This window comes from Triturus cristatus, chromosome 6 (genome assembly GCF_964204655.1).
Source record: "Triturus cristatus chromosome 6, aTriCri1.1, whole genome shotgun sequence".
Classification (NCBI taxonomy): Eukaryota; Metazoa; Chordata; class Amphibia; order Caudata; family Salamandridae; genus Triturus; species Triturus cristatus.
This window is the reverse complement of record NC_140589.1, coordinates 1,719,833,783-1,719,905,871: the sequence shown is the minus strand read 5'-3', so window position 1 is coordinate 1,719,905,871 and position 72,089 is coordinate 1,719,833,783.

Here is a 72,089-nt window from a genome sequence, read left to right as displayed (position 1 = left end):
TCACTCCCATCTTTTTAAGGGAGTTAACCAAGGGTCGAATATAGATATTAAACAGATGAGGAGAAAGAGTGGAACCCTGTGGCACCCCACTGTTCAATTTGACCTCCGTTGAGGTGAAAGGGGGTAGCTTGACCGATTGGCATCCATCCTTCAAGAATGAGATCATCCAGTTCAGTGCTACGCCCCATAGACCAGCGGCCTTGATACGGTCAGTCAACAAGGAAGGGTCGACCGCGTCAAAGGCCGCCGACAAGTCAAGTAGCACCAGAGCTTGTGTGTTACCCTTGTCCACCTCCCTGCGCATTTTGTCGATCACTGATGTGACCACTGCTTCGGTGGAGTGTGCGGGTCAGAATCCCGCCTGCCAAGGGTTCAAAAACTCTGACTTCTCTATGAAGGCACAGAGGTGATGTGCAACATGGGCCTCCAAGATTTTTCCTAAGTGTGGTAGAAGGGACACAGGGCAAAAAAAAATTCTTCTCTGTTGGGTCAGCCCCCACTTTCTTAAGGAGGGGTATGATAACTGCTTTTTTAAAGGATCTAGGGACTAGCCCTGAATTAATGGAGTAGTTGAGAAATTGCAAGACACTGGAGGTTGCCACCAACCTTAGCACCTTAGGGGACACGTATCATTGGGTGATCCTGACTTAGGTTTCACCAATAACTCAGTTAGATTATCTTGAGAAATATTAGGCAAGCATGTGATTGTGTGGCTGTTCATGTCACCTGCTGGTGGATTGATAGCAGAGGAACTAGAGGGAAAGCTCTTTTTAATTGCCTCAAACTTGTTCACAAAAAAGGCATTGAGAGCATCACACAGACTCTGTGAGGGTGTGACCGGGAGAGTCACTCTGTTTGGGTTGGACAGTTCAGTAACAATCTTAAATATCTCCTTAGATTTATTCGGGGCCTTCAAGATTTCACTCGTAAAGTATCTCACTTTGGTTTGCCGTAAGAGAGACTTATACGCTTTAAGTTGTTGGAGATACCTGGTTTTAAGGTCTGCCAAATATTCCAACCGCCATTTCCTTTCCGCTCATCGAAGATTGAGTTTCGCCCTTTTCAGGTCTTCAGAGAACCATTTATTGGCCTCATGGCTTCTAGTCTTGATTGTACTGTGGCTGGGTGCGTAGATGTTGCTGACCCCCTTCAACCATATTGAGACATTGTGCTAATACCCTTCAATGCCCTCCACTGAGACAGGTAAGGATTTTCCTAGTTCCCCGCAGAAGTCCGTGAGTATGACCCAGGCCCAGTTCCTTGATTTAATAGCCGGGCCAATAGGCGGTCCTGTCTCATTTGGCCGAGATACTGAGAAGGAGATCAGGTGATGGTCTGACCACTCACACGGGACTATGCTCAGATTCTGCACAGGGAATTTAGAGGTCCAAATTTGGTCCCATATGTGGCCTTTAATGTGGGTCAGGAGGTTGAATAATTGTTCCAGTTTAATGTCGCTTAAGGCGGCTGTCAGGTCAGTGGCTTGCTGCCCCCGTTTTCATCATTTGCCCAATAATTTAAACCCCCAATCAGGAGAACATTAGCATAATCTACCATTAGGGGCGCTATGGCCTCAGCAAGGGCCTGAGAGAAATCCTGCATGTAATACGAAGGTCTGTATACCAGGATGCACATGAGGGCCGAGGTCGCAGACTTCAAATGAATGACTAACGTTTCCACCGCCGGCAGATCCAACGGGAGCGGTTTAGTAAACCAGAGGTCTTTTTTAATTATAGCTGCGACGCCCCCCACCCCTTCTTCCCTGTTGTCCTATTAGCTGCCAATATATAGTCATATTGATCACCGGGTTGATGATATAGACTGCAGCTGCTAGCAAACTAGAGGGGCATGCATCCAGAGGAGAGCCCGATTTCAATTAAGGATAGTTTCCCTGGAATGTTCCAAGGATATGGGACTGAACTGGGTAAGCCTCTTGCTGATGCTGTCTGGGTCCAAGTGACAGTCAGAAGGGAAATCCTCCTGCAGGGCAGGCAATGATTTCTGAATGTCGGTGATTTTGGTTTCAAAACACGTTGCCCACCCTTTGCATAGCTCTTGGGAAGCAACGATTGCCCTTTGGCAGGATTGCAGAGAGATGAAAGACTTCACAATCTGGGAGATGGACAGAGCTGTGCCCGGCGGAATTGATTTTATCCACAAAAAACAGGCTCTGGGCCGATTTAAGAGAGACATGATAGGCTCTGAGAGCGGATTTGTAAATACCTTTACTGTCTAAGGAATAGTCCTCAAGTCAGTTGCGTTCAAGCTTTTTGCATGATTTACGTTCTTCGGCCAGATGTGCAGAGAAACAAGGGGCAGGGAGCTTGACCCTTCTCTTCTTCAGCTCTTGAAGTGGAGCTAGCGCATCCAGTGCCCAGTTAGCCAGGTGAAAACAGTCCCCACATTATGGTTGATATCATTGGTCAGACACGGGCGAGTTTTGGCAAGGAAATCCACCCAGTCCGAGGTATTCACCTTCTTCCACGCCTTGAAGACAGTACTGTCTGCCGTCCTACTCTGCTGGTGGGGTTTATCTGATAACTAGTTGAAAAGAATCTGATATTGGTCAGACCATAGGGCAGGCTTAGGAGGAGAAATAGACAATAGACAGTTGGAAAAAATCAGGTTGTTAGTGTGTACTGCCAAGTGAGTGGGATCCACAACCAACTGGGGCAGATTCAAAGAAAGCATTCACTTGGTAAGTGAAAATGTCACCTGGTCCTGTGGGTCATCAACATGCAGGTTAAAGTCCCCAAAGACAGTGGAGTTGTCCAGTTACAAGATATGAGGAGCCAAAGCCTCTTCTAGGGATCTAATAAAATCCCCAGCTGTACAGGAGGATGATAGATAAGCGCCACTGAGAAAGAAGCATGAGCTGATAGTGCACGATGGAAGCCTTAGCTCTCTGCTCCCTTAAGGTCACCAATCTCAAAAGTGGAGCATGACAATGAGTGTGTAAAGGCTATCGCCACACCTCCTCCTCATTTATAGCTTCTGTCACAGTGGATCAATGAATACCATTCGGGAATAGCCAGTGTAATGCCGGAGCGGAAGACTCATTCAGGCAGCTTTCAGTAATAAAGAGCACATCTATTCCACCACTGCTGAGAAGGTCAATGATGTGGTGGACATGTTTGTGCATTCGTCCCTTTGTTGTCCCCTCCCGATAAGGTATTTAGCAAGCCTTCTTTAGGCTCAAGAGAGGTAATAGGGGATAATCATCCAGCAGGGGTTCCTAATGACATAGGGCCCGATTCACAGAACAAACTTAAGACAAAATCCTAAACTTAGTACCATTTTAGTATTCACAGAATGCACTTACTACTTCTGGTATTCACAGAATGAACTTACTACTTTTGCGATTCACAGAATAAACTTACTACTTTTGCTATTCACAGAATGGATTTAAGACTACTAACTTTACGTCCGCACTCAGGCCGGAAATTCCGGCCCGGAGGCAGAGCTTCCGGCCCGGAGGCGGAGCTTCCGGCCCGGAGGTGGGGCTTCCGGCCCGGAGGCGGAGCTTCCGGCCCGGAGGTGGAGCTTCCGGCCCAGAGGTGGAGAGTTTAAATCTCCGCCACTGGCCGGAATCCCCACCTCCGGGCCGGAAGCTCCGCCAACGGGCCAGAAGCCCCGCCTCCGGCCCGGAAGCTCCGCCTCCGGGCCGGAATTTCCGGCCCGAGTGCGGACGTAAAGTTAGTAGTCTTAAATCCATTCTGTGATTAGCAAAAGTAGTAAGTTTATTCTGTGAATCGCAAAAGTAGTAAGTTCATTCTGTGAATACCAGAAGTAGTAAGTGCATTCTGTGAATACCAAAATGGTACTAAGTTTAGGATTTTGTCTTAAGTTTGTTCTGTGAATCGGGCCCACAGTGAGCAGATTACACATCTAGGACTGTGCTCTGGATTCAGCATGCCAGGGCAGGTGAAGAGCCCTCAGCTCACTTCCTAGGGAGCAAACACGCCTGGGATTGACAAGTGTCCCATGGGTACAGCATGGCTGGCGTTGGTCGCAGTCAGGATGCAGACGGGCTTGCCTTAGGAGCGTCTTCGGCACGTCAGAGGTGCACCTGCTGCGTGTACAAGCTGCAGTGCTGCTTATATGCACCGGAGGCATTAATTCCTCCTGCCTACTACTGAGTGACTTGAGTGCTATTCATCTTGTGTAGATAAAATGGCCACCAACAGCAGCACTACTAAAAGCCCCGGATTTCAGCCCTGGACCCCAACAGCAGCAAGGAAGTGCCGCAACAAAGAAGTGAGTGCTTGATTTTTTTGCTTTAAAAAGAAACAAAAAACACAGCTACACAGAGTAAAAAGTTTCAAAATAAATGTAACATTAATTTTTTTGTAGAATAAGAATCAAATTTAATTCAGTTTATATATATCACTTTTAGTACTTTTAATACATTTGAATACATTTAAAACGTTTGCTTTTTTCCTGTTGGTGAGATTTTTTAATAAATATACATCAATTTGACATATTTAAATTCAGTAATTTTTAATACACCTTTAAGATAGTAACACTGTAACTTTTTTATTTGCTCTAGGTTTAAAACATATATACATTAATAATAATATTCCACATTAAAATATTTTTACTATTTTTCAAGTTTGGGATACTCTCCTACCTTTCCATTTTCTTTACCATAAGGAGTATAGGCACGGTCACTTTCTCTCTGCTTAGCCTGCTCCATTACCCCATGTTTCATTGGGGTTTAACCAAGCGGGTACTTGGCTCAGACAAGTACCGGCACATCCTAGATGCTTGGGAGACTCGGGATTGGAAGCATGGCCTTGAGTTCAGTTGAGTCCCTGACAATAGTATATTATTTCCACCTAACACTCAAACAAACTTCTTGGCTGAAATTGACCCACTGAGTCCCATCAATAAATCATACATCAAACAACTAAGGACTGTGGGACTTTTTCAGTGAAATAAACACAGCTCCAGATAAAGTGCACATTTACTAGTAAATATAATATTATATTATATAGATATAATATTCAGTAATAATGAAACAATGCAGATATAAATTATTGACTAGGGAAATGGGCAACTGAATTGAAAACAGGCTCTGTCCTGTATGCATCATTTTAAGAAAGACTGAGGCCATGACTTTCAGAATTAAGTGAAACAATGCCTCTGCTAGGTCCCAGTTTACATTTTGGTCCCTTCCTCTATAGTTAAATACTGAGAGCATCCCTCATTATGAGTCCAACCCACCAATGGAGTCAAACGGCAAAGAGCTTGTCTGACAGAAATTCTACAGTCAGGTGAATTTTTTACACTTCCATCTGGACACATTGGACATCCTCAAAAAGACAATTGATGGACAGAATGCAGAACAATTTCATACATTCACCCCTTGTACAGAGATCTGGGCCTAAATCCATCATTTTTTTGCTCACCATGCCATTCCAGTTTGGACCCTGCCATATGCTAATCAGTCTTGACCCTGCGCCCAATGGGAACAGTCCAGCCCGAACTGCCAGGCCAGCTCCCCCCTGGACTGGAAACAAGCATCCTAGGTCTGGTTTCAGGCTTTCAGCCCTCATCAGCCTGGAAAGCTTGACTCCAGTGGTATGGAGAGCACGGGACCCACGTCTGATCATACCCGTCCCACTCGGGGTGACAAATGCAAAAAGACAATTGATGGACAGAATGCAGAACAATGTTAAACATTCACCCCAGTACAGAGATCTGGGCCTAAATTCATCGTTTTTTGCACACCATGCCATTCCAGTTGGACCCAGCCATATGCAAATCAGTCTTGACCCTGTGCCCAATGGGAACAGTCCAGCCCGAACTACCAGGTCAGGTCCTCCCTGGACTGGAAACAAGCATCCTAGGACCGGTTTTGGGCTTTCAGCCCTCATCAGCCAGGATAGCTTGACTCCAGTGGCATGGAGAGCACGGGACCCACGTCTAGGCATACCCATCCCACTCGGGGTGATAAATGTAAAAAGACAATTTATGGACAGAATGCAGAACAATGTCATACATTCACCCCAGTACAGAGATCTGGGTCTAAATGGAAACAGGAGGGTCCACATCCCCAAGCATCTGGTGTCTAACTTTGTTGCAGGGGATGGCATATACAAGCGGTTTTGGGCATATGAAATAGCTCTAGAAATGCATAAGATCCCTGAGGAGGATTTGGGAGTAAGCCTCTGGAGGCATATACCTAATGAGGGGAGGGATTCACTGCTAGCCATAGGGAAGGGTGACAGTGTGAAATACCCACTCTGCACAAACACAACAACTGGATTCCACCACTGAACACCAATGTATGAAACTAGGTTATTGGTTGAGAGGTAGTGGAAGCCCCATTCGGGCAACAACCACAATCTTTGCCAGTATGAACCACAAAAGTTATTAAATTAACCTATGCTTATTCCTCTGGTAGCTTGGTACAAAAGCAGTCAGGTTTAATTTAGAGGCAAAGTGTAAAGTATTTATGCAGCACACAAATAGTAATAAAGACAAAACAGAAAAGAAAAAAAAATCCCAAACCCTTTTAGGAATGTAGAGTAATATTTAATAAATAAAATAATACCAGCAACCCCAAAAAACTATCAGTAGAACTGGAGATATTCAAGTTTAAATTGTTCAGTAAAAATAGCACCTAATGCACAAAGTGCCACTTATGGTTATCTGGTTGCACCAGGCCAGGGGAAAGTCACAAGTTCAGGCCTACCTCGATGAAGCATAGGTTGGTTACAGGGACCAGGTTAGTGCTGCTGAAAGCTTTCCTTCTGAGTCTGGCGCGAAGAATTGCGTTTACGTTGGAGGAGATGTGAGAAGCTGGCTGAGCATCGCAAATGGTTGTATCTGTACTGAGAAGAACAGGTCGGGTGTCACAACGGTCGTTGCTGTAGGGCAAAGCACAGTCACGGATGGTTATCGCTGTAGCAGAAGAGCCAGTTTTGTGCTGGTGGTTGTCGCGATTTGTCATTGCTGTAGCGGAAAGTGCAGGCCTCGCATTGCCATTCACTGCGGACTGCCGTAGCTGCAAAGAGCAGGTTTGACCAGTTCCTTGCATTGGTAGTCATCCCAGGTGGCTTAGTCTTGGCACATATGGGTCCATTCGGGAGAATTCCAAAATCCAGAATTTTCATCTTTTCCTTAAGAGGAACAGACTCTAATGCCAACCAAGGCTCCAGGACGTGGGAAGGCATCTTTTGGGGATCAGGGACTCTCTCCATCAGAGGCCAGAAGGGCTCAGGCAGGTCCAGGCAGGTCCAGTTGCAGCAGGCCAGCTTGGCAGTGGGAAGGGGAGTCTAAAGCGTGTTGTGTCCCCGTAGCTCACACAGAGGTCAGCCAACTGAAGAATGCAAGAAGATGCTGTCTTCCTTCTCCGGCATCAAGGAAGTCCTTTAAGCAGCAGTGGAGTCATCTGGCAGAAGGGCAGTCATTCTTCTGTAACGTTCAAGGTCCAGGAGTGTTCTCAATAGTGGCTCTTGAGGTCCAGTATTTATACCCGGTGCCAGCCTTTTTGTAGGGGGATTCCATGTCCTATTCCTACATCTGGTTCTAGAAAGTTCTTCAACTTCCCCATCAAGGCTCCAAACTGTCTAGAGTTGACAAAAGGCAGGTCTGTTGTCATATTCTTTTGTGTGTGCAGGAGGCAAAGCCCTTTGAAGTGTAAGTGAGACTGGGCAAGGCTGTTCCCCAGTCATCTTGCCATGTTGGCCTATTCTGTCCACACCTAATCCCTCTTTGTGTTACTGTCTGGAAACAATACACAAACCCCAATAGAAGATCCATTCACAATCATGTGATCCAGGACACTTGCAGAAGGCACAAATGGTTAGGACAAGAAAAGGCCAACTTTCTAAAAGGGGCATTTTCAAAATTGCGACTTGAAATCTAACTTTACCATTAAAGAGGATCTTAAAATATAGTTCATTTGAGTGTAAACATATCTCTACGTGCTTCCAATCTAAAGGTATCACTCATTAAATGTAATAAGGTAACTCATTGTTAGTCAATTGGAGAGATATGCCTTGCAAAAGTGAAAAATGACTTTAGGAGTAAAACTTGAGTACACTTGTCCTACTGCTTAAATACAGTTCACCCTGCCCTATGAGCTTTTAGGTCCTACCTTAGGGAAGACTTATAAGTATTAAAAAGGAAGGTGTGGGCCTGGTAAAAGGTTTATTATGCCAGGTCAAAATGGCAGTTTAAAACTGTACTACAAACTGCTGTGGCAAGACTGAAACATGTTTAAAAGACTTCTTTAGTCGGTGGCACGATGAGTGTTGATGCCCCAAAGCTGCATCTAATTTGCAGGCCCTAGGCACAGGCAGTACTATTTACTAGGGACTTGTATGAAATGTACCCATCAGGTGTAGGACAACTCTACCATCTTTTAGGGATAAATCACAAGTAATTTAGCACTGGTTAGTAGTGGTATGGTGCACAGTCCAAAAACCCACCAAAAATGGGTTCAGCACAGGTAGAGAGTGAAGACAAAAGATTTGGGGTGACTCTGTAGAGACGGCCAGGTTCAACAACGATGAACTACACTAATAGTTGACCTTTCTACATAAGATACAAAATTATGCCATTTATGTTACATGCAGTACTCTGTAGTAAGCATATTTGTCGGAGACACATTATGTTATTTTATGGTGCATGGAAACTTTCACTAGACTGTACATGGATCTCTGCTTCAAGTGCATTACCTCCACAAATGATCTTATTGCTACTATACCATGGAACTCGCTGGGCACTTAAGCATCTGGTGCTTTAACCCTGGAAGATATTTTAAAATACAGTGTGTGCAGGACCGACCGGGACCCCAAAGCAGCCCTAGCAAATTTTGTCTGAACAGCCCCTGTATGGTGCATAGCGAGCAAGCATAGTAAGGGAGTCTGACGCCTACAAGAGGGGTTTTGGAGATCTCCCCTTAAGAAATTTTTAGAAAAAAATTGGAAAAATTGAGCATTCTACAACACATTTGTTATTATATATTCAAATGTATTCGCTTTTAAAGCGTAGTAAGTGATGACCTTACAGTGCACCAGGATACAGCCATATTTGTTCGGGCTCTTTAATGATTCCCTTGCTATCACCCTCCAACAATGGCTCTCATCTCTTCATAGCCCCTCTCTCACATGTATTTCATTTGTTTTATAGCTCCTGCCATACCAGTTTAAGGTGTCGGGCACTTAACATCACACACATATTTTATTTTATTTTGTTGTATTTTTTAATAGAGTGAACATGACTCTTCAGGGTATCAGAGTGCTGTACATATAGGCCCACATGCATCAAAGAAACAATTAGCGATTCTAAAATAACGAGAAATAAGGAATCGCTATTACAGATTCGTTAAACCGAATGAACCCAAAAAATCTGTAAATATTTGCGATTCCTTCAAAATCGCTAAAATATTTACTGATTACTTATTTGCCGAATCTGTATTTGCGAATTCACAATTACCGATTCGGTAATTGCGAGAGCGTCAATCGTCTCATGGAGATGACAACATAGCAGGAAGTGATTCTCAGATTCCACACACCTGTGCAGAGGTAGAGGCTGAGGAGGAGGAAGACTTGGTGCACAGCCTGGAAAATACTTTTTCCTGCCGAAGTTGAGACAAACAAACACCATGGAGACAGGAAAAGAACAGCAAAAAGGAGAAGGCAGGAAGAGGAAGATTAAATTCAGTGAGAGGGGACTGGAAATACTCACTGAGGAAGTTGTTCAAAAACACGACTAGCTGTTTGGCAAACAATCCCTGCATGTTGCTGAGTCAGTGAAGAGGAAGATCAGGCTTGGGATACAAGCCAGGGTCAATTCTGTGGGAGTCACACACTGTCACATCAACAATCTGCAGAAGAGCAAAAGAGAGAGTGGCTTAAAAGGCTGGCCTCTGCAAGAAAAACAGGAGGGGGAACATCCGCTCAGCCTGCAAACACCCCACTGGACGACTTGGTGGAATCCACTCTGCAGCCAGAGGCAGTTGTCGGGGTCACACAGATTGACACCTCAGGACATGCGGGGACCTCCCAAGGTAAGAGCACAACCAAACATATTGCAATATAATTGTAACCCAAACTGCCATAAATGCATAGCTTGCGTAGTGTAGCAGACATGAGTCCAGTCCACCTCTTACTTGCAACCCCCTAATGCATTGTGGGAGTTGTATGCATACAAATGTAACGGCAAAGCATGGAGGGAGTAGCACAGCTCAAATGCATCAGAGTACAGCGAGGCAGTGACAACAGTAGACTTCCTACATCACAGAAGTCAATTTATTATACCTCTGTAAGCGCAATGTCACAAACATGTGCAAATAAAGAAAAATTTCATTTTACTAAAAGAAATGATCTTGCACTGTTTCCCGCACAGATGCATCACAGGAGAGTGATGTGGCAGACGTCCACAATCCTGAGGGACATACAGAACAGCCAGATGAGGAACAAGAGATTCCGGCATCCTCGCCCCTACCTGTTCCCACACATCGCAGGAGAAGAGTCCTACCACTGCCCGATTTGGATAGTGAGGAGGACACCCAAACAGTAGCGAACCCATAGGGCACTGCCCATACACCACCACCCTCCACCACCAGAGGAAACAATCCCGCCATATCACACTCCGTTCCGCAGGCGAAGGCCAAGTGCATTTCTGAGGTCTGCTGTGGACGATGGTGAAGCTGCCTGCCTTGTGCTGGAGTCCAAGATGCTGAGGGTCCAGCGCCTGCAACAAAAGAACATGCGTATAATGCAGGAGCAACTGGGAACAATGGTCACACACATGGGTGGGATACATGACTGCATGAAGGAGCAGACAACTGCATTCGTTGAGGGGCTCAGGGCACACGGTGACAAACTGGACCGTGTAGCAACAGCCATTGAACAGGTGTGCAGGGTCATCCAGGCTGAGCATGTCTCTAATGCCAGGAGGCAACAACATTCCATGGGGCGCATGCACGGATACACCAAGGCCATCAACAGGCAACAGCTCAGCTATACAGGTGTGCAGTCGCCATGCAGGTTGAGATGACTAATGTTTGCATCAAATCCTGTGGTGTCGACGGGCACCTGATGTGGTGGTGTATCCTCTGCAACATGGCATTTAGGAAACTGTTAAAAAAAGCACGATATGGCACTTTGGGAGACCCCTCCAGCTGCTGCAATTACTCCCTGGAAGGTCCCTGAAGCTAGGAGATGTAGGGAACACAGGACCTACACACGGGTGGGTATGGCATATGTCCTGCGGGTCTGCCGCTGCAGTATAGGGTCTAACTCAGCAATTAGATCTAAGATAGCTGCAGCATTCAGCCTATATTTATCATAGATCTCCTCTTCCATCTTCCCTAGCAATGTGACGTGCACTCTAAAGATTTTCTCCTGGATCCTCCTTCTCCTCTGTGCTGCTGCTCTCAGCCTCATCCTCCTCGCCACGACGTAGAGCGCTGCCATGGTGGGTCATTGTGATGCATTCTGGGACTGTTTAAGTTGTGTGCTGATGATTTCCACCTGCTTTTGCTTATGTGTAATTTTTACCACCTGATTTGATTTCTTCTAGTTTAAGGAATGGAAATAGCGATTTTTGGCTCGTTCTGTATTTGCGAAAACTTGATGCATCCCATTTTGCGATTTCTTAATTGCGCTTCATAAAAAACAGAATCGGCATTACCGATTCTATATTTTATGAAGTGCATAAATTGCGAAAAGTACTATTTTGTGCGATTTTGCTTAATGCATTGGAACTAGCTATTTTGCGATCGGAAACTGCATTTTTTACCGATTGGCAGATTATCCGGTCGCAAATTAGCTTGATGCATGTGGGCCATAGTGAACAGATCATACAAACTTGCAAAAAGGCAAAAAGGCATATGGAGAAAGTAATAATAATACAAATATATACTATATACCAATCGTCCTGATAGAATGAAGAAACAGGGGTAGAACAAAATGCAACTAGACAGAGTGACTTTATGGCCACTCCTAATGGAATCTGTCCATGAGAAGCATTTTTACTTCTCTTTTGAAGGCGGTAGAAGAGGGGTTTGTCCTGGTTTCAGGTGGGAAAGTGTTCCATATTCTTGGGGCTAGACCGGAGAAGGAATGGTTGTCAGTTGTTTTTTTGTTGCATTTCTGAGGTCTGCTGTGGACGATGGTGAAGCTGCCTGCTGTGTGCTGGAGTCCAAGATGCTGAGGGTCCAGCGCCTGCAACAAAAGAACATGTGTATAATGCAGGAGCAACTGGGAACAATGGTCACACACATGGGTGGGATACATGACTGCGTGAAGGAGCAGACAACTGCATTCGTTGAGGGGCTCAGGGCACACGGTGACAAACTGGACCGTGTAGCAACAGCCATTGAACAGATGTGCAGGGTCATCCAGGCTGAGCATGTCTCTAATGCCACGAGGCAACAAAATTCCATGGTGCGCATGCACGGATACACCAAGGCCATCAACAGGCAACAGCTCAGCTATACAGGCGTGCAGTCGCCATGCAGGTTGAGATGACTCACTGCTGTGGGGATGTATATACTATATACCAATCGTCCTGATAGAATGAAGAAACAGGGGTAGAACAACATGCAACTAGACAGAGTGACTTTATGGCCACTCCTAATGGAATCTGTCCATGAGAAGCATTTTTACTTCTCTTTTGAAGGCGGTATAAGAGGGGTTTGTCCTGGTTTCAGGTGGGAAAGTGTTCCATATTCTTGGGGCTAGACCGGAGAAGGAGTGGTTGTCAGTTGTTTTTTTGTTGAACTGATTTCAACAACAAAGAGTCTGTGCTTCTCAGAGACCACATCCCAGCAGATAGTTCGAGTTTTTGGGCCAAGTAAACAAGGGTGTTATGATTAAGGGAATTATGTGTCATGCAAGCTATCTTCAATTGGATTCTTGCTTCAAACAGGAGCCAATAATTTTAGATTGTTTAGAACTGGAGTAATGTGGTCATATCTTCTGGATCCCTGATAAGCCTAGCAACTGAGATCAGTATGGCCCTTAGTGGAGACAGGTTTACCTTGGGTAAGCCTGTGAGTGTAGCACTCCAGTAATCTAGTCAGGAGATGACTAGGGATTGTACTGCTAGTTGAAAGTCATCCGGAGGCAAGAAGGGCTTGATTTTCCTTAGTGTGTTCGAATGGAAGTGGGCTACCTTAGTGGTTGAACTGATTTGAGCTTGCATATTAAGGTATTTGTCTAATGGAATACTGTTGTACTTGATGCATCCTCACCAGTGTTGCTCAGCCACAATGAATGTGGTGTAGTGGAGTGCTTGGTGATGTATTGGAATGCTCGAGGATGAGATTGTCAGTTGAAGACATGTTCTGAGCAGCAAGGAGGCTGCTCCTGGTGAGCTTGCTTAATAGCTTACTTGAAATCTTAATAAACCTTCTTCTGCAATCTACACTACGGCTATTGGACTTCCTTTTGCAACAAATACCTAATGATATAGTGGAGTAAATAACTTGTGGGGCGCAGTTGAGGGCAGTGAGTACTTTACAACATTCTTCTATAGGAGCCAAGTGATTATGGGGGGCTATCAGGAAGAAATCAGTTTTGAGAGTACTAAGCAAAAGATGATTGCAGGTCAGCCATTATCGAGATTTCAGTAAGGTGCAATTCAGCCATTTGATGTCTTCAGGTGAGGCAATTTTCAGATACAGTTTTGTGTCATCAGAGTACATACGGTACTGAAAGTTTGCGAGCTGCAGAAGTTCAGTAAGGGGTTCTATGAGCAGATTGAATTGCGTGGGTGAGACAGTGGATCCTTGAGGAACTCCAATCGTGACTGGAGTTGTGACAGATAGGGTTTGATTGAGTTTGATTCTTTGTGCTCTCTTATGTAGAAGAGAGGCAACCCAGTTTAAAAGAGTCACACTAGCCCCATCCTCTTCTCAAGGTGGTCAATCATCGGTCATGGTTGACTGTATCAAAGACAGAGGAGAGATCAAGTAGTATAAGCAAGCAGGGTACGTTCTGGTCTAACATTCTCAGAGCATCATCGACAATGTGTGCCGGAACCATTTCAGTGCTATGACCCGATTTGAAGCCAGATTGACAAGGATATAGGAGTTGAAACTTATCAATGTGGTTGCATAGCTACAGGTGTACTACTTTCTCTAATAGTTTTGTAAGTGTTGTGACATTGGTGATGGGGACGTAGTTGTTGAAGTCATACAGGTCCGCATTTGAGGATTGGGGTGACCTGTCCAATCTTTAAGCAGTCGGGAAACATGCCCTGAGGGAGAGAAGCATTGACAATCTTAGACCAGAAAAGGAGAATCGAAGGTGTAAGATGTTTGGCAAGTTTGGCTGGCAGAGGATCATTGAAATGGTTGGAAGGTTTTATAGTTGGAATGTTTTGAGTAACTCAGCTTCCTACGGGGTTTTGAAGGAATTCCAGGTGGCATTATTTTTTAAGTATGGCCAATAGTGGGGTAACTAACATGGAGAAGTACTGGATGCTGGGCTGGACCAGGTTTGGCAGCAGCTGGGAGGAAAGTTGCAATTCAGATTGAATCCTTCTTGTCTTTTCAATGAAATATGCAGAGAACTTATCGCCGCAAGGCAGAGACCCAGTGTCTACTGAGTGACGGTTAGATTCATAGACTGCCTCTTTAACAATTTCCAAAAGTTTTTTGGGGTCTGTTTTTGGCCTTGTCCAGTTGTGCCGTAGAGTATTCTGCTTTGGAACTTCGGATGTGTTTATTGTTTGAGCTTCTTGATGCCATCAGGTGTTTGAGGTGAGCGATGGAGGGAGATATTCTCCATGATCTTTCCTCAAGCCTTAAGCTACACCTTTCCTCGTTTAGGTAGCCATTGAATCAGGGCTTGGGGAGTCCACTCGGTCTTATTTTTAGTTGCTTCGGTGCAATTGTTTCAAGAATGTCTGACATGGATTGAGTGTAATGCTCTGTAAAATCATTCAGATTCATCATTCTAGAGGGTGGAAGAAGGATGTTGTTGCTAAAATAAATTAGATTAATATTTCCCAAGTCTCTGGACTATTGTCTTGGTTTAAGCAGGTGGCCCTTTCTAGTCAGCATCCTAATCAAGATGATGAATGCGATTTGGCAGTGGTCAAACCAGTCACAAGGTGTTTCGGATTCCAACTGAATGGGTTTGTCCTTAGTGATGATTAAATAGAAGGCTGCGCCTCCACTGTGTGTTGATCCATTACATGGCTGAGTAAGGTTGAGGTCAACATTAGGGTACTGAAAGAGAGGGAAAAAACATAAATTACTAACCTATACCACACACTTTGCGTGCACCTCATTGATGGCAGTTCATAGCTCACTGTGCTAGATTATGATTATAACATATGAACTGCACAGAAACAAAACTATCTCTGTAACAAAAGCAGTAACCCACTGAGATATGCACATAAAATGCTGTGCAAGGCTGGCTTTCTAGTCATGCCCACCCATATGTGTTTGTTTTTTTAAACAACCACCTCACATCATGTCGGGAGCCCCCCAATCTATAGTCCGTGGACGGACTAGCAAATTCTAAAAAAGTGTGAGGTGGGTCAGAAAGTGCCTTATGTAAGCAACACCCAACTCTTCTATGGGACCTGCAGTGACAGTCTTTGCACAACGCATTCTGAGGGAAAATATGGCTCTAGAACAATCACACAACCATCATGCATTTCAAAATATGACTACAGTAGATTGGAAAGCTATCAAGTCATGTGGTGTTATGTTATATCTGGTTGTTATCATTTGAAACTTGTTGAAGGCATGGTATTTTATATAATACGGTATTGAATGTAGAGCACTCTATTGGTGCTTGTTTTATATGTCATGCAGTAGATAGAATGTGGGGGACGGTGGATTGAAACACCTGATTCAGTTGGTGCTGATCCTTTGGGCCCTCAGGTCCTGTATGCTGTTCTTCTTTACTACAATAAATCTACAAGAAAACCAAGTTGGCTGTTGGCATCAATCTTTACAAAAATGGCAACAAGTATGGGATAAGGATCCAGCAAGACTCATGTTAATCAAGCTGTCATTTGTTCTTCAACTCATTAAAAAAAAAAGGTACTGTTTTTTATGTGTTCTATTCGAGGGCTCAGGAATTAAAAAAATAACTTGTTTATGAGTCAGCGCTGTTTGATTAGACATTTTTCAAATGTGTCCAGCGTGTACTTACTTCACATCGTTTGAAGACAGGCTTGGAACACTTTTACTGGTTTTCTTCGTGCAAGCAGCAAGCGCTCCAGCCCTGCAGGTGCTGTCTTCTAGAGGCGCGAGCCGCGTTCTTCTCGAGCGCTGTGTTCCGTCTCACTCTGACTGCAACAGCTATTTCACTGTATCTTGATTACTACGGGTCGCACGATCTCTTGGTATGATCATTTTGTACATTTGAGCCTGCAATACCCTGCGGAGCTACTGTATTGAGCCTGTTCCAGCGTCATGTTATTCAACTGACTTTGCGAATGCACGTGAAGTTTCTCGGCTCACAGCTGGCAACTAGTGGGCTAACTTCAGTGACATATGTGCTCCAGCAGTACCTTATTATTGCCAGCATATCATCCGCTGATTTATTATGGCACAAGAAATGCAGATCTATAATTCTCGGTGATCCGCACACCTGACTTTCTATATATTACTTATTCAGCTTCTATCTATGTGCTAACACGGTGATTGGCACACCTCTCTACAGTGACTAAGGCTACAAATTCTCCATTTTCACAAAATCCAGTTTACTTCTACAACTAATTCTACTTAGTTCATGCCTATGGGAGGTGGATTCAATCGGAAGTTTTATTAACATTGGTCATATGTTTGTTCTCCTTCTTCTCTTCTAAAGGAACATATACAAGTGTTCACACAAGTAATTCTTACAACATATGGAACAAGAAATTTAACAAGATTACTGTACAGGGAAAGATCTAATTGTTATATTATTTCAACCTTCTCTTTCTTTTTTCCAGCTATTCTGGTGATCATGCAAACTGTAACACCCCCTAATAATTTTCTACAGGAACCTGGCGAACCTCCTTTAAAGTGGCGGTTATGGTTTAGATGTTCAATGCTTATTTTGGGGCAATTGATGGTTTGAAATTTAAAATGGATAGGAAACGCAGTCTACTATACTACTATTTAGGGACTGAAGGTCAAAATGTATTTGATCACTTACCGGGATATACTGGCCAAGACAGTGAGGATTTGGATGAATATCAATTAGCTGTAAAACAATTGAGTACATACTTTGAGGGAAACGTTAACTTGGTGGTGCACAGGCACACATTTTCCACTTGTGTTCAGGGTCCTAATGAATCTATTGATGCTTATATCACTGCTTTGAAGGTACTAGCCAGTTATTGTGATTTTGAGAGTTTTATGTCTCAGTTAATCAGGGACCAAATAATTTGTAGATGTTATTCAAAGAAGATTCAGCAAAAGTTATTATCATGCAATAATCCTTCTTATATATATGTATAGATATAGCTAAAAGCATTGAGCATTCAGAGTTAGATTCCAAACAGTTAGAAACGGACACTCCGGTTACAGGTGTAGGAAGTGTAAAGTCATATACCAACAGTTCACATATGTATAATGTCAGTGATGTTAAGTAAAAAAAAGGAAAAGAATTAGCAGATATTAATGCTAGAGGTGGAAAAAATGTAGCACCTGGAGGTAATTATCCCGGTTTGCAATGTTTCAGATGTAGTTCTACATCTCATATGTTGAACTACAAAACTTCTCCAGCTGCTGCACAAGAATGTTGGAGATGTAGGAAACTGGGCCACTTTGGAAACCTGTGTTGGGGTGGCAGACGTATTCCTGTCAGAAGTATTCAAGACTTCGGAAGGACATGAGAATATTGAGAAAATGGTGGAGGAATTAGCGCTATCTTTAGAGTGTCTAGAAATTAACAATGTGTGCACGGAAAAGAAATATAGAGATCCTTTAGTACACATAAAAATTGAGGAGTCTGATATTCCTTTGCTCATTAATTCAGGAGCCAGAATCACTATCATCTCGATGGATAGGTTCAAACAATCATGGTCACATAATGTACTCCTGCCTCAATGGAAACAAAAGTTTGAGAAAGTTTTTCATGATAAAGTCGGTAAAATTAAAGATTTTTCCCACATCATTATATTTAGAGAGGGTGTGTCTTCTGTGAAACACAAACTTAGAAATATTCCACACAGCATAAGGAATGAACTTTCAACAATGCTAAGTGATGGTATTATTGAAAAAGTTGATGCTACTTTGTGGTTATCGCCCATTTTTTTAGCTAAGAAGAAATCTGGTGAACTACGTTTATGTGTGGACTTAAGGTCTCTCAACAAAGCTATTTGGGTGGAAAACTATCCTTTACTGCGCATTGATGATGTCATTAAAGCTGTGGGCCAGTCCAAGTGGTTTTCAAAATTAGATTTGCGTTCAGCATATCATCAGGTGGTTTTGGATGAGCAAACTCGCCATTTAACAGCTTTTGTCACGCCTGATGGTACGTTTCAATTTTGTTGCATGCCATTTGGACTGGCTTTGGCTGCTTCCGTGTTTCAAAAAATTATGACTGGGATGTTTCAAAATGTACCTAACTTGGTGGTGTTCCAGGATGATATTTTGGTTCATACTGATACAGAGGACAAGCACAATGAGTGGGTGGAACAGTATTATTAACACTTCAAAATAATGGAGTAACGATAAGAGAGGACAAATGTATTTTTGCAGTGAACGAAATGGAGTATTTAGGTCACATTCTTTCTATGGATGGTTTTAAACCTAAACCCAGTATTATGAAAGGCATGGTTAATGCTCCACATCCTGTTGACAAAGATCTGTTACGATCTTTTCTTGGTCTGAGCAAGTTTTATGCTAAATTAATAAAGAATTTTGCAATTCTCGCTGAGTGTTTGAGGAGTTCACTAAAGAAGGAAACTGATTTCATTTGGACTGCTACTTGTCAAGAACACTTCCTACTCATCAAAAAGTGCATCTGAACTGTCTCAGCTCTTCAGGCATATGTTGAGGGTCGTGATACATATATAACAGTGGATGCCAGTTCGTATGGAATGGGTGCAGTGTTATCTCAGGTGATAGGAGACAAAGAAGTAACTATGGGATTTTCTTACTGGAGGATGAAGGAGGGTGAGCTGAGGTATTCGGTAACTGAAAAGGAAATGATTGCTTGTGTGTGGGGAGTTGAAAATGTAAATCTTATTGTGAAGGAAGCTTTGATTGAGGACGGACCATAAACCCTTGGTAGATATTCTGTCAGGTACCAAGATAAACAAGCATTTGCAATGCAATAGGTCTTGCATTTACGCAAGTTTGAGCTATTGACATTGCAAATGACAATGCCTTTTATTTCTCTTTTAGTTTTTGAAACAAACATAAATATAAGGCATTGTTATTTACAATGCCAATAGCATAAACTCGCGTAAATGCGAGACCTATTGCATTGCAAATGCTTGTATTTTTTCTTTTGCCTTTCACGCAGACAGTAAAAATTTCTTATGTGACTGCAGCATTTTGCAATTATTTTATACACTGGTGGTTGCTGCTCGCAGTGAGATCACTCCTTAAGGTGGGCAAAAAGAAAAAGTATTCAGTTTGCAACGATTACAGTTCTGCCACTGAAACCCAGACAAACGAGGATAAATTACAGCTTCCCTGATAAATGGTGTGCTCTTGGACTACACGGCTAACATGTTTTTGCTAATGCTTGCTTATTTCTCTGACCTCTCTTCTTCCCACCATTGCAACGCATCGATCTGGCAAATGGGATCTAAGAGCCCCGGAAGTCAAATGTAATAATCAGTCAGCACAATAAACTGTCAGCACATTACAGAGGCCTGGGCTTTGTGGCCCATGGCAATAAGGAAAGTGATATGTGTGCCTGAGAGGATGCTTACATGTTTTTTACATCAGTCCATCAGCAAGAACATGCTCCTAGCTAATGTGAGCTTACGCTGCCCTTTCAAACAAAACAACACTGCCATCTAGTGGCCAGTTTGAAAAGACCGCTTTGATTTAAAAAAAATCTCTTGTTAATTCACATTTAGTCCTTTTTTCACGTTTCACGTTTCACGTTTCTGAAAATAGTAACGCATCAGAGGAGAAACACCTATCAATATTTGAGTAGAATGGGAAACATGTTAACCCCTTCACTGCACCATGACAGGCTTGCTCCGGAAGTTTAATGAAAATGCCCACAATAAGACGGCGCACTGCGAGGATGTAGCGTAAGGGTCAGAGATGCCAGCTTTCGAACTGGGGAACCAGGATTGAGTCTCGGCGTTGCTCAACATCCTGTGATTCTGGACAAATCACTTAATCTCTCCCTGCCTAACAAAATAATGTGGATAAAATACGCATTCAGGCGACATAAAACCAATATTTACAGACCTGTTTACAGAAGGGAACCATCCAAAAAGATGGCGCTGTTTACAACAGCCTTGAAGCAAGGAAGAGTACTCCGACTTCAAAGAGGTTTTTGTGTCTCCTCGGTATTAGGTGCAGCGCGAAAGCCTCAATTCTCCCACTTAAGAGAGAGACGAAGGCAACAGCTGTATTTTGTTTTACAATTAAAATAACAAAGAGGATCGCACCCGATGGGTAAAGAAATGCTGTGCAGTCATCAAGCCCGCCCGGGTATGCAAAGCAAAAAAACAAAATAAGGCGCAGAAAGGAACAAGTTTTGATTCGGGAGCAGATTATTTGCTGGTGAGTTCACGCAACAGATAAAATGGCAATAATAAAGCAAAAGACACGGTTACGAGCTGGAGTGAAGGACAGTAGAAGAAAGTTAAAGCATGGCATGGTGGGCTGTTTGTGGCTATTTAAATGCACGGTCCTGGGCTGGAAGTGTTGTTGGGGGAAGCTGGGGAGATTAAGTGAAGTGCATGCAGTGCCGTGTGCTGCAGCAGTGAGAGGGTGGAAAGGTAGGGCGGCGTGCCGCACTGATCCTTTTGCAAAGCATTATGAATAGGCTGCTGAATAAGCGCATGGGCGCCTTTGTTAAACAAGCAGAATCAAGGCACGCCGCCATTGTTCGTCCCGAGCTGGTGAAAAAAACATTGTGGAGGAGCATCTCGTGCCTGCTGGCCGCGACGGAGAGAAAGCAATAATAGGGAGGTGGGAGTGACAGCGGAAGCGGGGGGGTTGGAGAAAACATTGAAACCATTAACAGAGCGGTGCTCATGACGAGCGCCGTGCTGATTATGTATAATTAACAGCACGGCACTCGTGACGAGCTCCGTGCTGATTTTGTATGCAAGTGGGGCCTTAAAAAGAAAGTTCCACTCGGACACACATTAACCACAAGAGCGGACGAAAACTGTAGTTAGGCGGTGCTGCTTCTGAAATAAACGGAAGGACGCATCGGATCTACAGCCAATAATAAGCCCTCTAAGAAAAGCAATGCCAGTGTTTACAAACAGCAAGCGGCAGGAGAAAGTTCCCGGCAATAGGCGGAGATTTACCCGTGATAAAGATTACTTGATGTCTTGGAGAGACAGTGCATGCGCGCTGCCTAGGCGAGACCTAAAAGGGCTACTGCTAGACTGGCAAAATTGGCAACCAAATTATTGGAAGTCAATTTTTCAATACATCATATTGCTGGTGGCAAGAATGTCAAAGCAGATTTTGTATCTAGACTTCCTGTAGAAGCTGGTAATTTGAATTTAGAAGAGCAAGAGGACATTGAAGAATGTATAATTGCAAATGTGGATGATACTGTAATTCGCCCTACCATGGAAGTGTGGCAAGATGTGTTAGCAAATTATCCTATTTTGAATCAAGTCATGGAATTTGTGGTTGCTGGTTGGCCTAAAGAGAAATCATTGGGCGTTGATCTACAACCTTATTGCAAGATTGCTGATGAACACTCTATTGAAAACAAATTGCTGGATAGGGGAGGAAAGCTAGTTCCCCCAAGCCATTTCAAACAAAGAATACTGAAAACTGCCCATGCTGGTCATTTAGGTATGACTGCAGCTAAACGCAGAATTAGGAATGACTTTTGGTGGCCCAGTATGGATCGCGATGTGGAGACAGTGGATAGAGACTGTATACAATGTTCTTATAGTGATAAACACTTGCCAAGATCTGCACCTGTGCCAAAACCAGTTCTTTGTCCTGACAGGGTTTGGCAAAGGGTTGCTGTAGATTTTGTAGGTCCTTTTCATATTCTACCTAACTGTATGAAATATCTTGTTGTATTATTAGATCATTTGTCCCGATGGGTGGAAGTGAGAGGGATTTCGGAACCTAACACCAAATCTGTTATTTGTTTTTTACAAAATGTTTTCAGTAGAGAAGGAGTTATTGTCAGATAATGGTGTGCAATTTACATCTTCCAGCATGCAAGAGTTTTTAACAAAGGTAGGAGTGAAGCATCTACGCATTCCACTTTATCATCCACAGGCTAACGGAAAGGTTGAGAGATTTATACACGTATACAGAGCACAGTAAAAGTAAGAGGTGACTCTGAGACAGTGGTAAGAGATGTGGTTTGGTCATATAGAACTACCCCACATTCTCCGTCATGTGATATACTGTTCGAATTAATGATAGGGAGAAAGGCTGTTTCTTCTCTTAATCCATTTTCGAAGATGAGAGCGTTTGGTGGTGATTGTAGTATGTCGTATGAGTCCAGAAAAGCAAAGAGTGCCAGTGACTACATTAATCGTGAAAAGTATGAAAAAGAAAGGAGTCTAAGAAAAAGAAAAGAAGTAAAGTGAGTTTGTTCAGGTCAAAGATCCATTTTTGTTGCAAAAAGGAAAGTCTAAATTTAGAGAACCCAGTTGTATCATCGACATTAAGGGTCATGCTGTGAAACAAAGTAATGGACAGTGGTGGAATGCGGCTCGATTCGCTAAAATCAGGCAACCCAATACTGTTTCATTTACACAAACAATGAGTCCTGATGTTCAAGTTATTTTGTGTAACAAAAAGAGTGTTTGTGTTCTTTCAAAAGAGGGGAGATATGTGGTGTTATGTTATATCTGGTTGTTATCATTTGAAAGTTGTTGAAGGCATGATAATTTATATAATATGGTATAGAATGTAGAGCACTCTATTGGTGCTTGTATTATATGTCATGCAGTAGATAGAATGTGGGTGACAGTGGATTGGAACTCCTGATTTAGTTGGTGCTGATCCTCTAGGCCCTCAAATCCTATATGCTGTTCTTCTTTATTACAATAAATCTACAAGAAAACCACGTTGGCTGTTGGCATCAATCTTTACAAGTCACTTCAGAATAATGACAAAATAATAATAAAACCTGTTGATAAAGGAGGTACAGTAGTGATACTCAATTCTAAGGACTATGAAGTAGAGATAATGAGATCATTGATGGTGTGGACTAATTACAAACCTCTGATGAGAGATCCCACTAGTGAACTTCAGGACATTATCAGGGAGAGGGTGGCAGACTCTAAAGAAAAGGAATGGATAACTTCAAAAGAATCAGATGTTTTAATTAATCAAGCACTGCTGATCCCATCATTTTGTATTTTTCCCAAATTCATAAGGCCCAGCATCCACCCCCTGGATGTCCTACTTTTTCTGGGGTCCAATCTTTACTTGATGTTGGAGTATAATCCCTCTAGTCAATTTTTGATAAAGATTGACCTAGAGTCCCTTTACACTAGTATTCCCCAGGATGCTACACTGGTGGCAGAAGCATGCAATCTTGGGGGACGTGAATGGTTCTATAATACTCCTCCTTTATTTGTTCTCAAATGTATTGAACTAGCTTTGACCAGAAACCTTTTTAGCTATCGAGATCAGCTGTTTTTACAGGTCTCAGGTACATCTGTGGGGGTAACCTATGCCCCAGGTTTGGCCTGTATATATGTTGGACAATTTGAGAAAAATGTTATTCACAATACTTTCAATTCTTTTCTACAGCACCTATCTCTATGGAAGAGATACAGAGACAATGTGCTATGTATATGGTCAGGCTCTAAAGATCAACTTCTTGTTTTTCTCCATTGATTAAATGGAGCTGATGGATGTTTTCATTTTACCTTTTGATTGATAGACATACAGCTGTATACCTTGATTTGGATATCACAGATAGGGATCAGAAACGTTATACAACAAGCTATCAGGAACCAAGGATAGTAATTTGTTGTTGCATTGTCGATCCTTTCACCCCAGGGCATTAGGGGTAATCTCCCAGTGGGCAAATTTTTTCGCTATAGAAGAAACTGTACTGAGAATGGAACAATTGTCGTACAGTCAGACATACTGGCAAAACGCCTTGTGGAGAGAGCATATGCCCCCAAGGTTAACAAGAGGGCGCAGAAGAGAGCAAATAATACACCAATGATGCCTTGTTAGAGAAGAATACAAGAACTAATAACAAGTGTCTACCGGTGGTTACTACTTTTGATCCTGTATCTATGAAAATTAGACAAGTCATCAGGAAACACTGGCACCAATTGGATGTGGGGCTAACAAAATGCCTGAGACACAATTTGCTTTTAGAAGGGCTAGCAATCTCAAGGACCGTTTAGTCCATTCTCGACAAAATGATCATCAGAAATGAGAAACTGGTATGCCGTCTGGACATTTCTCTTGTGGGAATTGTACAGTGTGCAGTCTGACTCAGGCCTCTAGGAGCATTACCCTTTTGGATTGAAGAACTTGGTTTCTGAAGATATTCAGTAACTGCAACACTAATATTGTAATCTATTGGTTGACTTGTAGCTGTGGGCTCCACTATATTGGCCTAACTTCAAGAATAATCAAGATTAGGGTCTAGGAACACATCAGTACCCTTAAATCTGGGAAATGTATAAATGTGGGCAGAGAACTCCACTCCGCTGGTGAAACTTGGGGATTTTTGCCTACTCTGCGTTACGCTGAGAACGTGGAGTTTATGCAAAGCTTCGACTCTGCAGCGGAGCGGAGTTGAGCCGCTGGCCCCACAGTAAGCTCCCCGCCTCCACCCCCCCCCAATTAATAATTTTTTTTTAAATAAATAAAGAAGATTAAAAAAACCACTTACCTCTATCGCGGCGTCTCTGGGCCCTCCTCCTCCTCGCTGTGGTCTCTCCTGCAGAAACCCCTACTTCAGACATACGTAGTGGAAGGACTGCGCATGAGCGTGCCGTCCTACATGATGTACGTCTGACGTAGAAGAGACCACAGCGAGGAGGAGGAGGGCAGCCTGGAGATGCCACGATAGAGGTGAGTGTGTTTTTTTATCTCATTGTTTTTTTTAAATATTTAGTTATTAGGGGGGGTGGAGGCGCGGAGCGGAGCTCCACAGAGTTTTTGCCCAACTCTGTGGAGCTCTGCGTAGTGCAACTATGCCAGCTCCGCCTGGGCTTAGAAATTTCACATACGGCTTGTCCACCACTTTCAGGATTTAGATACACATACACATGCATCTCTGTATGTGTTAAGCATGGATATGTGGTCATTATCGTCTATTATATGGCAGCAAACCTGTATATACATTGAATTTGCCTCCAGTCCAGAGGGAACATATAATAGGTGCCACTAAGATAACAGCAAGCGCAATATGGTTCCAATCTTAATTGACTTCCCTGTGTGCCAGAAGAGTGCCTAACATTTGACTCAGAGTGGAAAGTGAGATGTTTTTGATGTCTCCAATGGAATATTGTCTATATTTTATGCCATCAGAGTGCCCAACATCTGGCTTTGAGTGGGTACTGAATTATCCTGCTGTCACTATGAGAATAGTAGATGAGAAGTATGATTGATAGTACCTAATCTGATTTCATGGCGGTGATGAGGTTGGAAACTTGATGAGATTTGATACTGATGGAGATACATGATTGGTCACCCTCTGTTTTTTGGTTTGCCCTGGTTTGGAACTATTAACTAATGTGACAAGATATTTCTCTTTTGTGCAAAAATGAAAAGGATAAGTGAGGCTTAGAGGTCTTTCTATATGGGCGTTGGAAATGTATTTACATTCATGTGCTACACCTATCGAGCAATTACATCACTCTAAGATGGCACACAAGTTTAGATATACTTATTGAGTATTGACACCACTCTAAGATGGTGCCTGTTAGAAATGGGGGTCTGTAGTTGGCAGAGGTAGGTACCTTTGTCCACATAGGGACCCTTGCTTCTAGTCAAGGTAAGGGGGATACACACTCTAGATAAACCCTGCTCACCCCCTTGGTAGCTTGGCATGAGCATACAGGCTTATCCCAAAGGCAATGTGTAAAGTATTTGTACCAACACTCACAGTAACACAATGATAACACCACAAATGGACACTACCTCGGTTTAGGAAAATAAAGTATCTTTATCTAAACTAAACAAGACCAAAATGACATAAATCCAACATATACAGTTAAAAATATGATTTTCAAATGTTTTCAAGAACTTGTACCATAGAAAACTATGGATGCGTGACTTTTCACCAAACTACCTGTAGATGCGTCAAAGTTCCAAAAGCCAAACTGCCGCAGAGTCGGAAAACAAAGAGATGCGACACTCCTGAGACCTTGGGGAGGCGATGCAACAGTTCTGTGACATGCAGAGGAAGAGTTGTGTCGTATCTGGTCTGTATGGGGAGTGATGCGTCAATTCTTCGTGACAGTTTCGGTTCGCAGGTGATGAGTCAGGAAAGCATGCCGCATGGGTACGATGCGTGGAAATACGGGATGCAGCGGCGGGCGATCGATGCGGTGGCATCGAGTGGCGCTGCATCGGTCCTCTTCAGCCGCGCTTCCTTGATGCGTTAATTATTGCAGTGGGGATAGACGCTGCAACAGTTTTTGAAACTGCATGGCAATGCCTGGAAATTCTTCTGGAGCTGCGGTGATGCGTTGAGAAAATAACCGCAAGAAGAGCAATGTGTCTGGGACTTCAGAACAGGAGGCAAGCACACTTTAGGCCCATGGAGATCTCTTTTAAGCAAGGGACACAGCACACAAGTCCTTCTCCTTTCCTTGGCAGAAACAGCACCTGCAGGCCAACCCCAGACACACAGCAAGGTAATTACATCTCCTCAGTCTCTCCAACTCTTCTCCTTGGCAAAGGTTCCTCTTGAATTCCAGGAATGATCTAAAGTTCAGGGGTTTTAGGTCTAATACTTAAACCCCCAAAATGTATTTGTTCTCTTTGTGCTAGGGGCTCTGAGCCCAGTTCAAACGAGGTCTGGGGGGCACTCTGCAAGTGCACAACAACATCCATTGTCAGTGTGAGTCTTGGCTCCAGACACACCACAGGGGGGCGGAGCCAGCATTGTGGAAGGCAGGCACAGCCCTATTCAGGTACAGGTGCTACTCCTCCCACCAGTCCAAATGAAGATCTGGCCTATGCAGCCTATCGCTGACAAATCCAGACTCCTGGAACCACTGCACCTCCCCAGCCCCTGTCACACCAAAGCCAGACAATCAATCCACAAACAGGCAGAGACACACAGGATGGTTGAACAAGAAAATAGCCACTTTCTTAAAGTGGTATTTTCAAACACACAATTTAACAAGCATTGGCATAGACAATAGGTCTCGCTTTGGGGACCTTATAAGTATTTAGTTATGCAGCACGATATCCTTGGTGCAACAACATCAACTGTTGCATGGCTAAACACTTATAAAGTCCCAAAGGCGAGAACTATTGGCTATGCCAATGCTTGTTGTGGGATGTGACAATGGCATATAACAGCCAATCTAGAAGTAGACTGTTGATTGCTTTAGACCTACAGGAGATGGACACATCTGTTATGGAATATTTTTGTAGCATAAAAACGTGAATGGAACAATGAATGGAGCCCAATAGGTGCACATCTTATATTGGTTAATGGTTATCTTAAACCGCAGTGCAGTGCAAATGATTTACATGTCAAGAACGAAGTAGATGCAGTATCTGATCTAATTCCTAAATGTGCCCTTTACCGCAAAACGGGTCATGCTATTTTAATAGAGCTGGCTTTGAAGTTTGCACCAAAAGCTATGGTTTCTGTGCTAGCTGGTCTTAGACATATCCCTCTTTGCATGCATCAACAGGGGTTGGCCCAAAGAGGTGGAGGCAGTGGAATGGTTAACTTTCACTTCTGTTTGTGCCACATTGTGGAGCTTTGTGGTGCATGCGCGCCTACCCAAACCTGTAGTAAATATGGGCCCTGGTATCAAATCTGTGGCACAAAAATACCAAAGGCCCAGGTAACGTGTTACTGCAACCTTTATTAGGGTAAATCACCTTTTGCTCATATCATAACTATCATCACTGGAAATTAAAATTAGGAAATCAGAATGAAATATACATCGTACATTATAACCGAAAGTGTGAAATGGGAAATACACAAGAGGTAAGTAAATGAAGGTTGTATAAAATATATGTGAAGCAAAAGAAGTTGAAAGATGAGAATTTTACAGAAAAATATATTGAGGGTTGTGAGATTACACAACAAACAGAATGTATTGGGAACTCAATAATGCCTTTGAGGTGAATCCCTTATTTGTCAGAAAAACTGCTGCCTAGTACAAGGCTGTGGGTCCGCTTTGTCCTCCTTGCCGACAGGACTTAGAATACAGTCAAAATGCCTCAGCAGCTATTTTTCAAGTGGTCTAGATGAAATTGAGAGCATAAGAACTTTTACTAAGGTGCCCCTTACTGAGCAGACTTGAGAAGCACAGCACTGAAGCGTGAGAGTATGCACTGGATTAACATGGAGGGCTGACAGCTTACGTGATAATTATAAGGTTGCAAAGTGCATCTAAAAGCCTTGTGAAGGAAGCCCAATATGACCAGGGAGGAATTTCTACCATATAGTGTGGTGTCCTTTATACGGCAGGTATTTAAGGCAAATTTTAAAAGAGCCACATGTAAATGGTAGTTATGTAATGCCTGCTTTTTACTTAAGGATAATATTGTGTAATAACGCTCACTGACCCTAACGAGGCGTTGAAGGTAAAAGTTCCAATGCAATGTCAGAACACAATAAATGACCCACAAATGATACACTCGTTATTGTCATTGCCCTGTATCTGGTTGTCCAATTGGCCAGCATTGTAGATTTTATATTCAAATTTGAAGTAGAATTTGAGATGAATGTCCAAGACTCACAAGCGGCAACGTCATGGATTTTTCAAAAAGTAGTATTTTACCTATTTTAGGAAAAGACAGCATGTTTTATAAAGCAATGCCCAGCATGTAGGTAGTGTTGTCTTGGTGCTGTAAGGCTCCAGAACTAACTAAGCCGTAAGGAAATGATGAATGTGGGTGCGTAGTCCCTTTTCTGTCTCGTCAGAATATCACCTTTTATCACTTGTCCGAGAAGGAGCATAGGATAGGATAGGATGTACATTTGTATAGCGCGAATTGCTGCCCGGAGGCGTCCAAGCGCTAGGAAAACCGAATACCTACAGCAGGCTTAGAAGGAGAATTAGGAATGAGATTAGCTAGATTGAGTGAAATAAATGGGTCTTTAGTTGTCTGCGGAAGGTTGAGAGGTTAGAATTAGCTCTAAGGTGCAGTGGGAGGGCGTTCCAGGCTCTAGCACCGTTGAAAGAGAAGGTCCTGCCTCCGGATCTGGATCTTTTTATTTTGGGGGTTTTTGCAAGAAATATTTGACTGGAGCGGAGGCTTCTGTTGGGCACATAATGGGTAATTAAGTCTTGGGTAATTTTAGGGCCAGTGTTCCAGAAGGCCTGGTGCACAATGCACATGGCTTTAAACAGGACCCTCTGTCGCACCGGTAGCCAGTGGAGGGTAGTCAGGCCTGTTCTCACTGACTGTCTGCGGGGAAGGTCTAATAGAATGCGTGCTGCGCAGTTTTGAACTATCTGGAGCCTTCTGAGGGTGGATTCGGGGGCACCAAGATAAAGTATGTTGTTGAAGTCGAGTCGCGATTGAATTAAGCCTTGTATGGCAGTTTGTTTGGCATCCCAGGGAAGGAGGGGGAGGATTCTTTTCAGCATTTTCATGATGCCAAAGCAGGTGGCCGAAAGTTTTGTGGACTGCGTATTAAAGGACAGGGATCTGTCCAGCCACACTCCAAGGCTTTTAATGCTGTTTTTGGGAGTAGGTGGGGGGCCCAGACTGGGTGGCCATAAAGAGGGGGGAATGCTGGGGTCTGGGGAGCCCAGGATCATCAGCTCCGTTTTGTCCCCATTCAGTTTTAACGAAGAAAGGGACATCCAGGTTTTCACTTCTTCAACGCACTCTCTAAGCCCGCCTGGAGCCGATGGAGTGGCTTCCTGAGTCATGGAGACCACCAGCTGCGTATCGTCCGCGTAGGAAATGATCTTAATCCCATACGGACGGACGACGTCAGCCAGTGGCCTCATGTACAAGTTAAAAAGTGCAGGGCTTAGAGATGATCCCTGAGGGACTCCACATTTCAAAGGTCTGCTGGCAGAGACAGCGTCGTCTTCAAACACACAGAAGGATCTGTCTTGGAGAAAAGATTTGAACCAAGACAAGGCTTTGTCTTCAATCCCAACCTGGGACATGCGATATAGCAGAGTGTTATGGCTAACCGTGTCAAAGGCCGCGCTGAGATCAAGGAGGATCACTGCCACTGATCCTCCTTGATCCAAGATCTTTCTCGCTTCCTCAGTGACCATAAGGAGTGCGGTCTCGGTCCCATGCTTGGGTCTGAAGCCCGTCTGGGTCGGGTCCAGTAGTTGGTGATCTTCCAGAAAAGTGATTAGTTGTTTATTAATATATTTTTCCAGAATCTTGCTGATCCATGGGAGCAGGGATATGGGGCGATAATTACTCAGATCATTAAGGTCCAAGTTGGGCTTCTTCACTAGAGCTCTGACCATAGCCTGCTTCCAGGCAGTCGGGACCACACTAGATGAAATGGAGGCGTTTAGGATGTCCTTAATTATAGGCAGAGTAGTTTGAGATGCTGCCATTATTATGTCTGGAGGTGCTGGGTCGTTGGGGGAACCAGATTTAACACTCCGTGCTAGGGGCTCAAGAGTAGCTAGCTCTAGTGGGGGGAAATGTGTTAATGTAGGTGAGTGAAGAGTGGGAGTCATGGGGGGACAAGTAGGAATTGAGAGGGTGAGGTTGTTCGGTGGGAAAGCGGAGTAAATGGTATTTATTTTCTGGTGAAAGAATTCAGCGACGTCGTTACAATGGGTAGTGGACTTATCTGCCTGATCACAGGGGGACTGTTTGGTCAGTTTTTTTATGATCTTAAAAATTTCCTTAGGTTTAGATTTAGCAAGGGAGATTTTCTCCGAAAAGTAAGCGGCTTGGGTCGATTTTATCAACATTTTGTATTCCCTGATGGCTTCATGATAGAGATTTTTTTTTCCTAAGGAATAATCAGCTCGCCAGCTTCTTTCAGACTGCCTACAGCAGCGTTTCTTGGCTCTGAGATCTTCAGTATACCATGGGGCAGTTTTTTGAAGTCGTTTTAGTGTGATTTTTTTTTTGGGGAGAGCTACGTCTAGAGACTGAGTGATCCAATTAGAATAAGCCAGATTAGCAAGGTTAGGGTTATCTTTGATTAGGGGGGGATTCTTAGCAAGTAAATTAGTCCATTTGTCAATTGCGAGGTTTGACCAAGCTCTAGTGAGTCTTGTGGTCGGTGTCAATTTAGAGGATTTCAGTGCAGACCAACTGATAGGGATCAAAAAAAGATCGGTCCAAGGCAAGTGGATGGGTGATCCTGTTGTGAGGCCGATGCAGTTGCTAAAAACCGGGTCCAGCAGATGACCCTTAACATGGGTGGGGGAGGTAACTTTTTGGGTCAATTGTAGAGCTGCGAGGTCTTCTGTTAGAATAGTGGCTATGTGGTCCAAATCCGAGTCGAAATGGAAATTAAAATCACCTAAAACAGTAAAGTTAGATGAGGGGTTAAGGCGTTCGGCTATGTTTGAGGGTAAGCAGACGTGGAACTGATTCGGGGGGCCGGGAGGGCGGTAAATAAGCGTGCCGGAAAGGCAATTGTTAGGTGAGAGTTCCACATAGAAAGTGATACTCTCGCAGTCCGGGATGGATTCGGCTGCTACACGGCAGCGAAATTGATCTTTATAAATTATCGCTAGACCTCCTCCTCTCCCTTTAGGCCGGTCTTGGTGAGAGATTTGAAAGCCTGAGGGAAGGGCTTCCAGAATCGCTGGCTCAGCGTCAGGAGTTAGCCAGGTTTCTGTTAGAAACAGTATGTCAGGTGAAAGTTCCTCTATTAGGAGAGAAATTTCAACCCTATGTTTCGGGAGGGAGCGGCAGTTCAACGGGTACATGCGGTAGTCATATAGCAGTTCAGGTGTAGTTTTGGGCTTAAGGTGGAGGTTACAATTGGGGCAGCGCTGTGCACTGAAAGACGACCAGAATCCTGCCCTGGCCATTAAGGTTATCTGCCCGGGGATCCTGTTTGCAAGGCTTCTAAGAGTTGAAAGTCACCCATTACGGCCTCAGCCTCCGGCTACCGGTGAGCAGAGCTCCCGCGCACCCTTCAACTGTGAAGGTAATGGAGCAGAAGAGTATTGGCTTCCAGAGAAAACATGTACCGGTGAAAAGACAAGAGTCAGACAGACAGAAAAAGGTGGGAGAGGTGGAAGGAAGAGCTGCGTTAAAAGGAACAAAAACACACTCACGGGGCAGAACCAATCCAAGAGTAAAGGAACAAAGATGACGAGCAAAGGTCTTCGTATTACCCGGCCATTCAAAACAATAAGCATTGGCTGCAAGCAAAAAGAAAACGTGCGGCTGCGACCAGGAGTTGTGTGCTCGTGTGAGGAAGAAGGAGAGGCATAGCGAGCAATCGAGAGGCGGAGCGAGGCGCGCACGCTTTTGCGCGTGACCGCAAGCGCTAGGCCAGCAGAAGCCTGGGGTAGCACTTTCAAAAGCACACTACAAAATGTCTCGCAGAGCAGCGCATGCGCTGACTCAGCGAGACCTAAAAACCATCTTTACTAAAATATGTGTTATTAAATCCTGAGTTCAGGGATACCAAACTCAATTTTTTCATCTTATCCCTATGGGAAGATATGCTTGCAAAATGTTAAAAAGTATTCCCCATTCTGTCCTATGGAGCAAGTTAGCCTTTCAATAGTGAAAAACGAAATTGGCAGTATTTCACTATCAGGACATGTTACGCACACCAGTACATGTCCTACCTTTCACATACACTGCTTCCTACCCAGGGGGGTACCTTGCCCTATATGTAAGAAAAGGGAAGGTTAGGGTCTGGCAAGTGGGTGCATTTGCCAAGTCGACATGGCAGTTAACAAACTGCGCACAGGCACCGTGGTGGCAGGCCTGAGACATCTTTTCAGGGTTACTCATGTGGGTAGCACAATCAGTGCTGCAGGCCCACTAGTAGCATTCGATTTACCATCCCTGGCACACTCAGTGTGCTTGACTAGGGACCTACTGGTAAAACAAATATGCCAATCAGGGAGAACCAATCACAATATCAATTTACACATAGAGCCTATGCACTTTAGCACTGATCAGCAGTGGTAAAGTGCCCTGAGCTCTATAGCCAACAAACACAGGTCAGGAAAAACATTGGAAGGAGAAGAAAAACGTTTGGCGATAACCCTGCAAAAAGGGCCATTTCCAACACAACCCCCTTCCAGCCTAAAGCCAGAGTAGACCAATCAATACCTTGATGGGCTTCCCTGCTTGGGGTGATAGAACAGCAGGGGTCTATTCCGTTCTATGCCTTCCTGAACCCAGTTGAATCCCTCTATCCATACCCTCAGGGCCCACTACACTAAACCATGGGGGACCCTTTTCCTCACCTGGGGACACCATCAGTGCAGCGCCTAAGCTTACCTTGCTCACAGATGTGTCCCAGCAACCAGAGAGCACACACAAGGCCAACACAGTAGTGTGGCCCAGCCCACCCCTGGGGTGTGACTCCTGTCCCCCTCTCAGGGGCAACTCTGTCCACCAGGACAGCCAGTCACAATGGCCACTGACAGCTGTCAGTCATGAGAGCCAGGCCTCATACTTCTCAGGCCTCTCTAACCTCTGTGGTGTCAGAAAGTGGGGGACAGTAGCTCCAGGTGCCTGGCACCTTTTCTCCACTTTCCCTCCTGCCAAGGAAGGTATGGCATCCTGACACTGGCCCACCAGCCCAGGGTCTGTACCCTGCAGCTGGACAAGAGACTGGGGTGGGGTCTCCCACACCCTGTCTTCCTCCCTGGAGCTCTGCACCCTCCCACATGGAGCGGTACCCCCAGAAGACAACTTGGTAGGGGCACTGTTAGCAGTTGCCCCTTCCTCCAGGTCAGGGGGGACACCCTGAACCTGGTCCTCCAACTGAGGGTCTGTTCCCTTAGGCTGGACCTGTGCCTGGCAACCCAGGACTTCCAGGGGAGTACACCAACCCCCCCCCCAAGGTAAACACACGCCTCATGAGTGGTATGAGAGTCTGCCTGGTGCAGGTCTCCAGCCTCCTGTCCACTTGACAGAACATTAAGACCCCCCAGGCCAGAAGTGGCCTCACCAGGGCCAGTCCTGGGGTGTTCTGACCTCAGAGCTGGCAACCCGTGATCCACTGGTCCTTCCACTAGGGACTGCGTCCCCCCTCACCCGTTTCTCTGGACTTATGCACCTTCCCCACTGGAGCGGTGCTGCCAGACAGTAAAACTGGTGGGGTACTGGTTACAGCAGTCCTGCCCAGTTCACCAGACAATTTGGCATCCCCCTCAGGAAATGGCCTCCTGGTACAGACTAGGCTGTACCCTTATGGAACAAACCAGGTTCTGAGACTGGGTTTCGGGCACCTTGGGATTCAGCCCACTCCCACTCCTTCTCTTCTGCGACAGGATGTGGGACCCTACACCCCTCCCACTACACCGGGACCTATCTGGGCTACCACAAACCTCCCCTACCTCACTTGGTTTGGGGAAAACCTGAGCCACCCCCTTCAGGATCACTCCTAAAAGCTTCTTCAGACCCTCTGGAATCCACCAAAAGGTCTGCCTCCAGCGCAAGCTCCCTGGTATCAGAGAACTCATACTCCACGGGTGTGGGCATAGCTCTGGAAAACAGGGACTTACAATATGCTCTCCAACACTTGCATCACACAGCCCTCCACAGTTGTTAACCAAGCTACCCTTTGAGTCACCATCCAGTGCCTCACACAAGTACCACCATACCACTCTCCTGAGACTGGCAAGATAGTGTCTGACTGTCTCTGTCACTCAACCCACACTCTTCTGGGCGGACTTCACAAATATATACCAGGACTTCTACCATGGGGGAACCCCTCTCCCTGCACCTCTCATGTAGAGACAGTAGAGTGTCCCTCCCACCACTAGAAATATGATCCCCGGTGTCAGTTCCCCAATCCACTTCAGGGACACTGCACACCACTGGAGCTACCTCATAAACCTGAATCCCCTGGTGTATGTTAACCCCCTCCTTCAAGGCAGGTGCCACATCTCTGGGTGTGTGTACTTTTCTCTCAGCACTAGACACTGCATTTTTGCTGCCACCATCTGAGCTGGACTCTACCTTCAACCCAGCCAAGCTCACTTCCTCAGCTACACACATCTCTTTTTGCTTGATTGAGACACTCAGGTCCTCACGCCTCGTGTGAACTCCTCGTCCAGCTCTTTCATTCTCAGCTCATATGCCAAGATCAATTTCTATTCTTCCAAGGCATAAGCCTTCTTGCTCTCCTCTGCCATCTTTTCTCTCTCTATGACAGCTCTTTGGTTCTCCATTTCCAATATTTTCTTCTCGAGCCTCATGACTTCTAACTAGGGGTGGGCGGAATTTGCGTAATTGCGTTACGCAAATCTCCGGGAAACGGTAAAAAATCTCCGCGAACACGCATAAATTCCGCGAACACGCGGAATTGCTTGTTCGCGATGCTTTTTTCCTGTTCACAATTGCTGTTTGCGTGCTCGGGGAGAAATATCTTGCGCACACGTATTTTGAGAACGCGAACAAGCAAAAATTTCGCGAAATCGCGGAAAGCAGACTTTTGAGCAATTTCGCGTTCTCTGCGGAACGCGATATTACGCAAATTACGCAAATTCCACGAGCGGAACGGAATTTACCGCCCAGGCCTACTTCTAACTCATGATCTCTAACCCTTTGGTTTTCCTCCAACTCCTCTGGGGAAAAACTTCTAGCGGAATGGTTGCTGCCAGCCCTAGAGGCTACTCTTGACACAGGTAGATTCTGTAACCTGAAACCATCACCTTGTGCATCCTCATCTAACTCTGCATCCTCTGCCTCCCCAGCCTCTCTGGCCTCCCACCAGGCCCTTAAGGCCTTCTATAGCTCCTCCTTCCTGAAGCTGCTCTTCATGGGACATCCAAAGTTCCTGCAGAACTGCTTGAGTTGACCTACTTTGTAACCACCTAACATTTCAATATCAAACTTCAGCACTGCCATCTCACTTGCTGGTTTACCCTTCTGAGACATGATTGCTGGATACTTTAAGGGTTACTCAAAAATAGAACCAAAAACAAAACACAGTATGTGGTTGCGTAGTGGTCTGCACTAAACTAGTGATGTACACCAATCACTGTGGGTCAAGTACAAATACAGGTTCAAATCCTCACCGCTGACCACCAGTGTTAGAAATGGGGGCAGCTAGTTTGCAGAGGTAGGTACCTTTGTCCAAATAGGGCCCTTGCTTCTAGTCAGGGTAATGGGAATGCCCACTCTAGATAACCCCTGCCCACCCCCTTGGTAGCTTGGCACGAACAGACAGTATTTATACCAATGCTCACAGTAACACAGTGATAACACCACAAATGGACACCCCACCGGTTAAGAAAAATAAAGTATCTTTATCTAAACTAAACAAGACCAAAATGACAAAAATCCAACATACACAGTTACAAATATGACTTTCAAAAGGTTTCAAAAACTTGTACCATAGCAAAGTATGGATGTGTGACTTTTCACCAAAGTACATGTAGATGCGTCAAAGTTCCAAAGGCCAAACAGCCGAAGCGTCGGAAAACAAAGATGATGTGACACTCCTAAGACCTTGGGGAGGCGATACAACAGTTCTGGGATACGCATAGGGCGAGTTGCGTCGAATCTGGTCTGTATGGGGAGTGATGCGTCAATTCTTCGTGACGGTTCCGGTTTGCAGGTGATGCGTCAGGAAAGCGTTTCGCACAGGTACGATGCATGGAAATCCGGGATGCGTCAGTGATCGATGCAGCAGCGTCCAGCAGCGCTGCGTCGGTCCTCTTCAGCCACGCTCCCTCGATGCATCGAGTCTTGCAGCGGCGATAGACGCTTCAACGTTTTTTGCAGTGGTACGGCGATGCATGAAAATTCTTCTTGCTCTGTGGAGATGTGTCGAGAAAACAGCCGCAAGAAGAGAGATGCATCAATGTTAGCAGTTCTTCACATTTCTTCTTTCTTCCAGCTCCCAAACAGCAGCAACAACCTCCAAAGGCCCAAAACTTGCACCGGCACGTCTTGGTAGGCTAGAACTCACAGCATCACAGTTCAGGGGAGCAGGGGGTGAAGTCTTTATGTCCCTGAGACTTCAGAACAGGAGGCCAGCATACTTCAGGCCCTTGGAGATCTCCTTCAAGCAAGGGGACAAAGCACACAGCAAAGCCCTTCTCCTTTCCTTGGCAGAAACAGCAAGTGGAGGCCAACCCCAGACACACAGCAAGGGCAGAACTTCTCCTCAGTCTCTCCAGCTCTTCTCCTTGGCAAACGTTTCTCTTGAATTCCAGGAATGATCTAAAGTTCAGGGATTTTAGGTCTAATACTTATACCTCAAAATGTATTTGTTCTCTTTGTGCAAGGGGCTCTGAGCCCCATTCAAACCAGTTCTGGGGGGCACTCTGCAAGTGCACAACAACACCCATTGTCAGTGTGAGCCTTGGCTCCAGACGCTCCACAGGGCGGCGAAGCTAGCATTGTGGAAGGTAGGCACAGACCTATTCAGGTACAGGTGCTACTCCTCCCACCACTCCAAATGCAGATCAGGCCTATTCAGCCTAGTGCTGGCTCATCCAGACTCCTGGAGCCACTACACCTCCCTAGCCCCTGTCACTCCAATGCCAGACAGTCAATCCACAAACAGGCAGAGGCACACAGGATGGTTGAACAAGAAAATAGCCACTTTCTAAAAGTGGTATTTTCAAACACACAACTTAAAAAACATCTTTACTAAAACATCTGTTATTATTTCGATCTTATCCCTATGGGAAGATATGCTTATAAAATGTTAAAAAGCATTCCCCATTCTGTCCTATGGGGTAAGAAGGCTTTCAATAGTGAAAAACGAAATTGGCAGTATTTCACTATCAGGACATGTTACACACACCAGTACATGTCCTACCTTTCACATACATTGCACCCTGCCCAGGGGGGTACCTTGGGCCTACCATAGGGGTGCCCTATATGTAAGAAAAGGGAAGGTTAGGGCCTGGCAAGTGGGTGCACTTGCCAAGTCCACATGGCAGTTAACAAACTGCGCATAGGCACTGCAGTGGCAGGCCTGAGACATCTTTTCAGGGCTACTCAAGTGGGTGGCACAATCAGTGCTGCATGCCCATTAGTAGCATTTAATTTACCAGCCCTGGCACACTCAGTGCACTTTACTAGGGACCTACTAGTAAAACATATATGCCAATCAGGGAGAAGCAATCACATTATCAATTTACACAGGGAGCATATGCACTTTAGCTCTGATCAGCAGTGGTAAAGTGCCCAGAGTCCTATAGCCAACAAACACTGGTCAGGAATTAATAGGAGGGAGAAGCAAAAAGTTTCGGGATAACCCTGCCAAAAGGGCCATTTCCAACAGCGCCCAAGATTAGATGTGACGTAACCCTGACTTTGGATGCCCGTGCTGTTGGGAAATGATTCCAGTGTTGTTGGGAGTGCATGCAAACACCGTCCAGGTCATGGGATGCTAAAATGCCTTTTAATGGACCCGATTTCAAGCGACTATTGATCGCATGACAAACGCGAGGGCCCGACCCGGCGGTGAGTTTATTTTACTAACAAAACTAATGCTGATTATGAAATCGGGTTGGAACATATGAATGCATTGATAGTGGGTGTTTTCTCTTTTGTTTTTTAATTATTGGAGTGCAATGTGTGGGCAGCCTCTCTTCACTCTTATAGGCACCTATTACGAATATATGACACAACAATGAAACGGTGTCTTGCGACTAGAGGGCTAAAGATTTATTCTAGCAATTGTAACATGCACATATTTACTTCCAGGTGTGCGTTTTTGTTTCCGTTTGTGGTGTGGGGTGCCGCATCCCTCTGCGACCACTTATGGTGGTTTGCTGGTAAGAGTCCACCTGGCAACTACCTTGTAACTATACTATTTACATCAAATAATGGGGAATGGAATGGTAGCTGATAAGATGTGATACTGTACATGTAAATATAAATTTTAATGTTTATGTCTCTGGTTCTGTTCTGTTTGTCTTCTTTTTATAATCAACCCCTACAGGCCCGATGCACTCTCGAGGTGGAGTTGAGTCCCCGTGACTTGATGAAATTGCCACCACATTATAGGCAATGAAACATGTCGGCTATTCAGGTTAAAATGCTCTAAACATGCCATTATTATTTTAACTGAATGTGACCACCATAAAAAATTCAAGGATATGTGTGACAGGTGTCCACAACTCAATTTCAACTTGGGGAGAGTATAGATTACCTCCCTTCCACTACGGGGCTTTTAGATGTTAAGATAGATATCACTTTCATTGATACCACTTTCTCTTTTACTTTTCACATTATTTAAAGTTATGTCACGTTCTTTTCTGTCAGGAAAGTGCCATGGGTGTTGCTTACTTGAGACACTTTCTGACCCAACTCACACGTTTTTAGAGCTTGTTAGTTTGTCCCAGGACTATAGATTGGGGGGCTCCCAACTTGATGTGGGATGGTTGTTTTAAAAAAAATAATGAATAACACATATGGGTGGGCATGACTAGATAGCCAGTCCTGCTTCACCAGAAAAGAACTGTGTGATGCTCATTTAAAAATTGAATGTACATTTGTTAGCATATATCCAGGCCTTTGTTTTTTAAATTTATGAGTGGAGGGCATCCTGGTTCTTTTTCCCTCTTATGCCCCTTTTTGTGAGAACACCTGGGACTGTGTCAGAATTGTACACCTCCCCACCAGAGGCACAACGAGGAGAAATGTCTTTATTTCTCCCCGTTGTTTAGAATGTGGAAAATCCCTCTGAGGATTGTTTTTGTTCAGAAAGGTGCCCTTTTGTGTGCCAAAACAAACCTGCCTACAGTGCAGGCACCCTTGCACCATGGGTCCAGGGTTCCTGCGTTGGTGCTAGGCAGCAGTTTGTGTGCCAGCGTAGGCAGAGAGCAGGAATTCGCATTATTGTGTTAATTATGACACATTCTTGCCCTTTCATGCAGCACAGCAAGGTGGCTTCCTGCTTTGCATTGAGTGAAATATTGATAAATATGGGCCTTGGTGTGTAGCATCCAGCACTGTAACTTCTGTTCAGCCAGTGAAAAGTCCCATGCCTCAATAGACCTACTGAGGCTCAGTACAAATACCTTCACACCGCTGGTGATGGGGCATGGAGCATTACCTTTTTAATTCCGAAAAGAAGTAAAGCTTTTTTTTCAATCCTAAATAATTCAGTGAGTGGGTTTTGAAATTAATGGCTATCATCAAGCAGACATGACGCATGAGGCATCCATTAGTAACTCTCATGGCTCCCTTTGGCGGCTACATGGGCCATTAACAGAAAACTAGCAGCCCAGCCAAGTGAATCAGGCATCTCTGTCAGACAGTGTCGTTTCTGAAACATGTGTACCTGCAGCAACACCACTCAACCGATCACTGCAATCCGAACATTAAGTGGCTTAAAGCATCTACTTTGTAGGGCTACCACACGAGTCAGGTGCACTTTCAGAATGCACTAATTGAAACCTATTGAAGGCTGCCTATTAAGCTGACCTATTACAACATGGCCGACACATTCAGTATACCTAACACTGGAGACACTGTACAGGATCCATTTGAAGAGTGCGCGCGTGCCTCCGCCTATCCAATCAGTCTGGACTGGCCTGGTCAATACAGCGTGCGTCCCTAGGATAATTATCACACCGCCCACATTGGCAACATTTCTCAGGACCTCCACTCTCCTGGCGGGAACGCCTAAGGGACGGTCAACTGCTTCTGGGTACCATCCCACTCCATCCTTCAAATGGTTACTGGTCTCCACCAATGGCAGGAAAAAACTGTAGAAGGAATAACTCACAGTGGGCTACTTTGCAGGAAATCTGTCCTGCGTATGGCAAGCATTCGAATTTCGTGAATTCCCAGTCTCCTCCTACAACCCCAGAAGCAGGGCCCACCCCAGCACCCAGATTTAGGTATGGGTACCTGTTGTAGTCCCTAAATCTGCAGCCAAGAACCCTTCTCATACAGGCATAGTGTGTAAAGCTGGAGTTCAAAGGACACAATGGCCCGGAAAACTCTAATGGGAATACTGTGTGTGAAAGTTTGCCCTGTCATCGCCTCATTTGAAAAAAATGCAAAGCGGTCATAATAAACACAGTTAATACATTAACCAACAATCCATGTTTTCACATGTGATATGTGTGCGCGGGCTTTCTTTTTCCACCTCTGAAGTTCACACAACCAAACCTTTCAACCCCCTTCAGAGCTGCACACTGACATTTGTGCATTAATGCAGAGGTAATGTGTGGCAAAACTGAACTTATCAAATGTATTCAGTGCATACTGGAACTGGATACTAAGACCCCAGTACTGAACACCAAAGCAGTAAATTGGATTACTGGTCTAGGGAAGTGAAACCCTAATCAAGCAGCAACCACAATTCCTGTCTGGGTGAAGTCACAAACAAACCCCAAATTAAACTGGACTTAACCCTCTGGTAACTTGGCACAAAAGAAGTCAGACTTAACTTAGAGACAATGTGTAAAGGATTCATGCAGCACTGTGTTAAGAAGACACCTTCAGGTGAGTAGTTAATCCTTTTATTTAGCTTTGGAAGAAGAGCCACCAACTCCTGCTGCCAGCCTGCCGTTTCTCCAGGTACAACTGTACAACAGAATGCTACCATGGAGATGGAACAATGCTGGCACATGCACACAAATTCAAAAGTTTACAACACACTTCAAACAGTAATGAAGTGAAAACACAACACAAGAGGCATCCCACACCACTTTAGAAAAATAGAATACAATTTCATATTTATTTAAAACCAAAATGGAGATATGCAATTTTAAAGATGTAATTGAAAATAGACTTGCATAGAAGCACAAAGTGACAACTGTGGGTATCTGGTCGTGCAGGAACAGGACACAGTCACAAATTCACACCCACTTCGATGGAACACAGGCTGGATACAGAGACCAAGTTAGGCCCGCTGTAAAAGTACCTTAAATCCTGGTTGCTTAGCATTGCGTGATCCGGTGTCGAGGATGCATCATGCAGCGGCTGCTCTGAGAAAGCTGCGGGGCTGCGATGCGAAGTCCTGCATTGTAATTAAGGATGCCATCGACGAGGGGCTTGCGCTGTGAAGTATTGCATCGATGATGTGTCACGCAGAAGAGGTTCTAAGGATCTGATGTCTGCAATGAGAGGTCCTGGATGCGTCAGGGATGCGTCTTGCTGCAGCGGTTCTTAGGCGGAGCTGCGAGGAGATGAGTCTAGCTGCATTGGTTCTGCCTACAAGACCACAGCTAGCCTGGCAGATCACCTTCAGGCCCACTGACAAGGGCCCAGGCCTGGGATGGCAGCACTTGGGTGGCAGCACTAACAGTACACATAGTACGTGTTCTGGGTTCAAGGTGGTTGGAACCTTTTCAGTCCCAGAGGCTCAGATCAGGAGGCCAGCCAACTAACTCTTTGAGTCACTCTGGTGGCCCTGGGTTTAAGATGCAGGTCCAGTACTGATTGCTCAGGGAGCAAGGAAGCAGGCAACAGGACAGCAGAGTAGAAGGGCAGCGGAGTAACCATCCTTCTTGCAACAGAGCAGCATGGCAGTTCTTGATTCTTCCATACGTCCAGAGGAATAATGAAGAGTTGGGTTTGAAGGTCAAATAGTTATACCTGGTGCCAACTCAGAAGTAGGAGAAGGTTCAGGAGGTTTCCACTCTCAGAGTTGCATGGAATTTCCTGCCTCCCTGCCCTGGCCCTAGCTTTTCTGGGGCACAAAGACTAGTGTCAAACTCTTTGTGGGTGTGATAAGGCAGAGGCTTCCTGGTGGTCAAGTGTTGTAGGTGACAGCTCCTATCCCCGTCAAGTCAGATATGGCCCACCCTGTAACCCCTATATGCCCTTTGTCTCATAGTGTGGGAGCAATACACAAACACCAACTGCCAGCTATGCCTAGTCATGTGACCCAGGATACAGGCTGCAGGCACCAAATGGTCATGACAAGAAAATGCCAACTTTCTAAAACTTTCTAAAAATTGTATAGCATATGACAGTTTCTCATACCCCCCACGGCCCATCCAATAAATATTGCCCTTGCATTGTCATTTCCTACCGGACTCAATCCGGAACCACGTTTGATTCCCTCCCCTGCCCTGTCGACCACAGCACTGAACCCTGCCACTGATGCGATCACCCTTACAATATTAAGTACTTCCGCGTGCCTACAACATTTTGGTGCTCGTTCTTATCCCAAGCCTTCTTCCATTTACTCCACCCCCTTATTTTTGCCCCCATATAAATGGATGTATTACTTTCTAAGTTCCCGTGCAGCCCTCCCAGAAGCTGGCACGATCTACCGCACACACACCGGTTACATATTTCACTCCCACCACCTGAAGTCCCTCTCCGGGCTTGATTTATGCGCCTGCCGTCAGTCCCAAGTAAGTGGCTGCGCAATTTGTACCTCCTTCTGGTTTCTGGATGGGTCAGCCCCCTTTCACGGCCCAATTCTAATGTTCCTCGACCTGTCTCCTTCTCTCTGATGGGCGCTTGAACCGTGCCTCAATTCAATTACTCAATAACCATCGTGGCTTGAAGCACACCAATTTAGTAAGTCGCTTACTTTTTTCCCGCCATCAGACCCTCCATTGGTCTCAACTATAACCAGAACCTGAAGCTGACCTTACCTGCTGGGGGACTCCGTTGCTGCCCTGTTTTGCCGGTGATTACCGCCGCTGTTCCTGGGCCCTACACGCTGTTGTCTCCCCTGCCGCCGCTGTTTCATCTCGCGGCCGAGAGCAGGGGGAGACTACAGCTCCCAGGCTCCATAGCGGGTGTTGACGACACCCACGCACCGGGAGGCGCACAAAAGGACGCGGTTCCTTCGGTGGAGCGGGGAACAGAACCTGAAGCTGACCTTACCTGCTGGGGGACTCCATTGCTGCCCTGTTTTGCCTGTGATTACCGCCGCTGTTCCTGGGCCCTACACGCTGTTGTCTCCCCTGCCGCCGCTGTTTCATCTCACGGCCGAGAGCAGGGGGGGACTACAGCTCCCAGGCTCCATAGCGGGCGTTGACGACACCCACGCGCCCGGAGGCGCACAAAAGGACGCGGTTCCTTCGGTGGAGCGGGGCACAGAACCTGAAGCTGACCTTACCTGCTGGGGGACTCCGTTGCTGCCCTGTTTTGCCTGTGATTACCGCCGCTGTTCCTGGGCCCTACACGCTGTTGTCTCCCCTGCCGCCGCTGTTTCATCTCGCGGCCGAGAGCATGGGGAGACTACAGCTCCCAGGCTCCATAGCGGGCGTTGACGACACCCACGCACCCGGAGGCGCACAAAAGGATGCGGTTCCTTCGGTGGAGCGGGGAACAGAACCTGAAGCTGACCTTACCTGCTGGGGGACTCCGTTGCTGCCCTGTTTTGCCTGTGATTACCGCCGCTGTTCCTGGGCCCTACACGCTGTTGTCTCCCCGGCCGCCGCTGTTTCATCTCGCGGCCGAGAGCAGGGGGAGACTACAGCTCCCAGGCTCCATAGCGGGCGTTGACGACACCCACGCTCCCGGAGGCGCACAAAAGGACGCGGTTCCCTCCGCGTTGCGGGACACACGCGGGCGGCGCCGGGCTAAGCCCGGGACAAGGGCGGGACCGTCTGTAGCCGTCAGTGACTGGAAGAGGCTGGGCTGGGCCACATCCCTTTTATCCAGCATCAAATATCCCGTACGAAGGACACAAGGTACTGCTGAGATTTGACATTGTGCCGTGTAAGCGATTTGGGGGTGTAGAATTGTTAGGTCCCTAACAGGTACATCATGCCTAAACCTACTCTTCCTAAGCGTGTGCAAGGGGCTCGTGCATGTGCAACAAAACAACAAGCGAAACCATTAGTTTCTGATGGCAAACTCCCCACTGCAATAGACCTAATGCTTCAAAAAGCTATTGGCGTGGTCACTTCGGAAATCGAATTAACTGAGCGCCGTCTCTCCTTAACCCCCGATTTTCCACCGTTGGAGTCACCTGTCCACCTCATTGAGCTAGATTGTAATGAATCCCATATCAGTCAGTCCTGCCCTCCATCGGTCGTAATTACGAAAGATTCTACAATAGCATCTACGGGCACTGAGGGTTTTACATTTGTACCCCCCAAAATCAAGGGAAAAAGGAAAGTTACAAGGGCTTGTAAAAAGAGAAGGAAGACTAAAGGGATCCCGGCAAAGGAATCTACACACTCTAGTACCCAAACTGCTGCCACCACCACATTACTTACATCTTCTCAGGATACATCATACCCTGCTTGGGTGCATTCAGTGGTGACCAATATTGTTGAGGTAGCCCCCATTTTAAAACTAGTCCAGAGCCTTACGAAAGCACATATTGACCCTCCCTGTAACTTTACGCTTAGTACATCAAACGCCCAAAAGGACGGCCTATCTACATCCCAGACTCCATTGTTAGCCCCAGTGTTCACCCAATGCAAGGCTGGGCAAACTAAGGCAACCCAGCCCTGCACATCGACAGAGGGACCCCTCACAAATAATAGAACTAGAAGGCCCTCTTCTTATGCTTCTCACGCACAAGAACTATGTCCTAATATACAAACCCCTTCAACCCAGATTACTAGGACAAGTGAGCCCTTATCTACTTCTGCTATAGCTCGCAAAAAACCCTTGGAAAACAATACTGTGATTTCTGCCACAAACCTGCCAACTATCAATCTTCCCCCAGCTGCATCCCCGTATGTGACCATACTGACTGGTGTCCCCAAACTTAGGGAAGGTACGAAAGAAAATCATCTTGACCTGCGAAATAAAGTCTTTTTCTGGCTGGCAAGATACAAACAATTCCCTTATGAGATGGCCAATGAGATCCTGATGGTGAGAAGGGTTGCATGGATAGGAACAACGGGAAAAAGCTTTAGGGGGGATTGCGTGGTCATTAATTTCAGATATCTACAGACCAATCAAAAGATTCTTACCCATCCTATACTATCCCTAGGACACCAAACTTCAATCAACGCGTTCCCCCTTGAATACTTCTATCCTCAGGCACCCTGGAACCCTGTCCCCCATCGAATTGGCTCTATCTCTACAGATATTGGGTTACCTCTAAATGTACCACAGAGAACTAATTCGAATATTCCATACTTCGGAATTCCCGTACACAATTGATTTGCTCCGCTAGAGGACGTGATTGACTGGATAATTCAACTGACCCAACAGTAAATAAAAGGGCTTTGCCCTCCCCTTCGCTAGGTAATGCCATTATTAGTTATATTTTTTCCTTTCCACACATTGTTCCCCATAATACTATTACTTCCACTGATTCCCTCCCCCCCAGACCCATACATAGCGAGGTGACTCGTGATTCTTCTTTCCCCTCGCCTACTGTCCCGCAACCAGAAAGAAAGAATACTCACCCAAATAACCAATTAAAAGTATTATCTTGGAACGTCGCGGGCATTGTTAACAAACTTCTCTGCCCATACTGGAATTCTTTCATTAACCACCATGACATCTGCTTTCTCCAGGAGACTTGGGCAAAAGAAGAATTTACAAAAAAGGGCTTTCTTACAGTTAATAGCTTAGCCCTTGCGGGTCCTAGGGGTAGGCCATCTGGTGGGTTGTCTATTCTTATAGGGTCACATTTGGGATGTGTAATCTCTGAAATTGCTACGCAAACTAGTGATTTGCAATGCTTACAACTTACATTTCCCTCAGGGTCTGCCCTCATTTTGCTTAATGTTTATTCCCGTCCCACCAAGTCAGGTAGTGAATCTCCTACGCTAGAAACTCTGGATAAATTTATCCAATCAGTAGCAGATAAGGGCATCCTGGTTGTTGCTGGCGATTTTAATTGTCAGTTCGAGCCCCTACCAGGGCTCATTGATCCTATTACTAGGGAGGAGGACGAACAGTGGTTCATACCGGCCCTCCAAATTCCACCTACCAAAGCTTGGACACCCTTAGCCTTGCAAATTAACTCCCTAACACTGACTAACTCACTTAGAGCCTGCAATGGGCGTTCCCTGTCGGATCTAGAGGGGAACCACACTTTTAATCGTCCCGGTCAGACCTCACGTATTGACTACATCATGGTCGAGGTCAAAACATGGTCGAGGGTTATGGATTTTGTGATTCACCCTCGCCATGATAGTGACCACAATGCTTTGATCCTCGACCTGACTTTAGTGATGGAGAATAGTCCCACACAAAACAGCGGGAAGCCCAGACCACTATTTCTCTCTGGCGATAGAAGACGTCTTAAGTGGCTGATGATTCTTAAATCCCCGGACAAAATTTGTTCCATTTACTCGGCCACATGTAAAGCTCTCGCACAAATGTGTTACATTTTTGACCAGTCCAGCGATATCAGGGAAATTCATGTGCCTCAAATCCATACTGAGTTAGTTTCCACATTGGGTAATCTCTTAAACCCATTGGTATTTATGAAGAAGCAAACCCTGAAGGCCCTTTCCTGGTTTAACACCGAATGCAGGAGGGCCAAACTAGCTCTATTGGCTTCACTAAAATCTGGTGATAAGACCAGGGTGGCTATGAGGAGAACTGAATATAAGCAGGTTGTAAAAGTGGCTAAGCAGAATTGGGAATATGATAAATGGGAGGACATTAAAAGAGCCCTTACTAAAAAAAGATATGAGAGAATTCTGGGCAATCATTCAATCAGACACAAAGGAAGGCCTAATAGCCGATGACCCCAACATCGCACCGAGCCTATGGATTGATCATTATCAGAGCTTATATGCTCCCTCGGCTCCCGCTATTGAGGCCTCATTTCTCTCTGATTCAAATGACGAACCCACTGATAATATAACCCTTAAGGAAGTAGAAAAAGCTGTAAATAGACTCCCAGTAGGAAAGGCGCCAGGCCTTGATAAAATACCCGGGGACCTATATAAGCATAAACCTGAGGTGTGGATTCCTTACCTTTGCTCTCTTTATAATGCTATACTCCACGGTGTCCCCATTCCCAATACCTGGGATGGCGCCGAGATAGTCCCGATTTTCAAGAAGGGCTCCCCACTCTTGCCAAATAACTACCGCCCGATTAGTTTAATTGACGTTAGCCAGAAGTTCTTTGCCCATATCATTCTAGATCGAGTGCAAGCCTGGATGGATGAAAAATCAATACTAACTCCTTACCAGGCTGGCTTCAGAGAGAAGACATCCACGGTGGACCAACTTTTTCGCCTACAACTTCTTTACTGGAAAACCGTGCGGGTAGAGGGTGGCAGCCTCTACCTTATCTTCGACGATCTCAAAGCAGCTTTTGACTTAGTCCCTCGGCAAACCCTTTGGCGGTCTTGGCTGAGATGGGGATGCCCGCTTGCCTACTTGGGATTATAAAACGGCTCCACAACGACAACTTTGCCCAAGTCAGGTGTGATAAGAGGGGCAATCTGACTCCAAAGTTCCCTTTTAATCGTGGAGTTAGACAGGGATGTGTCCTGGCCCCAACCCTATTTTCCCTTTACACTAACGCATTAGTGCCCCACCTGAGGGGAGTTAAGGACATCGATGCCCCCAAACTCAACAACGAGCAGGTGGTGGCACTAATGTTTGCTGATGATACTCTGCTGGTGTCAAAATACCCTATGGGGATACAGCGTGCCCTTGACAGCTTTTCTGAATTTTGTTCCCACAGAGGGCTCGAGGTTAATTCCTCAAAAACAAAATTTATGGTGTGCAACCCGCCCAAAAAAAATGGCCCTAATCCTTCTCTTAATGGTGCTACATTGGACAGGGTCACAGTGTTTGAATATCTCGGAGTCACACTTTCAGATAGGATGGAATGGGGTCCCCAGTTAGCAAAAGCTAAATTACGACTCACGCAGACCTGCGGTGGGATCCTCAAAATGTATAGAGCGACCACCTCCAAACCCATAGCACCCACCATTGAGATATACAAAGCACAAGCACGGGCTGCAACTTTTTATGGGGTTGAACTTTGGGGGCACTGCCTAACTGGAGATATCGGCAGATTTGAGAATTCGTTCTTAAGGTCATTACTGTCCCTACCACCAAGCACACCCCTCACACCACTTAGATTGGACTTGGGAGTTAGGCCTATCCAGGATGAAATTGCATTAAGGCCATTACTGTACTGGCGTAGGCTGTGGGCAACACCGGAGCTAGTGAACTACCAAAACGATCTAAAATCACTAATGACCCTTTCTGGCCTAGCCAATATACCGTGGTTGCTATATATTAAAAGGGAGCTTACTAGACTAGGGTTTCCTGCTCTATGGCTTCATCCAGAAATAACTGCCCCTAAACTCTCTAGAGCCGAATTGGCTAATGCATTTTGGTTAAACAATAAAAATATGATGTTAGCCAATAACAAATTAGGCCCACTGACTATGGATTTTTTTAACATTAAGGTGGAGTTCAAAATAGAACCCGTTTTAGACCTGATTGAGCCTAATGTCTCTAGAAAATTGTACATGCAATTTAGATATGGCACATTGCCCCTGAGAGCTTTTACAGGAAAGTGGTCGACTGACAATCCTTCTGATTGCCCAACTTGCGGAGCCAACAGTGAAACTGACTTACACTTTCTTTTCTTCTGTCCCACATACAAACTAATCAGAAAACGCTGGCTTCTCCAACTCTGTAGGAACATGGGGACTCCACACTGTAAGGTTGCCTACAGAATCTTGAAGACTGATACATCACTACCCATAGTCTTCTCGGTATCACGTTTTTGGCATGCTGTGTGGCGAAGGAGATGCTCTCTTCTAATGCCTTACCCTTAGGCTTAACCAAACAGCCCCTGATTTTACGGACCACTGTTTTTATAATCATTTTAAACTTTTACTCTTTTGCCCATTGTTTTAATGAATTGCTTATGAATTAATGTAATCTTTATTGTATATACCTTTTACGAATTGTAATATTCTCCTTTTTAATAATGTATGTTTTTTGGATTGATTATTTTTTATGGTCTATGACCGAAATAAAGATTACTTTGATTGATTGATAACCTCTTCATCCTCTTCCCCAGCGCCTCAGTGTGCAGCCGCCTAATAAGTAAGAAGCCATCCCTTTTCCATGCCTTAAGTGCCCTTCCAAATTTGTTCTCATTGCCGTGGCTTCACAGGTCAGTGCTTATTTTCAACCTCTTGTCTGTGTTTTTCACCCTGATTCTCTTTCAAATTATCTGAGCCTAGGCACAATAATTTCCTATTGTGACTCTGGCATGCTTCTTGACGCTACACGACCTCACATGGCCATTTGGTTGCTAACCTTTAGCACTGTCCACTCATTCATTTGGCTCATCACCTTGGCACTGTGGTATTTATTCTGTCATCTTTCGTCCTTTAAAACATTTTCTGTCTAAGGTCCACCATTGAATGTTATTATTATTTTTTCATACAGCTCTGTAACCTAATTTGGTCCTGATGATGGCCTAATACTGTATAAAGGACAAAATGCTGTCGACTCCCACAGCGTAATTTACGGCGCCTCCCTTGTGATTGCCGAGAAGAATTAATCTGTTCATAATGTACCTAATGTAAGGGCAACCTAAGAGTACACTGTGTATATCACATGTTTTTGCGCCCTTCTTCCTGCTGTATATACTCCTTCACGTGTCACCAGCGCCGTTCACTCTCTCACAAGCACTTTTGCACAGTATATATTAGTTTACATGACATTTAATATAACACAGTGCATTTATGTTTATCTATTTATCTTTGACCGTATAACCAAATATATATGAGAAGCAATTCTTTAAGCTTTCTGTCTTCAGGTCTTTTGTCTCCCTGCTCCCCTCCCCTTGTTCTTGGCAATTTATTGTGCTCTTGTATAAATTCTCTACCAAACAATACCCTTTGAGACACTGTCATATGCTATACAATAATTACCCTGGTCTCTGTCGGGTTTATGGGTAACCTGCTTGAGTTTGTTACTATAACTTTCTAAAAATGGCATTTTCTGAATTGTGACTTAAAATCAAACTTTAGCATTAAAGGGGGTTTTAAATTACAATTCTTAAGACACCAAACTTGACATTTCTAATTTCTCCCACTTGAAAGTTACCCCTTATTAAATCTAATAAGGTAACCAAATGTTATCCTATGTGAGAGGTAAGCCTGCAGTAGTGAAAAATTAATTAAAGATTTGTTTCACTACCTGGACATGTAAAACTTAAAAGTGCATGTCCAACTTTTTAAATACACTACACCCTACCATATTGGCTATTTAGGGCCTACCCTATGGGTGGCTTATATGTATTAAAAAGAAGGTTCAGGCCTGGCAAAAGCTTTTTAACGCCAGGTCGAAAAGGTAGTTTAAAAATGCACATAAAGGCTGCAATGGCAGGCCTAAGACATGTTTAAGAGACCACTTCAGTAGGTAGCACAATGAGTGCTGCAGGCCTACTAGTAACTTTTAATATACAGGCCCTGGGTACATGAAGTGCCACTGTGCAAGGGACTTACAAGTAAATTAAATGTGCCAATTGGGGGTAAGCCATTGTTACCATGGTTAGAGGAGACAGCACAAGCATTTTAACACTGGTTAGCAGTGGTTAGCAGTTTATAAAGAGTGCAGAGTCCTAAAGTCTGCAAAAACAGGAGGATGGAAAGCAAAACATTGGAGAAAACCACACAAAGGATGTCAGGTCCAGCACTCAGAAACAATCTCTCCTGATCCAAGAGAGGAGGGGTACACTAAGACAATTCTTGAGAATGAGCCAGTTCCTGTACATAAAAGTGATTTGCTGCTTGTTGAGGTTCAAGAGCTAATCTATAGGCTGAAATTATTCTTGTAGGTGACCCTGGTTCTGCTGTCATGACGTTGGTGCCATGTCTGCTTATTCGTGTTGGTCTGCCACATAAGCAATGCAAAAGTATATCAAATAAACTGGGCACTAGCTTGGGCTGGTTGGCTTTTGTCTTTAGATTCACTGATGGTAGTTCATCGCACGTATCTGTAATGTACACCAGCCTTCAAATGTATGGCTGAATTGTTCACCTGCAACTGACCTAAATGAAGAACCCAAACATGCAAGAGGAAATATAATTTCTGTTCAAAATACATTTTAGCTAAGGGTGGGCGGAATTTGCTAAATTGGCTTTCGCAAATTATTGCGAAATTGCGCAAAATCTCCACGAGCTTGCGAAACTTTCGCGAAGATGTGGAGATTGCTTTTCCCGCCCGTTCGCGATGTGTTTTTGCGTGCTCGCGGGGAAATATATCTCCAACTTACCCATGCGGTCGCTAATGGGCACGGCCATCTTGCTAGCGATGCTTATTTCCTGTTTGCGATCGCAATGACGTGTTCGCGATCACAAACTCTCGTGGGATAGCGTGACCAGCTACCAACAATCCAACTTCTTGTGGCGCGCGTGAATGGATAGGAAAACTCGTCGGAGAATGCAGGGACCCGGTAAGCCGCGACCGCGGCACGAGAATGCATTTTTAAAGCGCGAACAAGAAAAATACGTCCGTTTCGTGGCAGGTTGCGAACGTTTTGACATTTTCGCGCTCTCCGCGGAACGTGAAAATGTCAAAATATCGCAAATACCGCGAGCGGAACGAAATTTACCGCTCAGGCCTAATTTTAGCGCAGTGTTAAAATATCAGTAACAGGGTAATAAAAACACAAAACTTAGACATTTGGACATATTTATATGGAATGGTTTGACCCTTTAAAAGGGAAAATATAGTTAGTTGTATCATTTTTGGATTCTGGAAAGAGACCATACAGAGGATGACTATCAGAAAGCATGGAACCAAGAGACTTTTGAAAAAACCTAGAGCCTCCAGCTTTCCCAGAAGTTCCAAAGAAGCGAAGTACTGTCATGTCCTTTAGGATAGTCCTGTCATGTATACTCCATTCACATACATTGTCCCATCCACATGAAAATACTGATTCTAAACAGGTGATCTTTTACGTAGTAGCTTGCCCCTGTCTCTTCAACACCAGGCTCTTGCTATTCTATCAAAATCCCTGTACCTGACGTACATAAACATGTCCTCAGGCACGGTATAATTATTTCCTAAAAGGGTCACTACTTTTTTCATTCTTGGCCAACAGCCAGCTGTGCATGATCGCATTTGTTTGGGAAAACATTCAGGATTGTTTTCAAAACAGTTGTGATTGCTTTCAAAACATATTGATTCTAGAAGAAACTCTGGAGTGACCACTCTAGTATATACGACCCTTATTCCCCCATGCAAATTGAAGGAGAATTCCTTCCAAGCTGACACGGAGTCCTGCATGCTGAATCATCGACATTCAGCTGTCTGACATCCCTTGCGGGGTGTCATCCTCAAAGCAGAGACGGGGTCCTTCCTTCTCAACCATCAGGTGAGGGGGCTGGTTCTTCCTTAGGGTTTTCTTGGCTACATACGTACATATACATGCTACACAGAGAGATGTAGGCTAGGTACATTTAGGCAAATCACCTAGGGCGCGCATTTTAGGAATATGCAAGTGCTACTGTTTTTATCTGAACTACTGTTGTAATCTGCTTGTATTTCTGTGTTCTGTGCTATGTCAGTGGTTGTCCTGGTGACAGAATGTGAGTCTGATGGTTCTATGACAGACTGGCATTCTGACTCAGGAGACACTGGAGTGCGGACCTGTTGGCAAGTCCTGTCGGTGGTTGGATATAATAAAGTCTTCCTGTGAACAGCTGCTTCCTTGGATTTATTACTGGCGACGAGTTGCTTGATTGGGGACAAGCTGCAACCACCGATTCCCCTGCGAACCTACGCTGGATTGATTGGTTTTGGTCTAACCTTGACTTAAACGGATTGGATTTAACGGATTTGCCTCGAATATTCATTGGCTACTGGATGGACTTGCCGATCTACTCTACTGAGATACAATTTGCATAGAGACTTGGATCGTAAATGGATTTTTCTTGACTCTCCAAAAGTATTGGGAAACGTTACTGCCAACGTTCAACATTACTTACTTTCAAACGTCTCACGAGGCCATTTCTGTGCGCTGCTGTCTCCATGGCAACCCTCTTCGCTCGCGTCTCGTCCTTCGTTCTGTAACTCAGGCTGGAGTTCCAACGTGGTGACATCGACGCTCACGTTACGAAGGGTGAAGCGTGAAGCGTGAAGCGTCATCAAGCGTGGAGGCCATTTTAGTTTGGGCTGTTTCCACACTTCACGTCAGTGAGCGTGACGGCCATTTTGGATTGGGACAGCGTCATCGAACGTAGCGGCCATTTTAGATTGGGCTGTTTCCACACCTCACGTCAGTGTGCGTGACGGCCATTTTGGATTGGGATATTCTTCGCAATCGTTTTTTTTCAATCGCTTCGCATTCTAGCATTGTAGTTGCGAGGAAACTTTGAGGTGAGACAGTTATCTGGATTTTTGTCGTTTTTCTGATTATCTAAATTGGTTGGACATTGTTTGAAATATGGCCACTTCCACCAGCATGTCCCAACCCCCAGCATTTTTATCTGAAAAGGGTGAACCCCTTCTTCCCTGGAAGAGGTGGCGGAACCTATTTGATTCCTATTTGGTAGCAATTGGGGGAGAAAAATTCTCTGCTGTACGGAAACAAGCCATATTATTACACAATTTAGGTGTTGAAGGCAGGAACACCTACGACAGCATGGATCCTCTGACTATTGGTAGTGGTGATGGAGAGCCATCAGATGTCTATGAAATGTCTATGACAATGTTAGAGACATATTTTGGTCCACGTATAAATGTGGTTTTAGAACGCCATAGATTTTTCACAAGGATTCAGGGTCCTACAGAAAGAGTTGGAACTTATATTGCTTCTTTAAAAACTTTAGCACGCACCTGTGACTTTGGCGAATTATCAGACTCCTTAGTAAGGGATCAACTTGTGCGGTGCACAAATAGTTCAAGGGTACAAGGGAAGTTACTGTCTAAAAATCCCTCTCTGACTGAGGCAATCGCAATAGTAGAAGGTGTTGAAAACACTTCTTCCTGGGTGAAAGAAATTAGGAAAGACAAAGAGGATGGTAATCTAGCTCATAATGACAGTATGAAGAGAGGTCAAGGTAGTGTCCACTCCATGGCAGAGTGTGACGATGAGACTGATTTTCCTGAGGGGATTGCTAAAGTATCTTTGGGTACGAGGAATAAGAACACTTTGAAGATCACGCAGTCACATGTTGCTGGCGGTAAAGACAAAGACATTCAACAAAAAAATGAGCGTGACCCTCGACAACAGCGTGTTTTTGATAGGGAGAAGAATAGCAATGACAGTAGGAGGATGCGCTGTTACAGATGTGGAAGTTTTTCACATTCCTCCAGTTTTCCTAACTGTTATGCCAGAGACTCAATATGTTTAAACTGTGGTATCAAGGGGCATTATGCCCGGGTTTGTAAATCATCCAAGAAGAGTCATAATGTAGAAAATCCTTCTGAAATGATTCGTACGTTAGTTATATCCAACATTTCTGAAGTAGGTGACAAGGTGGACTCGGGTAGGGTCACCATGCCTTTTTGTGACATTTCTGTTGATGGCAACAACTTCACGGTCATGGCTGATTCTGGCTCGCCTTTCACCTTGATTGGGAACAAGATTTGGGATGAGGTGGTTGGGTTGGATAGCATGATGTTACAACCTCCGGATATTGCTCCTTTTAGTTATGGTGGTTCCCGTGTGGACATTGTTGGATATGTAACTGCCAAGATTGGATTTAAACAGAGGGTGATAACTGGGAAAGTTTATGTTGCTGTGAGGGGTGACAATCTGCTGGGGTGGAGGCATCAACGTGACTTGGGTATAATTTTAAATCCCAATGCCAGTGACCCGAGAGATCAAGTAATGTTGATGGATGAATTGTGTGAGAGGTTGAGTGGGAGAATTTCGAAGGTTGATGATGTGGTTGGTGATGAAAAATATGTCAAAGATTTTCCGGAAGTGTTTTCGGATAATCTTGGTTGTTTGAATGGTTTTGAGCATCGGATTATTTTGAAGAGCTCAGCTAAGCCTTGTGTACATAAGGTACGTAGGGTACCAAATTTAATGATGGAACCACTGAAGATGGAACTCAAAAGATTGCTGGATCTGAAGGTGATTGAGGAGATTGAGGCGTCAGAGTGGTTGGCCCCAGTGGTTTTGGCACCCAAGGATGGGGGAGCAGCGGTGAGGATGTGTGTGGACTTGCGCGGATTAAATGAGTGGATTTGGGTTGATCGACAACCTCTTCCTAACATTTCTGAATGCATCAGTTTGCTAAAGGGGGCCAAAGTTTTTAGCGTGTTGGACTTGTCCTCCGCGTATCATCAGGTTAAACTTCACAAAAGTTCTAGACATCTAACATCTTTTGTCACTCCTTTGGGAGCTTACCAGTTTTTGAGGATGCCTTTTGGGCTGGCTTCAGCCGCAGCGTGTTTCCAAAGAATTATGAAGGTGGTACTGGGAGATCTTCCTAATGTCTTGTTCTTTCAAGACGATATTTTAGCTTATGGGAAGTGTGAGAGTGAGCATGAAAGGGTTTTGAGATCTGTGTTATGCAAGTTGAGGGAAAGAGGGCTCACTCTTAAAAGAGACAAGTGTCGTATAGGGTTGAAATCTGTGACATATCTGGGACACGTTATTTCTGGAGAGGGTATACAACCCAAACTCAAGTTGGCAGAGAGTATTGTGTTGGCCCCTGCCCCGCAGGACAAGGAGCAGGTTAGGTCTTTTCTGGGCATGGCGGAGTTTTACTCCAAATTTGTGAGGGGGTTTGCCAGTGTGGTTGAACCAATTAGGGTTTTACTGAAGAAAGGGGTGCATTTTGTCTGGACACCTGAGTGTGAGAGAGCTTTTGAGTCAGTTAAATCAGAAATTGGAAAAATGCCCACTTTGGGTCATTTTGATGCAAAATTAAGAACCATCCTTACAACAGATGCGAGTCTCAAGGGTCTGGGGGCAGTGCTTTCGCAGGTGGAGGATGGCGTAGAGAAGGTTGTGGCTTTTGCCTCCAGGGCTCTCAGAGATGCAGAGGTTAACTATTCCTGTATTGAGAGGGAGGCATTGAGTGTGTTTTGGGCCATACATCATTTTAAGTTTTATTTATGGGGGATTCCTTTTGATGTAAAATCTGATCATCGCCCTCTGGTTCAAATTTTCTCGTGTCATCACAGTGACCATTTGACTCCTAGGCTTAAGAGATGGAGTGAGGGGTTGCAGGAGTTTAATTTTCGTGTGCACTACATTTCTGGTTTGAGTAACAAATCAGCTGATTGTTTGTCAAGGTTGCCAGTGTGTGGTGAAGATATTGGTGATGTGTCTGAGTATGTGAATTGGGTGATGGAAGATCCGCTCTCAGAGAAAGAGTGGTTGGCTGGTGCTGATGAAGACGAGGTTTTTGTTTCCTTGAAAGAGTTTGTAGCTAAGGGCTGGCCAAGTTACAAAGATCTTAATCCTGTTGTGGAACCATTTTGGAGTGTAAGGGATGAATTATCTTTTTGTGGAGGCAAATTGATGAGGGGGGATAGATTGGTTCCGCCTGGTGTCCTCAGGGATAAGGTGGTTAATTTGGCCCATGAGGGACATCTTGGGAGAAGTCTCACAAAAGCACGTGTTAGGGAAAGGTACTGGTGGCCAGGGATGGATCGAGTGGTGGAAGCTGTTGTTAAAGATTGTCATTTGTGTGCTATTAATGACAAGTCTCATGTGACCAATCAGGTTCCCCTTTCACCTGTGGATGTACCAGATGCAGTGTGGACTAAGTTGGGGTTGGACATCATGGGTCCGTTGGAATTAATGCCGTCTCACGAGAGGTTTGTTGTGCTTTTGGTAGATTATACATCAAAATGGGTTATTACCAAGTGCATGGCCACGGTCAATTCCAAGTCTATAATTGAGTTTCTTAAGGATGTTTTTATTTCTGAAGGGGTGCCCAAGTTTCTGGTTACTGACAATGGTGTGCAGTTCGTCTCCCAAGAGATGCAAATTTTTCTTGATGGGCTAGGGATAGTTCATCAGAAGACTGCATTATATTTTCCACAGGCTAATGGTCTCACGGAGAGGATGAACAGGGTTGTCAAGAGTTGTGTTCAGAGGGCGCTTGATTCCAAGGTCTCTTTGAATGATGTGTTGAGGGAAACCTGGTGGGCTCATCGTACTGTTCCCAATGCGATTTCTCGGAAATCTCCTTTTGAAGCTTTAAGGGGGAGGTTAGCAGTTTCTAAGTTGAATCCGGGTTGGCTGCCTAAATGGGTGAGTAAGGGTGTGTGTGAGGAGGAGAGGAAAACTAGGCTTTCTGAGTATCAGGCACGATACAAGGAGCGTTATGATGACAAGAAGTCTGTGAAGGAAAGGGTGTGGAATGTTGGGGATAAAGTTTGGGTGAAGGGTGTGAAACGTTGTTACAAAGGGGTGTCTAATCTATCTGGTCCTTTTGTAATTATTGCAATTAAAAAAAATGTGGTGACCTTGGACAATGGTTGCACTTGGAGTATGTCTAGATTGATTAAGTCTGATGCCCCAGTTCCGGGTGCAGCCAGTGCTCATGGTCCTGTTACTGTAGGGGGAAATGAGGGTTTTGGGAGGTTGCATAGACGAGGGCACTTGCCTTCAAAGTTTAGAGATTATGTTTTGTATTAGTGCTATTTTTCTTGTGTTTCTTGAATTTTAGTTGTTTGTGTAAATGCTTGGTATATTGCTTTTCTTTCCTAGTTCATTCATTTTGTTTTCTGGAGGTTTGTTTCTTTTTGTTTGTTGGTAAAGGGGATGTGTTGTAATCTGCTTGTATTTCTGTGTTCTGTGCTATGTCAGTGGTTGTCCTGGTGACAGAATGTGAGTCTGATGGTTCTATGACAGACTGGCATTCTGACTCAGGAGACACTGGAGTGCGGACCTGTTGGCAAGTCCTGTCGGTGGTTGGATATAATAAAGTCTTCCTGTGAACAGCTGCTTCCTTGGATTTATTAACTACTCATGTTCATCTTATTAGCACTATGGTAGAAACGTATCTGCTATTTACTATATTGGTTCTAGCAATCTCTTTTGTATGCTTCTGTCTCCTGATCGCCGGAGCACATATGTTTTACACAAGACTGTTGCTGGACCAATGAATACTCACTGAAACATTCCTAATCACCATCCTATGTTTTTTCTGAGAGAAAGTGAGCACAAGTGTCTGAGCGAAAAGTACTGTACTGTTTTTCACGATCCCTGAGGAATCAGGCTTGTCATGTTCAGTGGTTGCCAGAGACTACCTGCACCACTGTAAGATACAGGGTGTGGTAGTGGCACTGTAGAGCTAGCTGGTCGAACGGCTGACATATCCTGTGGTGGTGTCCGAAATGGTTTGGGACACCAAGCCCTCAGTGTAGGTCAACTAAAAAGCGCAGGTCCTGGAGATTCTTAGGAACTACATGATAGGACAAAGCATCCAGAATTAGAATTCTCAGTTGGTCTTGACCTGGCTAACAATCAGCAACAGTTGTGTCACAAACAGTCCAGAGTTGCCAAGGAGCAATAAGAACAAAAGAAAGACTACTGTAAAGTTGACCTACAAAATAGATTGCGCTTTTATAGCACAAGAACCTCATTTATTAGTGACTTGCATCATGTTTGCACCACAAATCCTGGTACATGCATGACACAAAACTCTAAGTCAGATTGTGGAAGATACGCAAAGCCACTTTGCATGACTCTGAGTGGCTTAAAAAGTCTGGTGTAATGCAACTCAGCGCAAGTCACTGCATCACGTTACTCTGCCCTGGGAAGGCGTTTCATGGGCATTGAAAGGGTGCTCCCACGCAACTCCCATGGACATTAACTCATCCCCAGATTTGCAAGAGCTGGTAAACCTGAGGATGAGGCAAAAACTTACACCTTCTCTGGGGAGGTGTAACTAGGAGAAATATCTCTATTTCTGCTTGTTTCTTCCTCTTTCCATGTGTGCTGCATTCTGCAGTACACATAGAAAGAGGAATATGCCTCCCAGGATTGGTTTTGTGCAGGAAGGTGCCCCTTCCTGCACAAAAACAATCCTTCATGCAGCACAGGCACCCTTGCACCATGGTGCAAGGGTGCCTGCATTGGCGCTCGGCTGCCACAAGGGCGCCAGCACATAGGAAAGGACAGGAATGCGCCATATTGCCTTAAATGAGGTGCATTCCTGCCCTTTCCCTGTCATGCAGTGCAGTGCAGCAAGGTGAATTGCTGTGCTGATCTGCGCTGGCACTGCTGGATTTCCTCATTAATGAGGCTCTAAGTTTTCATTCCCACTGTATACCGATGGTTGAGGTGATTCCTTTGTGCTGTTTTCTATTACAAAATGTTGTATGCATGCTAGAGTGTTACAATGTATGGAAAGGTATTTGTATGGTGGGGCAATGACATCACCATCACTTGTGTGGTCCATTTCCAAGTATACATCTTTCAGCAATCGAAGGGTGTGTAGGGTGACTTTCATGTTTTGAATATTTTCCTGTTTTTGACCGACAAAACAGGGCTGTTGATTATGTTTAATGTAATCTTCATGCCAAGAACTATGTCATCAGCAAGAAGGCCCCTGCAGCTAAGCGGTACGGGGGGGGGTGTCTTAGGACACCGGGGGCTCCCAAACCTTTACTGGGCCCACATTCAGCCCGAAGACAAGGAAATATGGGAGACTCGGGACCCTCATCACATTCTGCAGTGGGGGCATAATTTTACATTACGCCACTGCGAGAAGCTGACAAGAAGACTCATCAATTGCGGAATCCATGTGTTGTGCAGTGTATTTTGCTTTCACTGCTACAAGAATTGCTTTCACTGCTACAAGACCATCCGAAGACATCCCCTGTGATATTCCGTGAGGTGCAAGTAATTGGAGCTTCACCATGGTGCAGCTGCTTGTTTCTTTCATTTCACCTTTTTTTATTGCATCTTTTATATAGTGCGAACTCGACACGAAGGTATTGGAGCGCTGTACATGAGCACCGTATTTACATTACACATTCAGGCCCGGGGAGATTAAGTGAATTGCCCAGAATCCCAGGATGTGGACGCGACCCCGAGGCTCGAACCCTGGTTTTCAGCACCAAAGTTGGCAGTCTAGCTGACCAACCACATCCTCTCCCTCTACCTTGACAAATTGAGGGGCATATTTAGGACCCCAGTTGCATCGCGCTTGCGCCACGCAACGTGATCCATGCGTGTCGCAACTCAAAAATGAAATTGATGAAGACATGCAAAGCCATCTTGTGTGGCCCTGAGTGGCTTCGTAACTCTCGAGTAAACCAAAGCAGCACCAATCGCTGCGTTGACAGACAAAACAGGGCTGCGATGCATTCCATGGGCGTTGCGAGTGTGTTCCTACACAACTCCTATGGTTTTTGACGCATTCCTAGATTTACCAGAACTGGGAAACCTGGGAATGCGCTAATAAGATACACCTTCCCAGGAGAGGCGTAGCAAGGAGAAACATATTTATTTCTCCTGGTTACTTCCTCTTTCTATGCGTGCTTCATTCTGCAGCACAGATAGAGGAATATGCCTCTCCGGATTGCTTTTGTGCCCCTCCCTTGCTACACCATTGGTGCAGCAAGGTGACTTGCACTGCCCGGTACAGTGTGGCAAATCTCACAAATATGCCACTCAGAGTCTGAATGAGCAAAACCTTAAATTGCCAAAATACGAGATGATAAGATAGCGAAGTGGTACTTACCCCAAAAATAAGTATCATCATCAAACTTTAAAGATAATCATCTTAAGAGAAACCTTATTGGAAATTCAGCTTTAAATTAGATTTTCCTTTTAAGGTAGAAATAACCTACAAGAGACGAGAAGCAAAAGGAGACGGCGCCTCCATGCGAATGAAAAATACAATGGCAACCCCTGCCAGTTACAAGTTACGGAGTATCTTCAAAACCCTTAAGTAGTTCGCTTGTTTAAGAACATTACAAGAGCAGTGACGTAACAAGGATGCCTTGGGCCCTGGCGCAAGCATGGAAAATGGCCACTTTGAATGCTGTTGGATTAGTAAAATCATCGTTCAATGCGCCCCTCAGGGCTCTAGGACCCGGTGCCACTGCACCAATGGAAGCCGCGCCCCTGCGCAATAGTAGGTCTTTACCAGCATCAGTTTCCCAAAGTCGATTTAACTGGAGGCAATTGTAGGGGAAGAGAGAAAGCAGGAATTTAGGAAGAGAGAAAGCAGGGACTTCGTCACAAAGCCAAAGGATGTGGCGGGAATAAACGTAAACAGAGGAGGCGGCCCTGGCCAAGTCCTCTTTCACTGTTGCAACATCTGCTGGCATTCTGAAGTCTGCAGCGTGTTCCTCCTTCAGTGTCATAAATGTCAGACTCCTCTTGGGAAACACGCTGTAATAAGATGGAATTGAAATTACATTTCGGAGAGCAATTAGAGTGTTTTTCAATAAAAACAAATGAAAGCATTTTGAAAGCGAGATGAGAGCCTGCGCAAGGCGGGCTTTAAATCTCTGTCCAACTCACTCGAACGCACAGTGACCATGTTCCCATCGCTGCTGCGAAGCGCCAATAAAACGCAAGAGCCCGCGCTTCGGCGCATCTGCTGAGAGGCTGTGCGCGGTTATTCTGAAGTGCAAAGCGTGGACAAGTGAGCGGGCCACAGTGCTTGGATACAACACAGTTTAAAAAAAATGTATATATTTAGGGGCAGATTTATGACGACTGGCGCATCCCTGCATATCAGCAGGGATGCGCCAGTTATTATGCGCCACAGCTGCGCCACCATGGATGCGCCGCATTTATAATGCGGCGCACCATAGGGCAACAACGGCACAGATGCGTGACGCATCTGTGCCGAAAAGTGGCGCATTGCTGGAGTTGCGTCGCAAGCGCGACGCAGCTCCAGCAATGATCTGGGGGGCCCTATCTGTACAATGCTGCGTCAATCCTTACGCCTGCTTCAAGCAGGCGCAGGGTTTTGACGCAGCATGGGCCTAAAAGTGACTGAGTGAAATCTTGTAGATTTCACTCAGCCACTTTTAGGACGCGTTCCTGCGCCGAAACGCCCCCACCTGCCCTGGAACGCCTACATGTGGCGCAGGGCTTTACAACGTGACGCATCTGGGAGATGCGTCACGTTTGTAAATGCCCCGCACCATGGCGCAGGATTTGCGCCACTGCTGCGTCACAAAAGTGACGCAACGGCGGCGCAAAAGTGGCACAAGTGCAACATAAATCTGCCCCTTAATTTACATTTATTGGGGATTCGTGGAAAGCGCTGCAACATACGTTTGATTGCTTCAAAGTGCGTATTTTACCGTGGTGGTGTGCGGGGCACCACTTTGCAGCTACATTCTCTGGCAGTCACAGAGCCAGAGAGCTTTCAGATGTCTGTTGTAATGAATCTAGACCTCGTGTAATGAGTTTTCCTTTGCCCCTTCGGGACACCTGTCCGGTCTGTCCCCTCCATTAACCCTGCTCCTTCAGCTCTTTGTCCAAAGGCCGGCTGGATAGGGATGCTTAGAAGAGTGGGTGCAGTGTGCCACTATTGGGCGTCTCCAGTCAGTGACGTCGTCTCCTTCCTCCCTTTTAATTTAATTTTCCTTCTCTAAATCAGGGTCTCAGGTTTATGTTAGGAGAACTCTTTTTAGTCCACGTGTGACCGCCCCTAATCTACACTTTATACTTCTTTCAAGTTTTCGTGTGCACCGATGGATGAATCCCTGACTGGTGCCCTGACAATATTAAGGGAATTACTTTTCCAGTGTTTAATTTGTCAGATAATAAGTGGCAGGGACTAAGGTTTTGCTCAGAAGCCACTGCGGCTGAAGGTCGGGGTGCCGAAGATTGCGTAGCCTTGATTTCACCCAAAGGACTCGTTCATCCACCACCAAACACTTCCTGACCCTTTATGTCACTCCTTAGGGCTCTTTCACATCCCCACTTCATCCATTTGTCTCTGTTTTTCCTTCTTCCTCTTCCTCCTTTTCTGCTTTTGAGTTTTTCTCTCTCTTGCTTTGGATCAAAGTCGGATGAGGAAAACTAAGTTATAGACCCCAAAATCGAATTCCAGTGGGCACCACCTGCAAACACCGGCTCAAATTAACCAGTGAGCAAGCCCCAGCTTTCCCTTTTCCAATAAGATGCTTGGTCTTGGATGGCTGCCTTTTATCTGACTTGAGTTCGAACACACTTAGGAATCCTGATGTCTTCAGCCTGGCATGACCCCTGCATGTGGGATTACTTGAAACACGGGCCGGGGGAGGCGAAGCCGGACCCGATAGGGGCTGTGCCAAATGCCCCCTAGAGGCAGGAACCCACCCGCATAAGCCCGCGAAAAAGGTGTCGATTGGATTGGTGCCTCCAAAGCTAGCCGCTAGCCGTCCAATCCGGGCAAAAAGGGCCAACCGGCCGGGGGTTTTTAAAGGAGTGTAGGCTTGCCCCTGCAATCCCTGAACCCCCCTAAACGTATCGGAATCCACCCACCCATGTGTCGCATCCGCGAGGGGAAGGGGGGAAGTGGAAGAGACCCAGAAAACAGATCCAAAAGAGGAAATTACTAGAGGTACATAAGCTGCTCAAACAGTGTACTTGGGATGCCTCGCGGCAGGGACACAGAGTGAGCCATTGACAGCACACAGCCATAGACAAAGTAGATGAGATGCTCGCACAGGGTCCTTAGGATGCCACACGGCAGGGGCACTGAGGAACAGATGAGTGACCAACAAGCGTCCAGGGCAAGCGGAACGGAACTTGCAGTCCGGGCCGGTCCTAACGGACGCCCACAAACTTGGTAGCAAGGAAGCATGGAACTGCACAACACAAAGGCCTTGCTTAAAGGGGCAACTCTCGCTAAGAAAGTGCTGTCATATAAGGGCTAATGCCAAACTTGGAGAACAATCCTTGATGTAAGGTTTACATGAATGTTTATGAATGACCAACCAAAAGCTGCGAGATGTTAAACCATGTTTTAATAAACTTGGCCTTTCTATACACCATACAATGTCATCACTGGAATGATTGATGGGGAAAGGACGCAGTTGTTTGAGCAGAAAAAGGGGTACCCTGAAAATGAAAATACTAATCCTAAATCAGGGAGAAAGTAACATTTGAGCGAAAAACATTTAGGAAACAGAATATTGAGTGGACCAATAACATAGCTGCAATCAATTATATAACAGATGCAATAGCTGTGTACAAATCTTTTTTATTATTTTTATTTAATAATATAACCTTTTTTTCTCATTTTCCCATTATTTAATACTGAAAAAAATCAACATATATATTTCATTGGTTATGTACAATTTAAAATACAGGATATATCATTTCATTCCAAAGATGCAATTTTTTATATAAACCTCATCCTATTCATACATTCCTCCAAATGTTAAGGATTTCATCACTGGACGTATGATGTCTGTTTAATTCAATTTCGTTATGGCTGAAGTCGGTAGTTTCCAGGACGCAGTTGGCCAGGGCGCTAAGAAGGGAGGGGAAGTCGCCCCTTTATGGGGGTTATAGGCTGTACATGTGGGTATTTGTCTTTCTTGTCAGTGCTGTCCTACCTAAGGGTGGGCGGACAACTCCGTTCCGCCCACGGATTGTGTGGCGATTTGCCCCTTCCGCCTTCCGCGATGTAGGCGGAGAAACAAGGCAAATCTCCGCACACTCGGGCCGAATGGAGTAGGCCTCCCGCCCGCAGTATTAACACTTTAAAAACATTATAAATAACATTACCTTATCGGCGGCGTCCCCGGGTTTCCCTCTGTTTCCATCGCGTCTTCTTCTGGAAACTGCGCATGCGCATTCCTTGGGAGGAATGCACATGCGCGGTCGCTCGCTCATGCGCAGTTCCCAGAAGAAGACGCGATGGAAACAGAGGGAAACCCGGGGAAGCCGCCGATAAGGAAATGTTATTTATAATGTTTTTTAAAGTTTTTTAATACAGCGGACGGGAGGCTGGTGGGAGGCGGGCGTTGTGTAACGGAGCTATGTGGAGAGTGCGGAGATTGGTTCCATATCCGTGCCTCTCCGCTTAGACCCCTTACGCAAATTACGCCCACCCCTAGTCCTACCCCGGGGACGTATTAGCATCCCTTGGCAGCAGACCTTATGAATGCAATGTGAAAAAAATGGAAAGGGGAAAGGAGGCTATTTGGTTTTGCCTAGGCAGTGGGACACCTGATAAGTATGTTCTAGAGAGCACCAAATGTGAGTTAGCTCCATGTGTTTTGGGACTGACCCTGCCCTGTTTACCCTTGGAGACTACGCTCTCTTGCCCTGTCTATCTTTCCCTGCTGTGCAGTAATTGTGGTTTTCATTTTTTTCGCAGTGATTCCTACCATCCTGTAAGCTATTGGGCATCTTTGGTACATGGACTTAGATGCCAGATCAGTGTTTTGAGGTCAAAGCATGTGTCCTAAGTGCTCCGTCGTTGAGAAAGTGGCTACAACCCTCTCGGCAGGGGATTTGCGGGGCTGACAGTGGCCGCAGTGCATGTTTTAGTGACGAGTCAAGAAGTGACGCTACAGAAGGCGCTCCTTCAGACTAGCACTATATCCAATACTGCAACCACGACATCCCTATGGATCCCGACACCAACAATCAATCAATCATTCGATTTGTACAGCGCTGCTAATCACCAGCGACGGTTTCCAGGTGCTTGCAGGGTGCAATAGGCTCAGTGGAAGAGCCAGGTTCTGAGTGCTGTTCGAAACAAAGCATCTCTAAAAACAGCAATTTTACATTTCAGCTAATGTTGAAATTGTCATGAAGTAAAAAATCTTTATTGCTGAACTAAATAGACTTAAAAGACAATTGGTGCTTTTCAAGCTACTGGTGTGCTATGGTGTGCTATGGTGAAAGTAGTAAAAAATCAGTCTATTTTGGACATTGGACATGAGGGTGTATGTAGGGCTATGCCTAATTGTAAATACGTATACTAAAAGGACCTACTCTTGAAAATGACTAGTTGAAATAGATGTCTCTGGTAAGGAAGCTCTGGAAGATGGAATACCTTCAGGCAAACAGGAAACATGTGGTCAGGTCATGCACCTTGACCCATGCAGTCTGGGGTGCGGTGCATGACCTTCGACCTTGCACAGCTGGTTTGATCACAAGCACCCAGCCCTAATGTGATTGTAGGACATTGTTCATGGCCTTTGGCTGTGTGCAGTGGGTGTTGGCTGCAGGGCCTGGGCTCACGAGGCAGACTCATGAATGTTCAAATGCCACTCTGTATGTGTAGTATCTTCAGAGGAACACCAGACCAGTATTTGTAGTTTTAGGTATGATCCTTTATTTCCAGCCCCTGCGCAGCAGCCACAACCAGTACGAACTGTCTCCAGGCAGAACTCGCCCAGAGGAATGCTGATACATCCTACAGTTCTATTTTCTGAATAATAAATACAGTGTTCTAAATGTGAGTAATACAATTCTATTAAAGACCCACTACTTACCACAAAAGCACTATACTACACAATCCTCCCGTTAAAAGAAAACAAAAAAAACAAACACAAAAAAAAAACTTAATGACAATCAAACATTTCCAGGGATTAAGGTTTCTTAACAATTCTACCACTGGAAATTTTAATAACGTTGTCATTACAGGCAGGTACAACAGACCTCCGGCTACAGGCTCATGCAAGCCTCGGTTCCCCGACGGACAGAGCGGTGTTCCCTTCCTGAGCGGTTGCCAGGTGGAGGTTATGGTCCCACCCAGTATTTACGGGTGATGTTGAGATGGCAAGGTGACGTACACCCTTCAAGCAGTCATTGGGTGTTCACAGTATCCTTTTTTCTGTGTAGGATTCACACAGTTTTTTTCATTTTGCAGTAGCTCTTGTGGTCCTGATGAAAGCCGAGCCTCTTTAGGCGTGTTGGCTGAAACATGTCGACCTTCCTTTGTTGTTTATCACCATAGTTTACATTTGACTAGTGGTGTTCACTATTCTAATCTAGCTTCGGCACGGCTGTGCTAAGAGGACTTCCCTTTGCTGTCCCGTGACTAGTTTTAATACACTTTTTTCACTGCACAATCAATTTGTCAGCACTGCACCCCTCACTCATACCAATTAGCTCATCATATGTGGATTTAGTCCATCCTTTAGTGTACAATCAAAACATCCCTGAGCTCCTCCCTCTCATAGAGGGGGTTGTAGCCCCCAGAGAAACTAGGATTTTTCTCTGGGAGGAGAATCCCATATGATGAAGCATGTCACCCAGGGTGAGTGAGGGATTACGTCCTTAAAAGGGATTGCCCTCTCACTTAGTGAATTGGGCTTTTGTTTGTTATTCATACATCACCTTTTCGTTCTTTTTCTTGGTTAGTTTAGACCTCAGGGTTCTTGTTGTTTCAGGTATCTTCAGAGGAACACCAGACTAGTATTTGTAGTTTTAGGTATGATCCTTTATTTCCAGCCCCTGCGCAGCAGACACAACCAGTACGAACCGTCTCCAGGCAGAACTCGCCCAGAGGAATGCTGATACATCCTACAGTTCTATTTTCTGAATAATAAATACAGTGTTCTAAATGTGAGTAATACAATTCTATTAAAGACCCACTACTTACCACAAAAGCACTATACTACACAATCCTCCCGTTAAAAGAAAACAAAAAAAACAAAGACAAAAAAAAAAACTTAATGACAATCAAACATTTCCAGGGATTAAGGTTTCTTAACAATTCTACCACTGGAAATTTTAATAACGTTGTCATTACAGGCAGGTACAACAGTTTCAGAAATTTCAACCTTGTCCAATAAAGCAGGTTTAAGAGTAGGAGAGGGAGCTTGGTCGGTGGACTCAGGATGGATAAAACTGGTATCACTCATTTCAGGAGTGACATTTACAGTCTCTGACCACCAAAAGTTTTTGCCTACATTCTCAATATTCTCCATTATGCCACCAAAGTTGGATGAGACCGGTGTAAGGCGACTGAAATCCAAACTTCACCAATTTGCAGTAAGACAGTGTTGTTAAAAGCTTTCACAACACGTGTGGGTTCACTAAACTCTCTTTGACCTTCACTCAAACAAACTAGCTTTGCACCATGTTTCTGATCATAGTAAATTTTGTTTTTCAACTGGGATACTTGGATACGCTCTCTCACACTGGGAATATCGCACTGAACCATACCATTTTTGTTCAACCAACCAGGATTAATCTTAGAATGAGGAATCCTACCTCTCATGAGGGAGAAGAGGCTCTCGCCAACAGAGGAGTGAATGGTGCTTCTATAAGCCCAAAGTAACTTTTTTAACTCCTCATCCCACGACAGGTTTCCTTTGTTGGCAACCTGGAGAATACCTTTGATACTGCGATTGGCCCTCTCAACAATGCCATTGCCGCTGGGATGACAAAGTGCATTGAACCTTGGTTGGATGCCAGAGGCAGACAAGTCGTTTTTCATTTCAGTAGATTTGAATTGCACACCATTGCCAGATATGATAATTTTTGGAAATCCTTCCCTCAGGAAAATGTTGTCCAGAAATGTGATAACAGTTTTAGTGTTAATTGTACTTACTATACTTACTTCCAACCACCTGGAAAAAGTGTCTACAAGAACTAAAATGTACTTCTGTAAACCATCTTCCCATACAACAGGACCCATAAAATCTCCTGCAACGACTTCCCAAGGAAGTTCCAGACATGAGAGAGAAACTAGAGGTGGGTTTGAAGTTTTAAGAGTCTTATCAGAAACGTCGCACTTGACACATGATCTTACACACCTGCTCCAGCGGAAAGGGGCAAATCTACATATACTCCCTGTGTCACAGACCCGTCGTCACACTTACTCATTCACACACGCATTCATTGGTGGGGCCCATAACACCAACACTCACACTTCTCACTCAAAGTCCGTACACAGGATGAAAAGGAATCTGCTAGACATGTGGGGGGGGGTACCTTATTACCTATAGGGAAGAAACGTTTATTACAGAATCTACATATTTACATCAACACCTATAGGATCCTAACCTTGACATCAAGGCACTCCACCACTTGGTCGATGGACCAATTAGTTGGACTGTTGATGGTGATTTAGAACCAGCTAAAACACATTAAAGCTTCAGAATCCTCTAGTAACCTACTGGAAGAACCACAAACTCATAATTTCTGTCAGTCAATATTTTGTTTATCTAAAATTTGGTTTGCAATCATATAATTAGCATTTCGGTCAATCAAAGTTGAATTTCAGTCAATCAACACAAATTGCATGACATTTTATATTTACCTATTCTTGCTATCGGGGTCTTTTTCTAATTCAATTGGCTCTGCATAAACCTAATTCTTTGCTCAATTGTCCCAATAGAAAGCAGCAAAAAACTCAAAGGTCCGGGAAAGTTCTTTGCTCAGCACGACACAGTCCCAAAGATCTCCAAAGGACCAAATAATCGTGCAAGCATGTCAGGGTGTAGCTCATCTGTCGTCGTCTGTGGGGGATGGTAACCCCTCCCTATTCTACTACCCTTTTTATAATAAAATTCTGGGTAACATGAAACATTTCTTGGGCTATGAGGAATATGATTGGTCCATTTGGCGAAATTTGTAATATGGTCCAGTTTTCCCACTGACTTGGGTTCTCAGAGAATTTGCTGGGTCACTTCCTCAGTCTATGTCATACTCATGCAACATTGTTGATTCCTGGTTGTGTGTGACTATTGTTTCCTCCGAACAAGTTTTACTGACTGAAGTTTGGCAGTCCTCCATGCTCCTATCCTTGACCAGGAACACTGTGCTCTGAATTGAGGATGCCTGGAGATCTTCAGAGCCATCTGAGTCTGCACAGAATACATCGCGCTCACAAGACGGTGGCCACTTCCGAACTCCATTTTGAATGTCATGGCTTGGTAGGCCCGAATGCCAACTTAAGCAAAACAAACACAAAAGAATAATTAATATGCGGAAATGAAGATTCTAATTTTAAACCCACACTAATCCCTTTATGTATTAGTATTTTCCTAGCTTATCGCGACATTTAAAGCAACAATACTCACCATTTGGCATCAACAGGAACACAAACATCACCAAAGCAACATAAATCATGCAATATTTTATCATCACACATACTACTGTTAATAGGCGTACCACAATTAGTTATTAGTGTTATTCTGCCATGCAAATAGCAATGAGTCCCGCGTGTAATTTGTGTTTACCAAAAATGTATTTTTGTTGGTTACTATAACACAGCACACAGTTAATTCAAATTAAAATATAAATTGTTTACGTTATTAATCTTTTCATGCAAAATAGAGAAGGTATACAAAATGTTGCTTTACCTGCTCCATCAATCCCCCCTTTGGTGATTTTTAATATCACCATAAATTCCCTTACATTTTTATAAAATTTATAATAGAAATGAATTCAGTTCTCTTAAGTTTTGTTAGGTCACATGATTGTTTCCCCTGTTTCATCCTCTCTTGTCTTTTTATACACATTCTCTTTCCATTATTCTAATTCTATATCTTCCATTTCTCTTTCCTTTCTTTCTTTCTCACTTTTCTTAACAGCTTCTCTTTTTATATGATTTTGTAATTTTCTTCTTTTGCTACATAAACATCCTAGTATCAAAATTAATACTAAAAATATCACACATGTTACTGGAATTAAACCTTACCAATAAAGGTACTACCTAATCTTAGTAAAAAGTTTTTAATAGTAGAAACCCCTTTTCCAATCTTTTCCCAAACACTTTCAACCTCCAATGGAACAATCTCCTCGTGCAAGTCAATTATATTCTTAATGTATGTCTTTAAATCTTGAATTTCGTCAGGAATATAATTACAACAATGTTGCACCTTCAGCATTCCACAAACTCCACCCTCTTTTGCCAAAATAATATCAAGTGCAAGTCGATTCTGCATCACCATGGCTCTCATGGCAACCATTTCGGTGTTCACCAGTAAGAAGCCTCCAGTAGTGCTTGTCGATAAGTGATCCACT